This window comes from Lontra canadensis, unplaced genomic scaffold (assembly GCF_010015895.1).
Source record: "Lontra canadensis isolate GAN:19392208 unplaced genomic scaffold, GSC_riverotter_1.0 scaffold123, whole genome shotgun sequence".
Lineage (NCBI taxonomy): Eukaryota > Metazoa > Chordata > Mammalia > Carnivora > Mustelidae > Lontra > Lontra canadensis.
Genome location: NW_022631117.1, coordinates 4,776,794 through 4,847,124, shown reverse-complemented (window position 1 = coordinate 4,847,124; position 70,331 = coordinate 4,776,794). Strand labels below are relative to the sequence as shown.

Sequence of the window (70,331 nt, the reverse complement as noted above, 5' to 3'; positions counted from 1 at the left end):
TTTTCATCTGTCTCCCCCCCTCTAGATTGCAAGCTCCCAGGGCAGGGCGGATGATGCTTCGTATGACTCTGCGCTGTATCCCCAGCACCTGGCACTGGGCTTGGCATGTGGTGAGGGCGCAGTAAACCAAATGTCGAGTGAACGAGTAGCCACGTGCCGCTTAGCCATCAGTGCTTTTCTGCGTGTTGTAAAAAAGCCTTCTGGATGGATGGTGGCATTAGGCGTATGCATGGAGCTCCTTTCGCTCCCACCAGCTTGTTACTAAGCGGAAGGGTCGCCGGTGGATCCTCCCACAGCGTTCCTACCCACGGGGTTCCGCAGTCTGCAGCCGAAACGGGGCGCACCCTGGACCCCGACCGCTTTGCAGGGAGTGCGGAGGTTAGCGGAGGCCGCCGGTGAGGCCACCTTCGCTCGACTCTCTTTGTTGCTCCCACCTCCCCTGCCCTGGCCGCGGCTGCCTGCAGTGACTCGTGACTCCCCGCCGGCCTCGAGGGCTGCAGCGCGAGGGAGGAGGGGGGGCCCCCGAGCGCCCCCCGCCCGCCTGCCCTCCCCTCGGTCTCCAGACCAGAGACGCCCCTCGGCGGGGATGCGGGGGGAACGCTCGTCCCCGCCTTCCCGCAGCCTCCTTCCTCGCGCGTTCGCGCCGCGCCAGCAGCCCGGCCGCTCCCAAGGCGGGGGCACGTGCCCGCGCGGGGTGCGTGGCGCCCCCGCCCCCTGCCGGGCCGGCTCCCGCGCGCGACGCGCCCCGCAGCCCCGGCCGGCAGAGCCCTGGCAGGCGCGCGCCGCGCCCCGCCCCCCCCCCCCGCGCCCTACATCCAGCGCCCAGCCCAGGGGGCTCAGTCCGCAGCCGCCGCCGACGCCGCCGCCGCCGCTGCGCCTCGGCCTCGGTGCAGGCAGCGGCCGCCGCCGAGACAGCTGCGCGGGCGAGCATCGCCAGGCTTGTAAGCCCGCTTTCTCCCCGCGTGTGCGTGCGTGTGCGCCTCCCGCCCGCCGGCCCCGCGGCCCGGGGGAGCGGCCGCCCTCCTGCCCCGCCGCCGCCCGGGCCGCCCGGCCTGCCGCGGCGGGTACCTGCGGCCTGGGGCCTCGGCCGCCCGGCCGGGGTGGGGGCCGCGGGGTCCCTCGGGTGCGTGCCTCGGCCACCCCAGTGGCGGGCGTGGGGAAGGGGAGCGACTGGGGAGGGAGTGGCGTGGGGGCGGGGGAGCGGGCGTGCCGGGGGGGGGTCTCCCGGTGCTTTCTCGGCGGAATCGTGGGGAGTAGGGCGGGGGGAGGGGAAGGGGCCCCTGGTTTTCCTCTTGAGACTGGAGGGCGGTGGGGGCGGGGTGAGGTGGGGGCACCCATTGGTGTTCTCAGCCAGGATGGCTGGGGGGCGCGGGGCGAGGCGGGGGCCCCCCCTCCCCGGGCATGCACCTCCGGGGTGGCGGGGATGGGGCGGGAGCGAGGGGGGACCTGCCCGGCTTCGCACAACGAAGAGGACTGGGGTGGGGACGAGCGGGCGTGGAGGTGAGCGGGTTAGCCGGGGTTTTCTCGACGGGGATGCTGGGGGGGCGGTTGGAGGAGTTGGGGGTGGGGTGCAGAGAGAGTGAGGGGGGCGGGGAGGGTCCGCAGCGGTTCTTCTTACTGAGGGGATGGCGGGGGGTGGGCGAATGGGGGTGGGGAGAGTGGGAGATTTCAGCTCCAGCGTGGAACCTAGAGAAGCCAGAGGAACGTTCTGTCACGTGGGTTGAGCCTTAGAAGGTGGATTTTCAAAACTGCAGGGTGTGACCTTTCCGTTTCGAAAAGCGTGAAATCCCTACAAGGTGCTGTCTGTTCCAGGTTCTGGGAGAGAGGTTTGTGCTTTCGAAGTTTCTCGTTCTCTTCCATTCCTTCTCTCTCTCTTCCATTACTGGAGGCCTCTTCCCAGCCGTCCAGGACTAGGTAGAGGTTTGCAAATGAGCAAGGGAAGAATGTGTGTGGTTCGTGTTCAGTGCTATATTATTTTCTGCGCTGGGGACTGTGCGAGTTTCTCAGGTTTGTTTGGATTGCCCTTTACAATAAAAACCCTGTGCTAGGGAGACCCCTTGGGAAAAGAAAAGAGAACGAGGTTTATATAGGGGACTCCCGGTTTGGTTTTTTAATTTCCTGAAGGGCAAGAGATTCGTCGTGTTAGCATTTTGCTTGACATTTTTTTCTTTTTGGCTTGGCTTTTGGACGAAGTAGAAATAGAATAAATGTACGTGTTTGCTGAAAGTCCCCTATATTCGTTTAAATTATTCCACTGGGATTATCTGAGCCCCCCTTTGATTTAAATTTGGAATAGATCCAGTTTTCCTAATTGGAGCCATCATTTTGTAATTGCCTGTAATTCTTCCCTCGGTTATCAAATCTATGGCAAGCCTATAGAGCAGTAGGAATAATTTTTTTTCGTTATCTTGATTAAGACAGTTTTAATGTAAATTTGATGTTGTTCCTTGGAAATGTGAACCTTTACAAAATAGCATAAGTTTCAAGTACGAGTTCCCTTGGAATTTTGCAAAGCCTTTCCCTCCCCAACTCCTCTCCTCCGGGAACAGAACCCTCCCCATTCTTTACACTGAAGAAGCAAGGGCTTCTGGGATGGGAGCTTTGCCTTCCGAAACTCATGCTCATATTTGCTTAAGAAGGGTGCATACTAAAAAGGCATCCGCCTTTAATGTGGTGAGGCTATACGTGCCTTCCCATTTTGGTTACATAAGGTTCCAATCTAGTCTTTACCTTCAGTCTTTAAAAATGGTTATTTAACATTTTTAAGAGCAAGTATAATCTTTATGCAACAGGAAATTGGTCAGATAGGCCATGATTTGTGCATACCGCCTTGCAATAAGTTTGTATCAAAGACCACCATATAGGATCTGTAACCATATATGGTTTTTAGAATTCTATGTTTCCATGCCCATATTGAATTTTTGTGTTGTTTTTTTTTTCAACCAAGTCTAGATTTTTGAGTGAAATTTTCAAAAAAATTTGTGTAAGATTCCTCTGGTATGATACCAGTGTATTGGAGCTAATTTAGTATCTACCAAATGAATGGACCACTTAAGTAATTATTTTGTTTACTGGAAATGCGAAACTGAAAATGTTTTAAGTGGGAATAGAGATTGTCCTCTCAGAGACTGATGAAAATGCGTTTAAAAAAGCATTATTAAGTGCACCATTTCTTTCTTTTTTTTTTAAGTGCACCATTTCTAATGTTATTCTGATACATGTTCTGTATATAGGCAACAATCTAAAACTTGTGCATTTAAAAATACAATTTAAGTCTGATTGTTTTTTGTCTTAGGAATAGAATGCTGAGAATGGTAAAATCTTTTACAGAGGGAAGCGTTTTGATGGGTGGAGGGGGACTTACAGTTTCTCCAGACAAAAGGAATAAATGGATGTCTTTAGCCAGCTTTTTGAGAACCTGTTGTTTGCCCTGCAGGACTTGAGGAGGAAAAAAGATGAAGAAATTTCAGAAATTAATGAAAGAATGATCAAGAATCATTCTAAATAGTCTTGATGATTTTTGCATATAGCCATTTGAAGAATAATTGGCAAATCAAGTCTTTGCAGTAGAAATTTGACCCTCTGGGACACTTGGGTGGCTCAGTGGGTTAAGCCTCTGCCTTCGGCTCAGGTCACGATCTCAGGGTCCTGGGATGGAGTGCCACATCAGGCTCTCTGCTAGTCAGGGTGACTGCTTCCTCCTCTCTCTCTGCCTGTTTCTCTGCCTACTTGTGATCTCTCTCTCTCTCTGTAAAATAAATAAATAAAATCTTAAAAAAAAAAGAAATTTGACTCTCACCCCTAAAGTTTTGACAATAAAAAAAGAAAACAGTTTGTTGAAGGAATGGAAGCAACCATCAGAGGCTGATCCCTGTTTTCCTGCTCTCCACCTCCTGGTTCCCTTCTGCCCTACACCCCTCCCTTTTCCCCCCTCTGGTGCCAGCGACATTGGGAGCTGAACAAATGTTTGTGCTTGCTTGAACTTTAGGCCTTATCTCTTTGGCTGCTTTCCCCAACTTTTGCCTACAAAATTTTTTTGGTTAATTGAACTTTCCAGTTGTTTGGATTTGGGGTAAAAGGGAGTAGACTGTAATTATTTTCTCCTAAAAAGATCTTTTCTTTCAGCTCCTGTTGGATGAGAGCAAAGAAAGGTTCCTTTTTTTCTTTGTCAACAGAGTACTTAATTAAGCAGAATATATGACCATTTATTTATTCAACAAACATTTACTGAGTTGCCGCCTGGGTTGGAGGCTCTGCACGAGATCCAGGGATTCATGGTGGATAAGAAATGGTTCCCGCCTTCTGGGGGCAGTTATTAGAACGAAAAACAGACCATGAATTTGTTGTGAATAATCAAGGGGTGTGCAGGGTCTTTTGGGTATTAACATAGCACTTTATACACATTAAACATGCTTCTGCCATGCGCACAGTGGAGTTGTTTCTTGCCAGGGAGATATTCATTGTATAAATAGTACCACACCTTCCTGAGGAAGATGTACTTTTTCAATTTGGGTAATAATATGGTTTATAAGTCATCTTTCTAAAAAAGATTTTATTTTTTTATTTGAGAGAGAGAATGAGAGGGAGAAGCAGACCCCACTGAGCAGGGAACCAATGCAGGGCTGGATCCCAGGACCCCGAGATCATGACCTGAGCCAAAGGCAGATGCTTAACCCACTGAGCCACCCAGGCGCCTGGTTTATAAGTCATCTTAAGGGTCTTAAGGCCTATGGCCTTTAAAAAAAAAAAAAAAGATAAGTTTGACATGAAGTGCTTAGGACATAGGGGACTTCTGCTCTTTAAGGTCAACATTTTATGTCACTTCACGGAGCTGTGAGGAGACAGTGGCTAGGCCAGCATTCCTTCCTCTAACTTAAAGTCATCTTCAAAGAGCAAATGGGGCCATGCAGAATTATTGTTCTGTGGTCAACTTTGAGTTATGGATAATGGACGTTGGAACACAGAAGAGTGAACGATACTGAATAGTAGGTCGGGTAAACCTTCGCCCTCCTGCAGGGCTGCCTCCCAAGATCCTTGTGCATTGCCCTGTTTGTGGATAGTGTTAGACCAGTGGTTTTTAACTGGGGCAGTTTGGCCCCCTATGGGACACTGTACAATGTCTGGAGACATTTTTGGCTGTCATGAATTGGGATGCGGCACCTGCTGGTGTCTAGTGGGTAGAGGCCAAGGATTCGGCCTGGGCAGTCTGTGTCACCTGGGGCAACCCCACAACAAAGAATGACCTGGCCCAGAATGTCAGTCGTACGGAGGTTGGTGGAATTCCCTCTACAAGAGGCAGTAAAACGTAACTTCAGGCAGAGTAGAAAGCAGTAACAGTGTCTTGACATGACATTTCATGTTGGCTGAGCTCACCCTACTAGTCTTAAAGGTGACTAGTCCCAATACATCGACCTGAATAATTAAAAGACCAGCAAGAGCTACCATGTATGGCACTTGCGCTGTGCTGGACCTTTGTATACATTCTATATTCTTTTCATCTTATACATGAAGAACCGGGCTCAGAATGCAAAGGGACTTGCTTTAGGTTGTTCAGCTGGTCAGGGGTGGAAGCAGACATCAAGGTTAAGATCATCTTACTCTTCAGAAGTTCATGGTTTTTGAGCACAGCCTCATTGTACCACCTCCCTCGTGGCGTGCTCCATTCAAAATTTTACTTAACAAAATTAAAATTACTACATGCCCTGTATACCATTGAGCTTGCTTGAGAGTAATTAAAACCATGAACGTTAAATTTGATCATACTTGGAAGTAAGTGGCCAGGAGTAGGGGGAGAAAGGGAACTGACATTCCTTGAAAGCCTGCTATAGTTCTAGAAATTATGCTCCGCTGAATTTACACCCATTGTGTAATTTGATCCTCCCGGCAACTCTGCAAAGTAGCGATGTGCATTTCACAGATGAGGCTTGCAAAATAGCTTGTCTAAGATTGCGCAACCAAGTGGGAGAGTGGGGATTTAAAGGTAAGTCCCATGACTAAGCCCCCGTGCCTTGCTGCTTTCTAAATCTTGGGGTCAGTGAAGGGGGGTGAGCTGAGCATGCTGCACGAAGGTGAGTTACTGGTCCCGGATAAAAAGAGGCTTCAGAGGTAACGTGTCATAGATGATGGATTGTATTCAGGTAGAGAATGGGGAGCTGAATCACTGCACTTTCCTCCACTGATGAGAAATGAGTTCAGCAGCGAATTTGTTCTAGGGATCTACCCGAACTAAGCCTGTAATTGTCATTTTGGAGAACTTCATTTGCTGTCTGACTTGAATTTTTCGAACACTGTTTTGATGACCGTGACCCTGGAAGTTAGCTGGTGGTGTTCATATTCTTTCTGCGGTGCACCTGCTACCTTTCTTGGGACTGTCGTGTAGAACTTAGTAATGACATCATCTGGTTTTGTCATCTTTTTAAACAATTTAAACATTTGTTTTTGCTGTGGAAGTTGTTTTTATAATAAACGTCATCAAACTCATACTTGTGTTTTCCATATGGGGGGTGTGTTTTGTTTTGACAGCTAAATATTTATTTTAACTTTTGATGTGTTGTGTTTTCGAGCATAACAAGAGGGAAAAAAAAAACAGCCCAATAGCAATCATTTTGTCTGGCAAGCAGTTTTTGGGGTGTGTGTGTGTGTGTGTGTAGAAGGAGGACTTCATGTTTCATTTCATTTACTTTAAATTGGAAAGGAATTTTAACCATGATTCTCAAGGGCCAGGATGCTGTGGGGGGGGGGAAGAAATGTTATTTAGATAAAATGCATGTTTTGATTTCCACAGAGGTCTGAGAACCATAGATTCTGATTATAATAATAATGTCATGACTCGGGCTGCAGCAATCAGCCACTGAGCATGCGCACACATTGTGGTAGGGATTTTGTACCCCCCTTTCATGATTTTAGAGTAGACTTGGGAGATCTGATAAAACTTGCAAGAATGCACTGATCCCTTTCAAAAATCCAACTTTTAAATGACAGTACTGGTACTTTTTCATTGTAGGGAAGTTCAGCAAATACAGAAAAGCCTAAAGAAGAATAGAAAAATCGGTTATAACTCACTGCCCAGAAATTAGTGACAGCGTTTTGTATTGTTTTTTAAATGTAGTGGTTTTTTTAATGGTGCACTCGAGGGAGTCCAACTGCAAAGTCTCCAACTTACAAACGTAGCCTAAGCTATTTTTAAAAAAACTTTACTAAAAGATTTTGAGTTACTATTACATCTCTAGAAAGAAGTCATGGTCATAGGAGTGAGATGGGAGCAGTGCCGGGGAGTTAGAGAATGATCACGTAAGCTCCTTTAAATTTCTCCTCCTCCAACTTGAGTCATGGCATTCCCACGCTAGAAAGGGCTGTCAAGACCCACTCCCCCTCATTTTATGGATAAGTAAACTGAGGCTCAAAGAGGTGTGGAGCATCTGCTTCCAGATATAAAAATATAACGTGTTAATATTAGAGTTCTAGTTTGAAGTTTTGGGTCCTATGTACAGAGATAAGTTTTTATTTCCTAAATAAAAACTCTTTACAGTCACAAACTTTGTTGGCCTGTCCATCAAAAGAAGACTTTTATGGTGGAAGTATGTTAACTACACAAAAGGATACCAAAAAGGCCAAATATTTCCCAAATTCAGAAAATGATCAAAACAACTGGGAGTAGGGGCGCCTGGCTGACTCAGTCCGTAGAGCCTACCAAGCTTGATCTCAGGGTTGTGAGTTTGAGCCCCACACTAGGCATGGAGATGACTTTAAAAAAAACTCCTCACCAAAAAAAAAAAAAAAATCAGCTGGAAGCTTTATAGGAATTTGTCCTCTTGTTTGCTTTATTGAAATTGAGCATTAGTGGTGGGGAACCTCTTTCTTGCATCTAGCTCTCCGTTTAATTTCCCCTGGCCTATGGGACAAGTACCAAGTTCCAAGGCATGTCAAAGCTGCCTATAGTCGCAGAAGTGAAAACTGACTTTTTGAAAGTCTTTCTACGTGATAGTCTGGAAGACCATGGGGCTATTGTTGCACGAATGTATTCTTTTCCTTTGTAAAATGGGATGTCTGTTAAAAATGTGGGAAGGAAATTTTAAAGATTGCATTTGGGGCGCCTGGGTGGCTCAGTCATTAAGCATCTGCCTTCAGCTCAGGTCATGATCCCAGGGTCTTGGGATCGAGCCCCGCGTCGGGCTTCACTGCTTGGCACGAAACCTGCTTTTCCCTCTCCCACTCCTCCCTGCTTATGTTCTGTCTCTCTCTGTCAAATAAATCAAAATCTTTTTAAAAAATAAAGATGGCATCTGCTTTGACTTAGGTAGGAACTTAAAATCGTAACAGATGCTGGCCGTGTGGCATCATTAACACAGACCCACAGAGGAGTTGTAATGTGGTCCTATGAAAACCATCCACAAGCTTCCCTCCTTTTCCTCGCCTACCCTGCTTCCTTTCTTCCTGTAGCTCCCTCTCTCTGCATCTCCTTTGTCTGTGTGTCTTTCTCACTCTTGGGGTCACTCTCTTTTCAGCCCAGCAGACTCTCCCCACTTGCCTTTTTCTGGGCTCTGGGTGTAGCCACATCGTTCCGCTCGTCTGCTGCCGTGTCTTCCTCTGACCCCACTTGACAGTGTTAGGGTCCCCCCCAACCCGGGCTGGGCAGGGAAGCCGTTCTCTAGAGCAGGCGTGGGATAAAGAGAGCCCGTGTCACTTTGTAGAGAAACCTCCCCTGTGGATGAGCATTAAGCATACACTCTGCATAGAGATCACGCCGGCTGCGTAGACACGGAAACCTGCAAACATGACCTCCTCCCTTGTCTAAGGCCCGGCCCCCAGTGAAGCGGCAGCTCCGTGAGATAATGAATATGGATGAATATGGATCGGATACTCATTGCTAAGGGCTGACCATTTGAACAAATGAGAAAATTGTACCCTTGCCTAGGGGTGTGTTCTTCAGTAGGTTTTGCTCTTGCTCCTCGTTACCGCCTGCTAATGACTGTGCGCATTATTGGGGCGCAAACAGTGCTTCCTGGCGTCCTGGAGTACACCGGCTCTCTCTTCGGAAAATGGGTTTTCCTCTGTATTTAAACCAGCGAGATCTGCTAGGGCTTCATTTTTGAACAGCCATAGATATAAAATGCACAGAAGATACATGTGTAGTGGTTTTTAAATGCGGCAAAACCTAGAAAAAGAACAATCAAAATAAGTGTGCTGTCAGCACTTCAGTGCTTGTAGAATTCATATTTTCCTTTTTTTAAAGATTTTATTTATTTATTTGACAGAGAGAGATAGCAAGTAGGCAGAGGGGGGGCTGGGGGAAGCAGGCTCCCTGCTGAGCAGAGAGCCTGATGTGGGACTCGATCCCAGGACCCTGGGATCATGACCTGAGCCAAAAGCAGAGCCACCCAGGTGCCCGAATTCGTATTTTCTTCACCCACATAAACTCTCTGGGTCTTACATATATTCCAAGCCAGGAAACGTTCATCATACGCGCTGTAATCACAAGAATTTGTAATAGCCACAAGGGTTTACATTTACTTCTCAATACTAAGAAAATGCTAGCTGGGAGTACAGAGGTTTTATCGGCAAGGTGCTTTTGATGAGGCTGGGACAAAACTAAATTTCTATATTGGATTAAGACTTGTTACTCACTTTCGGTTTTAGGGTGTGGCTAAGACTGCTTGACTTGTGTCACGTTGGAGATGCTTGATTTATTAGGAAGACATCGAAGCTTGGTTTTGCATTCTTGTTTGCGAAGCTGATGGCTAGCATCTGCCCAGGCCTAATCCATCATGTGCACTATATGTGGCCAGGTGAAGGGAAGTAACAGGTGTTCCCCCCTTCCCACAGTTCTCTTAGAGACCACAAAGTATACAGAAGCACACACATAGGAGCCATAAAGTCCAAACATTTCTGCATCAGTAAGCCATGGTAGTAGATTTACAGATTTGAAATAACACAATTTTATGTTTTTCAGCAGCTTCTAAGAAACAGCCTATAAATAACTGTAGTCTCAAATTCCTAAAATGATCAGTTCCTCAGCCAGGTAGCTCCTGGAAGCTAAAGGGACACTAAGTTCCTTGTCAACGATTCTGCATCTCCAGATTCCAGGCGCTTCCCTTCTAGGCTACAAAAAAGCCCTGCATCTTTTAAGGAAGGACGTGGGAAGGAATTTTGCAATGTGGTAAGCACAGCGAACCGCGCGAAGGAAAGCAGCCAGGCAGCCGTGTATCTAATAGGAGGTGAATGTTTATACTTGCTTCTACAGCTAAAGCTGTCTGCCCTTGTTAGAGCCCCCCTTTTGTCAGCTAGAGCCCCCCTTTTTTAAAGATTTTATTTATCTATTTGACAGAGAGAGATCACAAGTAGGCAGAGAGGCAGGCTGAGAGAGAGGAGGAAGCAGGCTCCCTGCTGAGCAGAGAGCCCGATGCGGGACTCGATCCCAGGACCCTGAGATCATGACCTGAGCTGAAGGCAGAAGCTTAACCCACTGAGCCACCCAGGCGCCCCATCTTGCTTTTTTTTTTAAGATTTTATTTATTTATTTGACAGACAGAGATCACAAGTAGGCAGAGAGGCAGGCAGAGAGAGAGGAGGAAGCAGGTTCCCCGCCGAGCAAAGAGCCCGATGCGGGGTTCGATCCCAGGACCCTGAGACCATGACCTCAGCCAAAAGCAGAGGCTTTAACCCACTGAGCCACCCAGGCGCCCCTAGAGCCCCTTTTTTAATATCAAATATTTTCCCTACTTTATTAAGGAATAATCAAATTGCATAAGTTTAAAGGGTACCACATCATTATGTGGTGCTCATGTATGCTGTAGAATGATCAAGATGATTTAAAATCCGCTTCACTGCTTATCGTTTATGGACTATCAAGTGCATCCACTTAAGGCGTGCACTTTGTTGAGCTTGGGCAGACGTATGCGCCCGTGAAGCCAGTGCCACCAGCAGGAGGTAGGATATTTTTATCACTCCCCCCAAACTTTCCTTGTGCTCCTTCGGCCCTTACATTCTACCCTCTGCCCCCATCGCCAGGCAACCGCTGATGTGCTTTTGTGTGAGAGCCGCTTTGTAAGCTTAGATTCCAGCCCAGAGGGAAATGATGCTGAAAGAAACAGAAGAGTGGCCGTGTTCTTCTGAAGTAGTTACCGTGTGCTCTGTCACATCCCGCAAGAGCAGGACAGATGAAATAATTTGAATTTTGCTTTGCACTAGTAAATATTTTGCCTGTCTATACATTTATACCTCTAGCTAGTGTCTGTACATCATCGATAGGAATAAAGAAACCCTATCCCTTGAGCCTTCCAAAAGGCTTTGGAAGGCATTTTCCATGAGTGAAAGGAGTGCCATCTTTCCACACTCATGTGAAAAGCTTTTAGTATGTTAAACGTTGCCTTCCCATTGACAGATTGAGAAGGAAAAATAATTAGGCAGTTTCGGGGCCAGAGTACCGAGACACACTTTGTCCCTTCCTCCCTCACTCCTTGGAAAACCGTCCATGTAACCGTTGCGTGCGTCTAGCTGGCGGTGTGTTTCACTGCCATCACGCTGTCCGGCTAGTGTCCATCTGTCGCTCCTGCGTGCCACTGCGTCTGCCCCGCCCCGTCTTCCTCTCCCCGGTTTCTTCTTCCTCGGCTTTTCTATCTCCTGATGCCACTGCTCTTCCACTGCCCCGCTTTCTGCTAACAAAGCTGTTTTTGTAAACCTCTCCAGCCCGAGTTATCAACAGACTGACTAATTCCAACACGTCAGCTATCATTTCAGAGGCTGTTTTTCTTTTTGATCCGTGGTCCTGTCATTTCTCCAGACTCCTTTCAAGGTCGGGGCCACACTGGAGGTTTGAGAGTGGTGAACGGTTGGCTTCCAGATAATCAGAGTTGAATGTGTTTGTGGGCTATGGGGGGAGGGGACAGGCTTTGAAACCATGAATCCTTCAAAAGAAGCAAATGATTTACGTTATAATCCTAGGAAACTTCCTTTTACAATGCTAAAGCAATTACTGGCCTCTCGAGGTAAGGTAGGTGATTCATCACCCCTCAGCACGTACTGTAAAGGGGAGAGAACCTTCAACATTTGTCAAAATCCCTAGAACGCACAGCACCAATGTACATTATGGACTTTAAGGAATAATAACGTGTGACTACCGGCTCATCGGTTGTGACAGATGTGCTACGGGAATACAGGATATTAACCAAGGAAACCAGGAGGGAGGTATTGAGGTAAACGGGAACCGTACTTTCTGCTCAGTTTCTCTGCAAACCTAAAACTGCTCCCCAAATCTATTTAAAAACCCTTTAGGATTCAGAAATACCAAGACTATATCAGGCACTTTTTTCCTGTGAACTTGCAGATAGAAGGGCCGTGTGTGTGTTTCAACGCTAGTAACATAAGAGACTGCTTCTGGAGGGCTGTAACTGGTATCCTGGGCCCCCTCTCCCCGCCAAGTGGAAGGGGGAGCTTCCGAGGGAGCGGGCCAGTTCCAGCTGGCTGGTTGCACAGTAGTTTCTGGAGAGGTCTGTGGGAGCATTGGGTTGGGTCTTGCTTGCTTTGTCACCAGTGGGGGACATCATGCCATCTTTGTGGTGGAGTAGGGCCCTGGACTTAACAAATTCCCTGCCCTACAACTCCATGTGCCCTTTTTTGACCCTTGTATTTATGGTGTCACGAGCAGCAGGGATAGTTGGTGAGCTCACGCCGACTCAGCCAGTATCCAGGTCAGTCTGGCGGCTTTGGCCCAGAGGCTCTCGCATGGCGTGAGATAGGGTAGAGACTTAGCATCAGAACCTCCATGCCGTTACTCAGAGCAGCCAGCTGTCCAGGAAACCCCGGTAGGAAGATTGAGGTTTTTAAGGTCTTATTGTAATTGGTTTCTATATATTGGAACCCGGTGATTATTACGAGCCAGGAACGCTGGCAATGGGGCCCAACACTTTGTGTGTGAATAACTCCCACGCCCCCTGGAGACTCTGATGCTCACTAAACTTTCACAGCTACAGATTTGGTTACACATTAGATTCATCGGAGGGAATTTGGCTGGGGGGGGGGGGATACCCAGATGTCGCTAGTGGTTCTAGCTCTGCAGGGACAGCCAGAATTTGAGAATCTCTGGTTTAAGGGTAGGGGGGGCATGAGCCAAAGCACCTGCTCTTCTCCAGCAGTGACCAAACTTTTGGCTAGAAGTCAGCCAGAGGCAGAGTGGAGAATGGGGGAAGGTGAAATGGGTCTGATGGGAAGGCCTTGAATTTCATGCTGGAAATTTGGTCTTTAGATTACGATGGAGGAAGGCTGAGGGAAAAGGGAGGGATGCATTCCTGGTGGTACATTTGAAAAATTATTCTGGCAGCTCTATGAAGAAGGGGCGTGTCTGATGAAGTTGGTCTAGGTGTGAAGTGATGATGGGCCAAATTAGGGTCGTGGAATTGAGATTATAGGAAAGAGAAGGTCTGGAGGCTCTTTTGCAGATTGAGTAGACATGACTGGGTGATGGTTTGTGGGAGTGAGGGCAGTATTAGAATGTCTTTGCCCAGCACTTCCTCTCAAACTTCTGAAACAGCCGGTGCTCTCCAGATGCTTCTATCAGAATTGTCACAGTCTATGGATCTGTGTGCATCCTTTGTCCCTCATTGCTTTGATTTGAGGAGCTGGTATTCCCCAGTGAGTTATGTAAAAATACAGAACTGTAGTCCCCCAGAAAACTACCCACAGTTATCATGGCAGGGGAAACAATCCTATTTCTTAACGAAAGAATGCTTGGAGTTGTGGGAAAGTCACAAACTTGGCAACGAGTAATTCGAGCCTCTCAGTCAATTAAGTGAATTTTTATTTTATCATTTGTTTTATCTGGGAGCTGTTGTAATAGTCATTGAAGGGCCATCAATCTTCATATTTTTAAAACAAAACAAAAATACCATTGAACATTAGGGCAAAGGACAAGAATGTTAAGGTTTTACCTTTTGACTTTAGCAAATATTTGCCACTCCATTTTTCTTGCTGGATTTCGCCTTTTGATTTGTTTTGCTTTGGTGGTTTTGCATTATTCACATTTGTTCCCAATGCCTGATAATTTTAGTGTCCCCTCTTCTGTTATAGATGGCTTTTTTATTCTTAAGTATTCCCTTTTTTTTAAAAAAAGATTTTACTTACTTGAGGAGAGAGTGAGCACAAGCACGGGGAGCAACAGAGGGAGAGGGAGAAGCAGACTTCCTGTTGAGCAGGGGACCCGACGTGGGGCTCAGTCCCAGGACCCCAGGATCATGACCTGAGCTGATGGTAGATGCTTAACCTACTGAGCCATCCAGACGGCCCTATTCTTTATGTATTCTTGAAGTCTCATTACATTTTTTCATTTTCTACTTTATTCTCATCAAGCTCCTTTGCTGGCAATTGTGCAACGATCTATGCGGAAAAATGGCTCTTATCTTGGTTGTTTTATTTCTTAACCTTTCACCCATTTCTCCCACCCCCAACCCCCTGCTTCTGGCAACCACCTGTCTGTTCTCTATAAGCTTTTTTTTTTTTTAAAGATTCCACATATAATGTGGGAGATCATTTGGTATTTGTCTTTCTCTGACTTCCCTCTGCACAATGCCCTCGAGCTCCATTCCCTGTCATTGCAAGTGGCAGGATTCCATTCTTTTTAATGGTTGAGTAATATTCCACTATGCATCTTACCACATTTTCTTTATCCCATGTCTTGGTTGTCATAGATGATGCTGCAATGAATGTGGGGCTGCAGATACCTTTTCAAGTTTGTGTTTGCATTTTCTTTGGCTAAATACCCAGAAGTGGAATTGCCAGACGATAGTTCCTTTTTTATTTTTCTGAGGCATCTCCATAGTATTTTCCACAGCGGCCACATCAATTTCCATTCCCACCCACAGCACACAAGGGAGCCCCTTTCTCCACATCCCACCAATGCTTGTTGTTTCTTGTCTTCTTCCTAACAGCCGTTCTGCCATCCTGCCAGCTGTGAGGGGGAAGCTCACTGTGGTTTGGATTTGCATCTCCCTGATGCTGAATGGGGTTGAGCATCTTTTCATGTACCTGTTGGCCATCTGGATGTCTTCTTTGGGAAAATGTCTGTTGAGATCTTCTACCCATCTTTTAATTGGATTGTTTGGTTTGGGCCCTGAAGCTCTGGGAATGCTTTCTGTAATGGACATGCGCCTCCATCGGATATATGATTTGCACCTATCTTCTCCCATTCAGTAGGTTGCCTTTTTGTATTGTTGATGGTTTTCCTCTCCTGTGCTCAAGCATTTTAGTATGATGTAGTCCCACTTGTTTATTTTTTGTGTGTTGTTTTTAAGATTTTATTTATTTATTTATTTATTTGAGAGAGCGAGGGGGCACAAGCAGGGGGAGAGGCAGAAGCAGAGGGAGAAGCTCTACTCAGCAGGGAGCCTGATATGGGACTCGATCCCAGCACCCTGGGATCATGAACTGAGCACAGGCTTAACCCACTGAGCCACCCAGGTGTCCCTATTTTTTGTTTCTGTTGCAAAAGTATTCTTAATGTTTTTAGTACCCCAGTCAAAAAATAAACAAATATATTTGTATTTAATATCTCCTCCTTTATGACCAAAAAATTCTTTTAAATTTGCATCCAGAAATGGCCCATGGAAAGAGCTTCTTAGTGTCTATTCGGGTCATGGTGGGGGCACCACTCACCTTTCCCCCTTTTGTTAGTTTATAGGTCATGCTATATCTGGAAGGCAAGGCACCTTTTCTTACCTTGTTTGGCAACCTACAAAAGCAAATTCAATATTTTAGAAGTGTTACATGTCTTTCAGTGCAAGGTTTAAAAAATAGCTCATCACTCCCAACTTTGGTAAAGGTGTGTACTTTTTAGTTTTCCAAAGGCACTATAAAAATCTGGGGAAAAATCTAGAGTGATCGCAACTTTAAACATGTAGTATATCTAGTGGATATGTTTTAAAAATATAGCCTGTCTTTTCTGAAACTGAGTTAGGATCAAATCTTTCTCTTTCCAAATTGTGGAGAAAAATGGGAAGCCCATGTTACACACCTGAAACTAATGTAATATTGTGTGTCAACTAGACTCAAAAAATAAAAATAAATTAATAAAAATAAAGTGGTGGGTACCTGGGTGGCTCAGTGGGTTAAAGCCTCTGTGTTCGGCTCAAGTCATGATCCCAGGTTCTTGTGATTGATCCCGGGGTCTTGAGATCGAGACCCGCATCAGGCTGTCTGCTTAGCAGGGAGCCTGCTTCCCCCGTCCCTGCCTGCCTCTCTGCCCCTACTTGGGATCTCCATCTGTCAAATAAATAAGTAAAATCTTTTAAAAAAATAAAATAAAGTGGGATGCCTGGGTGTCTCAGTCCCATTAAGCATCTGACTCAATTTTGGCTCCTGTTGTGATTTCAGGGTCGTGAGATCGAGCCCTGAGGCATGGAGCCTGCTTAGGATTCTCTCTCTGTCTCCCTCTCCCTCTTCCCCCTACCACCATTTGCTCTCTGTCTCAAAAACCCAGCTAGGATAGTTAAAAAAATAAAAATAAATTTTAAAAAAGCTAAAATAGTACTTTCATACAATGGACTTAGCAGCCAGCCATTTGAAAATGAGGCCGCTCTGTATATAATAAGTAAAACAAAGAAAAAAATTGTGAAGAATATTATGATTCTGTTATATATAACGAGGATTAGAAACTTGTGTAGAATAAATGATCTTCCAGAGTATGTTTTGTGGTATACTCTATACTAAATTCTGATATAAAGACCCCAAATTAGATTTTACTGCGTTTCTGTAACGTAACATCCTTTCAGTTTTTGTTTATTAAGTTAATATATTGTTAGAGATTGGCTGATGTTCCAGATCTTGATTATGTTGAAATTACTGAAAACGAGGCATCTTTCTTCTGTGTTAATTTTTGCCAATAAATTATTTTGCTGAATGAGAGCCAGCTTATCAGTTCTGATAAACCAGCCCGTGGCCGACTTATTTGTATTTATTGCATTTATGAAGCTGCATTTAAAGTGTGTTCTGAACGGTACATAGGCCAGTGTCTCTGACCACCGTAGTGTGAGCACCCGGATAAAAGTAGGAAAAGTGGGGGCCCCTGGGTGGCTCAGCGGGTTAAGCCTCTGCCTTCGGCTCAGGTCATGATCTCAGGGTCCTGGGATCGAGCCCCGCATCGGGCTCTCTGCTCAGCGGGGAGCCTGCTTCCTCCTCTCTCTCTGCCTGCCTCTCTGCCTGCTTGTGATCTCTCTCTGTCAAATAAATAAAATCTTTAAAAAAAAAAAAAAAGGGTGGGAGAAGCGAGCCCTCTGAGCAGCCCATTGCTGGGCCGAGTGGACCTGATGAAGATGTTTGGGCTTCACCGGTCTTTTTCCGGTTTCAAGGTAAGAGAGAATAGTCTGAGGAGCGCGACTAAGGAGCGGTTACCATGACAACCACGTTTCAGAGAATTTAGAGGAGACAATGAATCTGTGGGGCTCATCCGCTGTGATTGATTCAGCTGGTCTTTTCGGTTCATTCCAACAGCTGCTGGCTCTGGATTTTATTTTTTCCACGTAATTCACCCAATCGATGGGTGCCTTGGGGACCGCTGAAGCTTGGCTGCCGGTAGTGACAGGGTCACCCCCGTCTATGACCTCGACAGACTGTTGTTAAACCCACAGGAGAACGGTTACGTATGTTAAATGTCACCCGAATAAACCTGCTGGCTCCTTCTGGAATCCTGTGAATGGTGAAATGAGCACTTATTAATGCTGTCAGGGTGGAATGAGACGAACGCGGTTTTTTTTTAAAGCGTGACTAACCCTAGATTGTTTGGGTTTGACTTCACTGTCATCAACGTTTTACCCAGCGTGTTTGGCTGCCATTGGGTTTCTATTCTTTGACTTGTGCGCAGTCGCCAGTACAGTCCGTGTCGTGTGTGTCCAGAGGCGCGGTTACACACGGCACATCGGGATGCGTACACGGCTCCCGCCTGCCGCGAGTGTCTCATCCTCCCCAGCGGGGCCACAGCAGCACAGACAGAGAAGGGAAGGGGAGACGCAGAGGCTGGTCGTTATCTCCCTGCATGTTGTTCCTGTCCTTGGTGGTCTAGCACTTGACGGGGAAAGCATGAGCTGTGACACGGCCGACTCGGGGGGATGCGGGGGGGCCCCCCAAGGTGGGCCCCAGTGTGAGAGCCCCGCCTGCCCAGCCTTTGGGCCTTTCTCTCTCCTGCCCTCTGGTGGGTGTGTGGGAACATGGCAGGCAAGGACTCCCTATGGGAAGGAGAACCCAGGTCGTGCTGTGGTTGCTAGTCAGTCTTTTGCTGCCCCCCCCACCCCACATCCAGCCTCTCCAAGCCTGAACTTGTAGAGATGGAGAGCAGACCGAGGAGGCAGGAAAGGTACTGGCAGGGTGGGCGCTGTAGGGAGGAAGCTCTTCCAGTTCTTTAAGCCCAGAACCCATTCCCTCAGGTGGAGCCCCGTGTGTACAGAATCCCAGTTCCAGGAGAAATCCATTCCACAAGGGGGAGTAAGATGAAAGAGGTCATTAACACTTGTGTGTGATGGGTTTGGGTTTGAAGTTTACGTTGGGTTGAATCTGAGCAGGGGCGTAGGTGGTGCCAAGTGCTTATGGCAGCGTAGGAAATCGTTATGAGTTTGATAACATTTTTACTGTGCACCTGCTATCCTGGGGGTGATCTGGGCCCCTCTCCTATTCGGTGAGGCACTGGCAGGGGCTCCCCATGTGCTGCCCTCCTGCCAGACAGCCACTCTGTGAGGTAGTTCCCCATTGTGAGGCTCAGAGAGGTTTATACAGCGGCTGTGAGGCCGGGCCGGTGTTTGGGCCCAGGCAGTCTGACTCCGGCACCCTCGTGTGAACAGCTGTGCCATGCTGCATTCGCACCCCAGTTGCTTGAAAGGGTGTGGCACCTTCTAGAATCCGTGAGTTCCATGTGAATGGGTTGTGGGTAGTGGGAAAGGAGACTGGCTGAAGCCTTTTTTTGTATATGTTTATGTGCCCTGCTGAGTACCGTCGGGAAAGAAAGGTGGGGTTTCCGGCCCTGCCTCCGAGACAGACCCTGCAGGTTCTGTAGTACCCAGGAGACACAACATGGAACAAGTAATGCGTATTCGTATGTAGCTCCAGGTAAACAGACGTGGGAAGAGGACTAGAAGGTATTTCTTTGAAGTCAGTCACTTTCAGACATTTGCTTTTGAAAGCTAGCGACTTGTCCTGGTCGCTGGTGCATATGGCCTTCCTCTGGGCTTTTGATCTGGCAGACAAGAACCTGTCCCTGTGGTCAGCATCCTTGTCCGTCTTGAGTTGGGAGTAGTTGTCTTCAGCACGACAGTTGTCTTTAAGATCTCTACACAGATGAACCTGTCGGCCTGTTGGACTAACTGGGCCAGCTACTTCTTTTCCAGTATGCAAACCCTTTTAAAACTCTCTAACCCCTGCTTGTTTGGTGAGCAGCCCAAGGAAACGTTGGTTGGGGGCGGGAGGTGGGTATTCACGAGCCTGGTTATAATCCACGGTCTGTGGTTGCCACTTTTTTTTAAAACGATTTTATTTATTTATTTGACAGAGAAAGACAGCAAGAGAGGGAACACAAGCAGGGGGAGTGGGAGAGGGAGAAGCAGGCTTCCCACTGAGCAGGGAGCCTGATGCAGGCCTTGATCCCAGGATCCTGGGATCATGACCTGAGCCGAAGGCAGATGCTTAAGGACTGAGCCACCCAGGCGCCCCTCCATAAATACTTCTTTAGGGGAAAAAAAAACTATTTATTTTAGAGAGGTAGGGCAGGGGGAGGAACAGAGGGGGAGAGAGTCCCCCGTGTCAGGCCCCCCTGATCTTGATCGCACTATCCAAGCGGAAACCAAGAGTCAGAGGCTTAGTGCACTGCACCACCGGACACGGCTCCATAGATCCCTTTTGAGAGTGTCCTGTGTGTCTGTCAGACACTGTTCGGGCATGGAGATGGAGCCGGGAACAGAACAGAGGGGCCCTCCTTTCAGGGAGCCATCTATTCCTCAGGTCTCATTTGCTCATGTCCCTTTCACAGTTGCTTTAAAGGTGCTCTTGGGCTGGGTTTCAGGATTTCGACGCACCTCTTTTCTCCTTAGCCCCAGCTGGCCCTTCTGAATTGGGGGGAGGGAGCATCGAGGTGCCTCTGGGGAGGCGTCAAGGGCTTGGGGGCAGCATGTCAGGGCACTGTCTTTGCTTGGATGACGGGAAGAGCACAGGGCACACCTGTTTGCTAGCGATGCGAGCCCTCCACCCTGGGCAGGGATGAGCCCCCTTGTCAGCCCGTATCCTAATACCGTTGTTGATTGGAGATAACTTACGTGGTCACGCGGCCCCTCGTCTCCATGGCAACACCTCTAAATATTCCTCTGGTGACTTGTGCTCTACATTCTGCCTGGATCGTAGCCCTCCTGTGGCAAAATATTCTAAAGATGTTAAGGGGGGGGTAAGGCTCAACTAATAAATCTATTCTAAACGACTGAGTCATTTGTTTTGATTACCCGGGTGATTGCCAAATGTTAATTTAAAACTGAAATAGGCCATGAGCTCACTGTGCTAACAATGCTGAGTGTTTGAGTTAATGCAGCCTGATAATGAGGGGGCCAGATCCGCCCGCTGGTGCGAATGTTATGCGATAAACAGACAGTGGGGAAATATGCGGAACATCTTGGCAGTTTAACTTTGAGGGTTGTAAATACGAAGTAGAAGGTGTTACTGTGAGCCATTTCAAAGGAAGTAGACTTTGGGCTATTTTGGGGTTTTTTTGTGGGTTTTTTTTTTTTCTTAGACTCTCTTAACTTTTCTGAAAAGGTAACTTCGCATCTTGCTTCGCATTTTTTTTCCTGACTCAGGCACATTGGAAGTTGTCATCCACTGTGTTCTGCCCTTGCTGACTACATCCCAGTCTCCTTGCGTCCAGTGTAAGGTAAGTTTTACCGATGGCCACAAATTCAAATACTGATTTTCAGTCTTCCAATAGGTGATGTTGGGTCAACACTGTTTAAAAAAAAAAAAAAAAAAGCTTTATTTGTATAGTAGATTGAAGAGGATTCATTTTAATTGATCCAACCAGTATCCCTACTTATCCTAAATATTAGCTCTCTGGGGAATGTCTTTTCGAGGGGGGAAAAAAATCTCATTTGCTTTTAATTTGGGGCCATGAAAAGTGATTGTGCCAGGCACAACGGAACTGTTAGAAGAGCTGCCTGAGAACCCCGAGGTGCTCATGTCCCAACGCGGACAGTAGGGAGCAGGAAAGCTCCGCAGAGCAGCGGCGGCATCGAGGGAGGGGCTTGATGCCCAGGCGACCTCATGGGAGGGTCGGGCTGACTCAGTCAGCCGTCCTGGGTGCAGGGAGCCAAGGTGTGCACTGCTGGCCTTGCAGGATCTGGGGTAGGAGCACCGGAGGGGGCTTCCAAGGGGTTACATCAGCGGGGGCCAGCGCGCTGTTTGCGGATGGGAACCGAAGTTCAGAGCACGGCTGCACGGGTGTCAAGGGCCAGATTGGGCAACCGTCTCATTAGCAGACATCCTTGGTCGGCTTCCTTTAGTCCTGTGGCCAAAACGTCCCAGTCCTCTGGGATGAATCGGTGGCTCAGGGCTCTCCCGGAAAGTCAGCATAGTCACCTTTGCACATCTCAGAGATGGCTCATCCCGGCCCAGTGTCAGGGGTCCCCGGCTTTGTGCTTTCCGGGCCCCAGCCTTCCCCCACCCGCATGTTTGTGGGAGAGGAGCTGACATGTGCCGGCCCCAGACTACTCAGGACTCTCACATGCAGTGTGGGCCGTTGATTTCAGCGAGGGTAGAGGCTTGCAAGCTGGCCCTCGCTGTTTCCCTGACACCCACTTGCTGGAGAATTCTTCACATGTTTTGAAATCTATATATTCACACCTTAAAGAATAAAAAAAAAAAAGGACAGATTTTTAGGACTGTTGAATGTGAGGTTTGTCAGTTTCCTCAATTACATGGAAGCTGGAACATCTTCCCGGGGCCCGGGGCTTCCAGCTGGCCACAGACCAAAGCATCTGCAGCTTCTTGGCCACCAGCGCTCGATTCTGCCCTCTGAGGGTCCCAACCCTGCCGTGGCTGCCATCTGTAGCCTTTACCTAGAAGGGTGGTTTTCAAACTTTGTTTTTTCTAATGATAGAAACCTGTCTTCAAATGAAATCTTAGGTACCCCCCCCGCCGCCCCGGAGAACACCAGAGCAGAACCATGACTCCCAGTGTCCTCTGAAGACCCTGAGGGCAGCTGGAAGCCCGGTGCCCTCAGTCTGAGGAGCAGAGGCAGCCGCCCTGGGGCCACTTCTGTGGAAAGTGTGTATTCTGGGAAGGAAAACATTTTCACTGGAGGCTTTTGAGTACATAATCAGAGTGGTCTTGTGATATTAAACCACCCCGGCGGCATCTTTAATTTCACCAAAACTCAGCATCCGTGGGTTTCCTTCTAGAGCAGCGAGTTTCGCAGGTGGCTTCATGGAGTCTGTTGGATGCAGTTTCCCCGAGGCGGGAATCTACAGGCTTGACGGGAAGCAGCAGCACGACGGCCCCCGCGCTGCTGTGTCTTGCCTCGTCCTGATGGACTCATTCCTTCAGCCCTACTGTGTACGAGGCCAGGCGTGTAGGCACGGGCCAAGGACAGTAGTACTACATTTTGGTCTGGTGCTCCACAAGTGTAGGCCATCCCTGGATGCTTTTTCTGTCTGCAGATGGGGAAGCTGACAGTTGGTTTTCCTTTTTAATTAAATTGCCCAGTATCGTGTAGGCCCGGGTGGGTTCAGGGGTGCAGTTCAACGTGCCTGTCGCCTGTGTGCTCTCTGGGCCTGTGATTTATGCCGCCTTGGGTGAGACAACGTGCAAATAATGAAGTATGTAAGCCTCATGCTGGGGGTGCAGCCCTGCCTGGAACCCACATGCCCTGAAATGGAAACAAATGTAAATCGTGTATTTCACACTCTGTTGTTTAAGGTTGCTCGAAACAATTGAACAGTTTAGGAAAATGGACTTTGCAGTTTTCATATGAGGATATTTTGGTTTTTAGATAATAATGAATCCCAACTTATGTTTAATACAGTATTTGTCATTTGGCCCCCTTTTAATTATGGAATTACTTGCAACAAAAACTCCAACCCAACATAACTCTTTTTTTCTTTCTTTTAAATTTTGTATTTATTTATTCATTTGTTTGTTCACCGATTCATTCATTCATTTGTTCATTGAAGTCCTTTCTACACCCAGCGTGGGGCTCGAACTCACAACCACAAAATCAGCAGTCTCATATTCCTCTGACTGAGCTGGCCAGGCACTCCGAACCCACCATAATTCTTTTTTTTTTTTAAGATTTTATTTATTTATTTGACAGACAGAGATCACAAGTAGGCAGGGAGGCAGGCCGAGAGAGGGGGAAGCAGGCTCCCCACTGAGCAGAGAGCCCGATGCAGGGCTCGATCCCAGGACCCTAGGATCATGACCTGAGCTGAAGGCAGAGGCTTTAACCCACTGAGTCCCCCAGGCGCCCCTCGAACCCACCATAATTCTTAACACAGCCATGAGCTGGGTATATTTTTTAAAGATTTTTTTTATTTATTTGACAGAGATAGACATCAAGAGAGGGAATACAGGCAGGGGGAGTGGGAGAGGGAGAAGCAGGCTCCCCGCCAAGAAGGGAGCCCAGTGCAGGGCTCGATCCCAGGACCCTAGGATCATGACTTGAGCCGAAGACAGACGCTTAACGATTGAGCCACCCAGGCACCCTTGAGCTGGGTGTTCTGTGTATTTGTTTCTGTAGTAGTGACAATGTTGTTAATGAATTAAACATGTATTTCACATCTAGGAAATATTTGTATCACTGACATATGGTCACTTTCATTATTGATTTATTTGGCAGTTAGTAATATTCACAAAACAAAAATTTAAAATATAGTAGTCATAGTGATTTGGTTTGTACCATTTATATTGATGTGACCTCTCTTCGTGGTGCCCTGGCAAGTAAGCATGAAAACCAGCACAGATGGGTTCACAAGCTTAAGGAATTTGGAAATCGTCAGTCTAGAGCCAAGGTCTCAAACTGGTGGGCTGAATCTGGCACACAGAGGTATTCTTTTTAAAATTTTAAGTGAATTGCCAGCATTTAAAAATTGAGAGATTGCACATGTTTTAAAGACCCAGACTTCCAGCTTCTTTTGAAATATCAGAAGATCTGGCCACATGGAGCCTGCATTCCTGTTGGGCAACAGCCGGCTGAGGAGCCGATTAGCTGCTGTGTCTTCAGGTGGAAGGTGGGCTCCGAAGTTTGCCAGAGCCTCTGCCACTCTCTCAACCTCCCCGACACCAGGGATAGGCATCGGTGGCTGTTAATCGGAGTGTTTTACTCATTTTGGCTCTTAGAGGCATGTGAGTTTTCAGCCTCCGGTTTAGATGAAGTTGAGGTTCCAGATGGAGAGCCATCCTTTCTCTCCAAGTATTAGCTTTTAATTTTCAGGTACATGGGGTTGGGTGGTACTCATTTTAACTTAAGAGCCTGCATTGAAGGGGTTGAGGGTCGGGCACCTGGCTGGTTCAGTCAGTAGAACGTGCCACTGTTATCCTGGGGTTGTGAGTCTGAGCCCCACGTTGGGTGTAGAGATTGGTTCCACCAAAAGGGTTGAGGGTAAACATTTGAGGAGAGAGCTACCTCTTCATGGTATCTGACTGAGCATCAACAGAGTTTGGGGGATTCCTGTGCTCTTTCCCCCAGCTTTTCTCAAACTTTCATACTTGGATTCTAACACAGGAAGTCTGGGAGAAGGGCCTGAGATTTCCCAGTTCCAGTAAACACTGGATTGTACCACTGGCTAGTCCGAGGACGCATGTCCCTTTGACCGGCAAGGGGACTCAACCTTAAAGAAATCCTAAGGAAAAGCTCATGCAGTGATGTTTCTTTTCTTTCTTTTTTTATTAAGATTTTATTTATTTGACAGAGAGAGAGAGAGAGTGAGCGAGCATGTGCACGGCAGGGGGAGCAGCAGACAGAGGGAGAGGGAGTAGCAGGTTCACTGAGCAGGGAGCCCGATGTGAGGCTCGATCCCAGGACCCCGGGATCATGACCTGAGCTGAAGGCAAATGCCCAACCAACTGAGCCACCCAGGCGCCCCTCATGTAGTGACGTTTCTACATATATTTTTCTTTGGCCCAAGAAAGAGGAGGAGATCTTGGACAGGCCTTTCGTGGTTGATTCTTCCTAGGTAAACCTGAGTTCACTTCTCGTTCTCTTCTAGTTTAGTCCACCAGTAGGGTAAGTTTAGAAAGTCAGCTATTTTTTTAAGATTTATTTATTTATTTATTTGAGGAGTGGGGAGAGAGGTGGGATGGGGCAGAAGGAGAGGGAGAGAGAGAATCCCAAGCAGACTCCCTGGTGAGTGTGGAGCCTGACCCGGGGCTCTGTCTCGCAACTCTGAGATCATGACCCGAGCTGAAATTAAGAGCTGTATACCCAACCGACTGAGCCAACCAGGCACCCCAGAAGTCAGTTTTTTAATATAACATAGCCATATAAAAGATAAATTTTTATTTTAAAACATGCTTTAAATTATCTACAGTAAAATAACTACACGTGTTAAAGCTCGAGAAAAGTGAAGTAGGAATTGGAACTGTGAATTTTGTAGTTGTAGGAGAATATATTTATGAGACACTTAGAAAACTTGTAAATAAGACCACAGAAAATAGGACAGTTATCGAGTCCCTGGATAAATGATAGCCTTGTGAGCTATATAGTGAGAGTGGTAGTCAGAAAGGAAGATCAACAGGCTCAAATACATAAAAATTTTCTGAGAGTAGATCTTCAGTGTTCTTAAGCACCCACACAAGAAACAGGAACTCTGGGGTGGCGGATATGTTAACTAACTCGGCAGTGGTAATCGGCTCGCAGCATAAGCCCATGTCAGGTTGTCATGTTCTCTATCTGCAGCGTGTGTATTTCTTGTTAATTAAACCTCAGGAAAGCTAGGAAAAACTCATGAAAGGAAAACACACCAGGAGAAGAGTGTGGTGCATTTGGTAAGATAGCTAATTTCCATATCACGCACAGAATGCGCTGAGATAGTGCAGCCTGATGGTAGGTGCTCCCTAACCGCCAGCTGAGTGAATTTTATGGCCAAGTACGATGGTAGGTGCTTTGTAACCGCCGGCTGAGTGGATTCTGTGGCTAAGTACAATGGTAGGTGCTCCCTAACCACTGGCTGAGTGAATTCTGCAGCTAGGTACGGTGGTAGGTGCTCCCGAACCACCAGCTGATTGAATTTTCCAGCTAGGTGGGATGGTAGGTGTTCTGTAACCGCCAGGTGAATGCATTCTGCAGCTAGGTACAGTGGTAGGTGCTCCCTAACTGCTGTTTGAGTGAATTCTGTAGCTAGGTAGAAGGGTGAGAGAGGCACCGTTATCTTGCAGGGCAAATAAATGCCTGCGGAAACATTCGGCCTCTTTGGTGTGCAAAGGTAAAGCATATTCAAACATCTCGAAGATATCTTTTTCACCTATTAAGTCAACAGAAACAAAAGGAAAACCTAGTGCTCATATAGTTGGTTGGCTCGAAACTGAGAAACACTTACTGCTGGTGGTGCTGGAAGCTGGTATTAAGCCTTCTGGAGCATGGTTTGGCAGTTTGTGGCCAAAGTCCCAAAATTTGATACCCTTGGTCCCATGATCCTATGCTGGGAAATGTGTTCTAAGAAACAAGTTGTTCTAAGAAGAGAATGAAGGTATTTATCACAGGTATTCTCATGGACAAAAAGAAAGGATTTACATGTCCAACATTAGAGAATTGGTTTAAGGACTCTAGAAGGAGTCTTGGTTAAGCCATTAGGATACATCTGTGCGGTGGAATTCCACGAATCGGCCTGAAATGATCATCTTGAGGCATGCAGAGCAGTATGGAAGGATTGTACAACACGGCCTTCCTAAAACGCGCCACGCACATCTGTCTGTGTGCTGTGATGACAGCCTGGTAAAGAGCCACGTGCATGTGGACAAGAGCGAGAGGGAACACGTCGTTTGAGGTTTTCTCCATATTACCGTCTGCGGTTTGTACATTGTACCGCAGGTCTAAGGCCTGGCTCGAGGTGGAGCTTCCCCAGCTTTCACCTCCTCCACTGGTGTCACAAGCTGTTGGTGTTGAGTAAATACCTATGAGACTACGAGACCTGGTGGGGACTCCTGCCTAGAGCCTAGGCCTGGGGTTCTGAGGATAGAGTTCCTACTTGCTGCTTTATTCCATCATCCTCCACTCTCGGTTTTCTTCCCTTTTCCTTCTCTTTCCCCATTTTTCTTCTGTTTTCTGTGGTTGGTAGAGAGGCATCTTGGTGACCCACATGGTTGAGTGTAAATTTTTGTCTCTGAGCTTTCCCTTCCTGGGTAGCAGTGCCAAGGCACAAATCTCGCTGTCTGAAGGCTCCGGGTGCCCATAAGTAGAGCGTCAGTGGGGCCACAATGCAAGGGCAATGCCCGGTTCCTCTTCTGGTGGCCTTGAGCTAAATGACAGAGTCCCCTCTGCTGTCCCGAGCCTCTGTACAGCGCCCCCCGCCCAGCTGGGTTCCCTGTGTCAGATCGACTTGTTTCCCTGCTGGAAGTGTACTCTTCTCCTTTAATTAGGTCAGTTACTTCATGTCTGTTTTTCTTTTCTGACATGGTTTCCTCTGGCTTGAGCACCGCATATTTTCCCCATATGTCATTGCCTCTAGAGCTTCATGTTGCAATCGTTGTTCAAGGGGAACAGAGAGCACATTACTGGTGGGGGGGGCGGGTAGCTCTTGACTCTTTGCCTGCCCTTTGCCTGCATGAGCGTTCCTATTGCTTTTGGGCCCAGTTCTGTTTGGTTTTATAGTCTTTCTTGTCCGTTATGTTTGGACTGAGAGATGCTTAAGTAAAAATAATGGTAAGTCAGAGATCTGTCTGGCAAAGGTGCAGCCCATTTGTTAAGGTTACTAGTTTATTTATCTCCCCTGTCTCTATGGTGACTAAGTCCAGTGCTGGGATTTAATGGACTTAATTTTGACCTCTTGTACACGGCCTAGCTTTCCCAGCCTCTGATGTAGAAGGAATTCATTTTCCCTGGGGGAGGGAAACTGCCTCACTTAGAGGAAGGGTCCTCACAGGTCTCTTGAAAAGTGGGATCTCCAGAGTCTTGGACTCTGGGCCGTCTTCAATCAGAGTTCGTGTAGCACTTGTAAAGAAACTGAGAAGTCTTCTACAGAAACGTGCACATGCACACAAAATTACTGATAGCCCCAAGAAATCATTTTCTTTTCAGTGAAATAAAGTATTATATAGATAATGTGAAGGAACGGTCCATAAGAACTTTCTATAAGAGAACCATTTGTAAGAAAAGTTAAGTCAACGGGAAGGAACATTGATTGGACGTTATGCATTTCTTTATTTTTAAAACATATCTTCTTTATCCATTACAGGATTATAAATCCACATGCGTGTACATGTTTAAACCACATTTCAGATTTTAAGCATATTGAACTGAGACATGGAAGTCCATAATAAAGGTTGGGTTGGACAAGGATTCCCATGGAAGAAGCTAGATTTGGACACTGCAATTTAAGTCTAGTGTATCCACTCGATGTGAAACAAAGGCCTGGGATGTCTGACCTCCAGGGTAGCTCGTGTCAAGCCATCTTGGACTAAAGTTGTTTCAGACTGTTAAAATTTTGCATCATCTCCCATACGATGCTTTGAGACTTCGAAGGATACTCCGGTTTTAGGAAGTTTAATGATTTATCCATAAAAACATCAGAGTGCTTTACTTTATATAAGGCTTGTATATACTGTGCTAGTCTTTTTGTGGAGAATTTACCTGTTTGCAGGTCCTTGTATCTTCTCTAGGAGCAAATTCATATATGCAAATTCTCTTTCAAACCATAGCAAAGGAGCCCATCCATGACTAACACGCATGGTGCGAAGGCCAAGGCGGGAGGTGACATAAGTGTGTTGCATCCTTATTCCACAGTGAAATATTAGGGATTAGATCTGTCATCAAATTTGGTCCAGTCGAGTAGGAACTTGTGAATATTTAATGTTTTTATTAAGACTTTTTAACATCGTAAAACTCCATGGATGGGGAAGTTGTTTTAAGACTTTTCTCCATCAACTCGTCTATTAATAGGACAAAGACTTGAGAAGCCAACAACAGATGCTCACCTGTAAAGAGATCCATACTTGGGAGATGAATGTTGGATAGTCACTTAAGTCCTAGGTTTGAAACTTCTCAGATTAAGGTCACAGCTAAATCATGTACATTTTATCCTGGTGAGTACAATAAGCCCAGCTGAGGTCAGAGCTTTCGCAGACCTCAAACCCTGAAGGCCAAAGCCCTCGACAGTGCTTTTGAGAAAGAGTAGCACTTTTTATCCTCCTTATTGTCATTGTCACCATCATGCTTATCCTGTCAGCCTTACGTGAAAGCCCGGCGTGGAGAACCGTGCTAATACTAGTCGTCATTTACTATTTCTGTAATTATATTTCCATTTTGTTTAAACAGCTCTAGGCATCAGATCAATTTAACTAAAAAGGATGAAATATTCAAAAATGTATGTAGAACAGACGCCTCCCTCTCTTGTGCTGTCTGCCAGATGAGCTCTGTCCTTCCCATCCCATGTCTTCCACAGGGGTAGCCGGATAGCAGGTGAACAGTCAGTTTCGTAACATTTCCTCGCCTAAGTTACCAAGCAGCAGTCCTAAGGGAGTTTAGTGAAAATCTGTGGTCTTCCTCTCCAACCATATCATGTGTGTATACGATAGGACCATTTTTATACATTCTTCAGGGCTACGAATTAGTCATTTACATAAGATATACCAAGTGTTTCTATTCCAGAGCCAGTGGCACTTTTTTTTTTTAAAATTTGACATTTGCTAGTGGTGCTTTTTCTGTGGATTCTATGATGGGTTTGTGTACATGGTTTTCAGTGTCCGTGTGGTAGGGGATTTGTAATCAATAGTGCCTTCTGCTCACGAAAGTGGCTCATATGCTCACGAATGGAGAAAGTGAGTTCCACTCTTGGCATTGGGCCCACGAGACAGGCTTGAACCCGGAGACAACCCAGTGTGTTCTGTTATTTTAGCCCTTCCTTCGTGTTCCCAGCTGTGTCCTCCATATCCTCAGTCCTTACGGATTTTACACAGGACCTTGCCCAGCTCCTTTGGTCCTCTCCTGGGTGTTCCCTTTTTGGCACTGGGACAATCGAAGGCCCAAAGGGAGTTAGGGATTTGCTTGGGGCTTCCATCTCTGAGCTACGTTCCACTTTCTGGGGTTTTTGTCACCTGCGGTCAGCCATGGCCTGGAAGCAGGTGATCCTCCTCCCGACGTGGTATCAGAATATCAGAAGTAGCCTGATGCCACATCAGGGTGCCTCCGTCCTTCCCCTCCCTTTGTCTCATCATGGAGGCATCTTCCTTCACATCAGCACCACACGGAGGAAGAGCGTGCCACGATAAGATACTGCGAGAGGGACCACGTTCGCGTAACTTTCACGACGGTATATCGTTCTCATCCGTCTATTTTATTATTCGTTTTTGTCATTCATCTCTTACTGTGCTTAATTTACAAATGAAACTTGACCATTGGTATGTATTCAGGAAAAAATAGTCCATGTCGGGACCAGTACTGTCCGTGGCTTCAGGCATCCATGGGGGGTCGTGGAACAGATCCTCTGCTGGTGAGTGGGTACTGCTCTCCTCCCCCCAGGAAACTGGAAATACTGTGTTTTCTCTGATACCCTCCATATCAGCTCTGACTCAGTGCTAAGGGCTTTGCAGGCAGTCACTAGAGAAACTGTTAATTGATGAAGGGCATTTTATGAATTAGAAACCCTACAGAGCATTACCATGTTATTACTCAGGACTGCCCCAGGATCGTTGTTTGACTCCCTGTTCCTCTAATACCGGCCATCACTGGAGCATGTTCTCGAATAGAAGAGTCCCTCCTACCTCACTGTGGCATGGCATCATTGGTTTCCAACCTTTTATCATGCAGTTTTTCAAATAGGCAGGAAAGTTGAAGCTAAATAGGAAATGTTCATATGCGCACTGCCCAGATTCTACAGTTAAGCATTTCACTGTGTTCGCTGTTTCACGTATCCATCCATGCGTTAGTCTGTCTTCGTTTTTGGAGGCATTTCAGCATAAACCGCCAGCACCCTTATACTCCACCCCCAAACACTTCAGCATGCATGTCGTTATGTGGTTTCAGCCTTGACCTTAAGCTGCTTTCAGATGTGTAAGGTCCTGGCACTTGTGGGGGCAGTGGCTAAGAAGAGATATTGAGTCGAATGTGAAATAAGCTCCCTTTTCAGACGTGGGGGTTTTTTGTTTGTTGTCTAAGTACAGCAAGCACACCAACCTGTACATGCCACGGGCCCCTCTCCCCGCACGCGGCATGGTCACATGATTTGTATTAATGAGACTTGGAATGCCAGCTGAGGATATAGAGTTGAGGGCCTCGTTTCTATGAGGAAAACTGGAGAATTAGGGTTGAGGCTAGTGGGGCAGAAGGTTTGAGCTAGGTCTGACAAGGGATGGGGAAGGAGGTTCAGAAGCAGGAAGTGAGCAGTGCACTACCTCTCACACAGTCTGGGGAAGGTTCAGTGGCCCTGGGTCTCGTAAATGCTAACAGTACGAGTATAGTGTCCTTCCGTTCTTTTTTTTTCCCCCAAGATTTTATTATTAAGTCATCTCCGTGCCTAATGTGGGGCTCAAACTCACAACCCGAGATCAAGAGTCAAGCACTCTAGCGATTGAGCCTGCCAGGTACCTCATGGGTCCCTCCATTCCGTTGGTTTTCCCATTATATTCCGTGGAACTCTAGAATTCATAGAAATGTGGCAGAGGTTTCACCAACATTGGAATTAGACTTTTTAAAGTATATTGAACTATTAAAAAAACTGACAGTGGATTCCTGGTGCCTCAGTGGGTTAAGCCTCTGCCTTCAGCTCAGGTCATGATCCCAGGATCCTGGAATAGAGCCCCGCATCGGGCTCTCTGCTCAGCAGGGAGCCCACTTTCCCCCCTCTCTCTGCTAGCCTCTCTGCCTACTTGTGATATCTCTCTCTCTCTCTCTCTCTCTCTGTCAAATAAGTAAATAAAATCTTTTTAAAAAAATTAAAAAATAAAAATAAAAAAACTGACAAAAAGCAGCAGACCTCTTCAGCGGTGTTTTATAGTAAATTTTAACATACTGGGGAACACTTACCAGTTGACTTGAAAATAAGTAAAGGTTATTCATGTCAACTTAAAATAAAATTTTGGTTAACACCTATCTGTCATCCATCAAAGCCAGGGTAATATTTCTGTTATGGGAATAAAGACAAAAGGTCTTCAGCAAGAGCATTGCACTAAAGCCATGGTGTTAAGGCCTTGGCCTAAGAAAGCTGAAGTTACAGTTTGGTTTCCAGTTACCATGAGCGCTTAGCCATCTGTTATATTTAGATTTTTTTTTCTAGTACCTTTAGGAATCTGGAAAGCGATAAGTATATACTTTCAGCTTGAAATGGCCATAAAAGGGGGAAAGGTAGTTAAGAAGCTGGAGGCTGGCTCCTGTCTCATCCCTCAGTTGGGGCCGAGTAAATGGATCAGAGAACCTTCTAAAAGGTCTCTCTCTTGGCCCATAGCTCAGACTGCTCAACCTAAGAACACAGTATTGCAGTTCCCGATAAGATTTTTCAGGGCTTCTTGGATTATGCCCGAAAAGCTTTCCGGTGGCTTTGGCAGGTTTCTTTGAGCTGGAGGCGGTGGTACTCACCGTCCCTTCATTCCGGACTGTACCACGTTCTGTGCTTGTCGTCTAAAATGCCTTTCCGAAGCCAGTACGTGCTTGTATGTGGCTGCAGTTGTGTTTTGAAATGTTTGCTTATGTAGACTTTATTCTCCCCTAACATTTTATGATGACTTTCAAAGCTGAAGTGACTTTGTGGTGCACACCTATATACCCATCATCTAGGTCCACCATTAACGTTTTACTCTCTTCCATCACCATTTCTACGCATTCCCACTGTCTATCCATAAATTCACGCTCTTTTTGGATGCATTTCAAAGTAAATGCAGTAGATTTCGCCAGTTAAGGAGTTTTACGTATTTTACACCATTCGAGTCTGGCTTTTTGAACATGTTTGTGTAACATGCATACGTTGGCGTAGAGGCCCATGAAAGACATAAAAGAAATGTTCGGTTTTACTGGGAAAAATCTTAGAAGCCTTGTTTTAAAAGTAACAGATTTTCTGGAATTCTGGCCTGGTGTTGGAAAAGAACACTGGCGTATTTTTAAATCTGAACTTTCTCGTGACTCGTACGTTACTGAACCCTAATAAAGAAGGGGGGTATCCTTGTAAATTTTGTTTTCATTGTTGAGACAGGAGCCGAATACCTCCCAGCTCTTACAGAGAGGCAGGATCATCTGTTATGAACGGCAAGTGTTGGTCACTCCAACAAAATCTATTTTGTTTAGAAAGCAGAGGGGAGCAGTTAACTGACGACTAAATTGGTCTTCACTGGACCCGATCCCAAATGCTGGTGTCAAGGTGTTAAGTGCAAATTATTATAAAACACTCCTGTTAGAATTGGAGCGGTGAGACCAGGATGGAGATGAGAGCTTTGAGTGTATGGCTTTTGCCCCTCTTTGTACGGAAAGCACTGTACATTCTTACAAAGCTGTGTTGTTGTTCCCTTTATTCTCAATCCCCAGAATCCTGTCCAAACGCTCTCCCTTGGCCCAGGGGGTTGGCTGGGTATACTTCCTTCTGGAAGTCTTCACTTGCACTCTTGAGTTAGCTGGCAGATCCCTTAAAAGCATTTCCAGGCAGCTTTTCCCACTCCCCATAGGGGCAATTCCTGTAGTTTCCACCCCAGTTCCAGCTGCTGTTGCTTGGGCAAAAGCAGGTCCCTGCTGTGTTCCCCATCTCTCTGACCTTCCAAGAAATGTTAGTGTAGATGAACAAAAAGATAGGAGAGGAGATCTTTGGGGGCGGGGAGTAGTTGGGGGATGTGGGTGGAGAACTGGGTGATGAGATACATTTTAAATGTGTCAGAAATTGACTAGGACCAAATTATGTATAGGGACTTGTACAGACTTTACCGAGCTCCGCAGATGGACACACCACCCTTTCCAGCTCATAAAAACTCCTTGGCACCATAGAACAATATGTACTTTGATCTCGGAGGAGACCGTTAGGAAGAGACCATTAGGTCGCAGAGGTTGTGATTCCTCTCTACCACTGACTTGCTCTTTGGTTGGTTGGTTTGTTTTTTAAGATTTTTATTTATTTGACAGAGAGAGAGAAAGAGACAGTATAAGCAGGGGAAGCAGGAAGCAGAGGGAGAGGGAGAAGCAGACTCCCTGCTGAGCAGGGAGCCTGACACGGGACTCAGTCCCGGGACTCTGGAATGATGACCTGAACTGAAGACAGACGCTTAACCCACTGAGCCACCCTGGAGTCCCTAATTGCTCTTCTGTTTGTTTGTTTTTCTTTCTAAGGATTTTATTCGTTTATTTATTTGTCTGAGTGGGGAGAGAGACGGGGGGAACGTTCACACAAGCAGGGGGAGAGGCAGGCTCCCCATCAAGCAAGGAGCCTGACGTGGGACTGGATCCCAGGACCCTGGGATCACAACCCAAGCCGAAGGCAGATGCCCAACCGACTGAGCCCCACAGGCACTCGACTTGGTCTTTGATCTCAGAATGTGACTGGCCTGTTTGGAGTCCATGGCATGAGCATGACAACGCAGCGGACGAGTTGTCTTCGCTATACTAGAGCAGGTTACAACTGCTTCTAGATTTTGTTACAGTTCAGGTGCTTGAATTATTTCATTAACGATCAGGTGCTATCATGAATCAGGTTTAATTTTTTTTAAAGGTTTATTTATTTATTTATTTGACAGAGATCACAAGTAGGCAGAGAGGCAGGCGGGGGGGCGGGGCGGTGGGAAGCAGGCTCCCTGCCAAGCAGAGAGCCCAATGTGGGGCTTGATCCCAGGACCCTGGATCACGACCTGAGCCGAAGGCAGAGGCTTTAACCTGCTGAGCCACCCAGGCGCCCTCAGGTTTAATTTTTGAAAAGGGTTGTTCTAGGTACGAATACTTTATGTTCTGTCGTCCCATGTACAGTACCACCTTCATTAAACATTTCCACAGATCCGTTCAGAAGATGTGTCTTTTCCCTGCAAAAACGTGTTTTTAAAACACATCGAAATTGATTAGACTGTGTACTTACTGCTAGCAGGAAGGTGGACAGTTGTCTAGATTTATGATTAGGACAGGTGACAAAACTTATGCTTCTATTCTTGGTTTGACCTCGCCCCCCTCACTTAAGGCAAGACACTTAATCTTTTTAATGACTCAGTTTATCCCTCTGTACCACCTGTAGCCTTCTTTCACAAAAACAGTACCTGGTTTATATAGCATTTGAGGATGTGATACAGAACGTGGCATGGAGGTTCAAATGACTGTGTAGAAATTATTTGTATGTCGAATGATGATCTTGACAAATTACTACTTACTACATTTAGAAAGTTACAGCTCTGAAGGGAATTGATATTTGATATTGTTGTCCTGTGTGTTCTAAGTTACCATCATAACAGTAGGAAAATAAACCCTGTCTTGGCCGTGTTACAAAGGGATTAACTCACTTCTTCAAGTTGTTACTAAATCTTCAGCCCTTTCCACAACAGAAATAAAAAGTGCTCCTTGTTTTCTTTGCTTTTTCCAGGATAAAAGTCTTCAGACTAACCTTGGGGTAATTTTTTCTGTTGTTGAGTGTTTTCCAAATTATTCTTTTTGTGGAGATGGAAGGGTAAACCATGTCAGAGACCCAAAGGAACTGAAATTGCCCCTCTCCAAGTGTGCAGAGGGGGAGGTATGCCTTTGATTAGTAGATCAAAGCTAAGAGCCAAGATTATGTGGAGCTTGCCTATTACACATTTGTTCCCAGGCCCTTGTGTCTTTGCAGAGAATGAAATCGTAACGAAATACAAGAGGATTAAAGAGCTAGACCCTAACTGAAAGTGAAATGCCCATATGACTCCTTTCTGAATTCTCTGTCTTGAGAGGTGTGGGCTCACAACACAGAGAATCCCTGTCATGGAGGTTGTTATTCTCTTCCCAGTGATCTGCTCCTAGATTTCATGGTGCATGATAAATAGGTGTATTTTTTTATGAGACTCATGGGGTGTGAATCATGTGAAAACTTAGATCCACTTGAAAAGCGAGGAGACACTACCTGCTCAGGTACAAAGCATGATAAATGTATGCATTTTTCTTTTCTTTGACACATCTGTCTTTTCAGTGTTCCTTTTCATTTCGGACAGTACCAGGGCACAGACGATTTAATTCGGTTCCTAAAACAATCGAATTGGTATTAACGTCCCCATCATATCAGTGGGGAAGGAAAATGAACCAACAATCTGAGAATTCTCTCTGGGATTTCTAATTCCACGTCTATTGCTCGTTCCTTGAGTTACAAAACAGTCAAGTCAACAAAACACTCCCAGGTCTTTTCATTAAATGAAAGCTTAAAGTTAATTTCACTTTTATACTCTTCTCTCTGTTTTCACAAAGTCCACTTGTAATTGGCTTTGCCGTGGCTAAGCTCCTGAATTAAGCTCTTCCCTGCCCACTTCCTGACCCAGTATGATCGCTTATATGGGCTTCAGCGTTAATTTGTGACGTTAAACAAATAGACAGTTTGAAGTGAATTAAAATTAATTTGGTTTCATGATTTTTATAATACATAATATAATATACATAATATATGTATTATATTACATAATATACGAATATATGAATATATATACGAATATACGAATACATAATATAATATATAATATATAATTTTTATAGTACTTTACAATACTCAGTTTGCCACACTGAATTGCTACAACCCTATGACTGAGGACCCCTGTTTTCACATCTAACTGAAATAGCTGGGAAGCATGCTTCTAGATTGGTTTGCATATATTAACGCTGATTCATAAACGTTTGCCCTTTTTCCTGATCTCCAAAGAGTTAACTTGTCCAGTGTCCGCTGGGAGATCAGAGTGCGGTGCTGGGGACATTTCTTTCTCTCGTTGGTGTCAGCTGGTAAGTCAGGGACGAAGAGAACCCGGGTCACCTGGCCCGGGATTAGTGATGTGACCTTGGAATGAGCGCCCATTTCAGGAAAGACGGACTTTTGAGGCCACAGACATCGAGCTGCTCTCTTGCTTTCAAGAAGGAACACTCAACGGGGTTCATTTAAAACCCTGCTGCAGATAGAGGCCAGAAAATCCCTATCCGGTTTCTGCGAGGAACGAGGCTGTGGTTCTCTTTTCCCAGCGTGTGGCCTGAAGGTCAGGCCTGTGAGTCAGAGCCAGGCACTGGGCTGGCGGTGCGCACCAGGGACATGGTCCCCGTCTAATCACCCGCCAGGCTTCGTGGCTGCCTCAGGTCGCTCCATTGTAACCCCCAGCCCAGCAGCAGCTGCCTTGCACTTTTTAAAAACAAAGAGAACACGAACATTTGAAAATCAGGTACCATATATACTTTATAGCTTCTCAGCCCAAAGAGCACAGTCGGTGTCGGGCTGGGAACCCCCCCGCCCCCCGGCCGGCAATGTGAGCGTGCGTGTGCGTTGTCCGGATAAGTATTTTACTCCCTTTCTTGTTTTGTAATTCACTGGCGAGGCACTGAGGTTTGGTACAAAGAGCACTAAACTTGGAATCAAAAGCCACTTCCTGTCTGGGTGGCTTATTAACTCAGGGTATCCTTAGCATAATTGGCATGGGACTTCCAGATGGCATCCTCTCCGCGAGGACAAAAATAATCTGCCATTTCAGTAAGCTTTGTGGGGGGGGGGTGCCACCCGATCCACTTGAGAGCCTTTCATCCTTTTCCTTTTTCTCTCTTGCTCCCTTGCATCCCTCGTAAATCGCAACTCTTCCGTGCATCCGACCCCTGCTGGGTGTGAGGGGAAGGCAATCCGATGAAATGAACTTACTACTTTTATGAGTTGGTTCCTTGTTTGTAATAACAGACTGAGAACAACTAAAGTGTCTTTCAGTAAGGGACCAATTAAGACAATTGCGGTGTGTCTGTCCAGCCGAATACTAGGTACCTTGTAAAAGTAGGAAGCTCTTTATGCTCTCACATGCAAAACTCTTGAAAAGGTATTAAGTCCAAAAGGCAAGGTGTAGAATAGAGTATGTGTAGTACATCACCGTTATGTTTTTAAAAAGGGAAAAAGACCAAATGTATACAGCTCCCTGTTTTCCTAAGCCCAGTATCTCTGGAACCCTAAGAAGACGCTGGTATCATTGGTGACTGATATAGAGAGACAAAGTGGGTGTCTGGGGACAGGCAGGACAGAAAGATTTTTCACTCTAGACACTCTTGTACCTTTTAAAAAAACATTTTGCTGTTTCAAAAATAAAGTAAATCCATACACAAAACAGAAGGTTTAGCAGCAGCATTCTTCATCACAGCCAGAAAGCCAAAACAGCTCCTGTCCGTCACCAGATGAGTAAATAAACGGTGTGGTGTAGCCACACAATGCCGTACCTGCTACAGCACGGATGAAACTTGGAAAGAGCAGGCTTCGTGAAAGGGAGGCAGTCACAGAATATCACATACATCGTATGATTGCATTGGTATGAAGTGTCCGGAATCGGCAGCTCCCTACACAGGAAGCAGATGAGTGGTTGCTGGGGGCCTGGAGGAAAGCGGAGGTTGGTGGGGGGGGGCTGGAGCGACTGCTGATGGCCACAGGGTATTTTTCTTGGTGTCGAAAATGTTCTGGAATCAGATGAGGGCGATGTTTGCACAACTTTACAAAGATGCTAAAAACCACTGAGGTGTGCACTTTATGACGGTGAATTTTATGGTGCGTAAATTGGACCTTAATACATAAACTGGATAGCAACTTGGTGGAGTCAGGAGCATGGAAACTTTAAGAATCACCGTGAACATATGAAGCCGTGAACAACTTCCTTCTGTTCCCACTTAAGAAATATTTCCATTGTAAAATATTTCACATAGTGTCACTGATGACACCAGGGGCCTTCTGTCCTTTAGCTGCTTTCCCTGACACTCGCCGGTGATCTCATTTCATTGGGGAATGTTGGTGACTCCGATGAAGGAAACCCTGCTCCATATTAAGGACTTGTGGTACATGGGCTCGAGGTGTTGCGGCCAGAGGCCTTCCCCGGTCCACGCCACTGGAACAGTAGGCCACGGCAGCTTGGAAAGGAGCCTCAGGGAACCGTTTAGACTACTCTGCCCTTTTTCTCCCAGTAATCTGGGATCTCAGAGGGGCCCCCGGCCCCGTCCTGCCTCCCTGTTCCCAGGAGCCACTCCCTTTCCCTTTCTTGTATTCTCCTAGGTTGAGCTGAGTCATAGGGTTTAAGGAGCCCTTTGTAAAAGGAGGAGAGACCGGTGGGCCTGACAGACATAACTCCTCCTCCCCCTAGTCGCTCGCCTTCACAGGTGCTGTGGCACTACGGACTGTCCCCCAGCAGGACAGTTCCCATCATGGCAGCTGGCCCGTCTGTGGGTTGGGCAGATAACAGTGTTGTGTCAGTGTTCCCAACTCTGGGAACTTAAACCTAAATTCTTCTTGGGGTGGGCATGGGAGGTTGACCACAATGTGTCTTTGGTCAGGAGCAAGAGAGATGATGTGTCTTTTGGTTCTAACACCCCCGAGACCTCAGGCCTTACTGTGCTCACTCAAGCCAAGTCTCTCTACACACCAGCTCACCTCAGGTCTGCTGCTGAGCCCTTCCTCTGCGTGGCCTAGTAAGATAATAAGATGGTGGTTTCTTTTTTCCTTTTTTTTTTTTTGAAGATTTTATTTATTTATTTTAGAGAGAACATGAGTGGAGAAAGGGGCAGAGGGAGAGGGAAAGGGAAGAGAAACCTAAGGGGACTCCCCGCTGAGTGTGGAGCCTGACGCGGGGCTTGATCCCACAACCTTAAGATCTGAGCCAAAACCAAGAGTCAAAACACTTAACTGACTGAGCCACCTGGATGCCCCTAAGACAGGTCTTTGAGACCCATGTCCTTGGCATTCGTTCAGAATTAATTTGAGTATTACATATAAAACTGACCTATGTTATGGCCAGAGCTACTGTTTCTGATGGTACAGGTAGCCTCTTCTCGTTGATCTGCATGGGCCAACTTAAGATCAGAGACGCGATCCACGGATGGCCTTCCTCATTAAGTAGTCCCATCAGAGCAAGCCTTCATTTGTTGTGTTGGGAAGTCTTATCATCCATTGGGCTCACTGGGCCTCATTGGTTGGAGGGATGTAGGGAAAAATCCCTCCCCACCCCTAGACATAAGGGGTCTTCTGTTTTCACTAGAGGATCAAGAGAGCAGTCTCATTCTCCCTAGGTGTCCACCATCTGCTCTTAGACCCTCTGTGCCCATGCCTGGGCTGTTGTGCTGCCAGAGGCTAATTGCCCTGAGTCCTTAGGACATTTAAAACTGTCCTCATGGAGACCTCTCACGCCATAACCCTTATAGGTGGGCTCTTACCTCTTTTCCACATGTCCTCTGTGAAGTGGTAAGCTCGGAAAGAAGTTTTTCTTTTGCAGGATTCTGCTGCTCAGGAATCCTCACTTGTAGAATATAATTGAATGAATAGCAGTATATCGTGCTTATAGCAACCCTATTGACATAGGTGCTCCTGTTATCCCCATTCTACAGAGCAGCAAACTGAGTCACAGAGACATTAAGTAGAATTTGCTGGCACACAACCAGTAAGTGGTGGAGACGGGATTCGATTCTAGGCCTTCTGTCTCCAAAGTCCATGCCCTTAGCCACTACCACTGTTCCCCTGAAACTTGAGAAAATAGATACAGCTGTGTTAAACTCAGGGCAAATCCCATGTTTGTCTTAGAACAACGTTAGTTCAGACAGTCTCGTATAAAAATTAAGGCTTGAATTTCTTTCATGGATGCCCTCAAAAATCATTACGGCCCGGTCTACACCATCTGATCTGCATTGTGTGGAATGCGGTGGCGTCCTCGCCCTGGGCCCTGGTTTCCTTCTCCATACCTGAGACCAGCTGGGCTCCTCTACACTTGGTCCATATTCAGGTATTTGTTCTTTGACTCTCACACGGCTTGAACACGAACAAGAAAGCTTGGGATTTGAGGTAAAGGAGGTAAATGTGAGGTCATCTTTCCAAGTGTGTGACCTTTGGTGGCTCCTGCCACTCTAGCTGCGGACTCCTTCTCGTGTTCTATTGCCGGACTTTGTGTTCCCGTCATTCTATTCACGTACCCGCGGCCTGGCATGGTGAGTGCATTGCTTGGCTTCAAGAGGTTTGGAACCACTCGCTCATGCTCCTTGTGTGTCAGCTGTTGTAGGTGGGCCCTTTGCTCCTCCATCAACCTGTACCTTCCCTGTCTTGGCTCCTTCCCGGTTGCCTCAGCTCGAGTGTCTGGTCTGACTGGGCTGTTGGAGTAGCAGGAGAGGACCTGCCGGGTGTTTCACCTGTGAATCGGACCGCCGTCCCTGAGCCTGGATGTCTGTGACCCAGACAGCTCGCCCCTGCCGATGACCCTCAGAAGTCAGGGGACCGTCAACTGCGTTCCCAAGTTTGACAGTGGCGTGACTGAGCAGCCTGATGGGTGGGGGACAGGGCGTCGGGGGTCCGGACGCTCAGGTTCCAGGTCTGGAGCTGCTGATAAGGCAGTGAAGCAGGTCATGTCCCATCTCTGGGCTTTAGTTTTCCTGCCTGTCAAGTGGGGTGGCTGGGCCTGGTCATTTCCAACTGTGTCGTTACGCCGTCTCTGTGACGGGGGGCATCGCGCACAGACCCCGCCCGCTAGATTCTGTCCTTACCATGTGGACTGACAGAGAAAACAAGCTACCCTTCGGGGCAGTGAGGTCATGGCAGGCCACCCATGAGATCACACCAGCCTTCACTCTGGTCTCACTGTGGCGTTTTCACGGTATAAGGCCCGTCCTTGCACACAGGGCAGCCCTTGTCCCAGAAAGCCGTTCACATTTGCTCCCTCAGACGTGAATCACGGGGGGCCACCACCCTCCCGGGTCTGCCTGTGAGTGTGGACTTCGAATCTGGGCTGCAGTACTGCTCAGGCAGCCAGATCATGGCCCTCGGGAGACCTGGCAGGTGGGGACCAAGCGAGGCTTTTACCTTGATGTCCTTCCGACCCTCCAGAAACCTGGATCATCCTCTCAGTCAGCGCTGTTGCCTGTGGACTTCTCGCGTGACCCCCAGATCCCTGCTTCATCTCCTTCCTCCTGTGCCTTCACTGCCACTCTGTGCCCCGTGACCGTACCCCACAGAGCCACTCACAAGGGTTTCTGACCTTTGCCCTGAATTCCAGGGCCACAGCGGTGCGTGATAGGGTAGCATGGTAGTTACAGTCTTTTGGTAGGTGAAGACAGGGTATGTGTTACTAGGTGAGCTCTCCCATCAGGAAGCAGGGCTCGTGCAGTGCAGTGAGGACACCTCTGGTCAAGGCAGTCAATCCCAGTTTAGCAGCATTAAGAATGAAGAGATGGGAGCTTATTCGAGGTCCTGTCCTTTCCTGTTGTGGGTATTAATCAGCCGGGCGAATTATAGACTAGGGTCACGGAATGTCTCGCCCTCGAGCGTCTATCCGAGGCTTGAAATGTCCCTAACAGGTGGGCTCGGTGAATGCCAGGACTTAGCATGATTGAAAGGGTGTTTTGAGTCATGGCACATGGCAACATGGAAATAAAACAGAAACATCACAAGTGGGTGGTAGAAATAGACTGGAAGAGAATTTTAACACCTAAAATATGACAAAGATTTATCCTGGCTAGCTTCTCAGTTTCATGAAACATTTATTTTCATCTGATCTGAGATTCTGCATTCACATTACGTATTTCCTTCTAAAACTCTTCCTGGTTTCTGTTTCTTTGCTTAAGTCATTTTCCTCTTTATTTTCTGTTTTAAGTGCCACTCCTTTTTTTTTTTTTAATCTGAAGTCATTATAGTGGCTTACTTTGAAAATCATTTGTTCAACATTGATTGTACCGATGGTGATTTCTGGTCAGAGTCCCATAAAAATATCTATAGGATGTGGTTGGGCTCATTCCTACGTGTCGGTGAGACTCTAGGGGTCAGACGCCAGGAGGAGGAGACATTTAAAACTTTTAGTAGGGGCGCCTGGGTGGCTCAGTCCTTACGCATCTGCCTTCGGCTCGGGTCATGATCCCAGGGTCCTGGGATCGAGCCCCACATCGGGCTCCCTGTTCAGCGGGAAGCCTGCTTTTCCCTCCGCCTCTCCCCCAGGTTGTGTACCCTCTCTTGCTGTCTATATCAAATAAATAAATAAAATCTTAAAAAATAAAAAAATAAAACTCTTCCTAATCCTAGAATCACATTTTCAAAAATCAAATAGTGCAGGCCATTGCTCGTGTTTCAATTCTCTCCAAGCGAGGATTACAAGGAAACCACGTGAGCCGTGGTGCAGTATGAGGTGGACAGGTCTTCTCTGGCATGATGAGCATTTTTGAGGTGCTTGGCTGTGTACAGGGTCTTCCACTGCCCATAGCTGACCTCGTTGGTGGCAGGCCTTTGCCTTTCGTGGGCCTTCCTTTTCCTTTGCCCTGCAATTCGGGGAGCCTTTGGGGTGGCACAGTTTTCTGGGGCTTTGCTTTCTTTTGGATCTTGCATGATGAAGTTGTCCCCTATGTGGTTCTTGGGGGGGAACTCCCTCCTTTTACACCTTGACATGTTTGCCCCGAATTATGATTATGACATTTAAGCACAGTGACTTTGCAAAATTTGACTTGTCAGTAGGAAAAAGTCTTCTTCCCACCCTACAGATTGACAGGAACATGAGATGGCTGAAGTTGTACTGGGCCTTTGCTGGCAAGAGCACACAGGACAGGAGATACTCCGGAGAGCCCGCCGTGGAATCCCATCATATCATAGTGCATGACTAGCTGCCCGAAGCTCGCGGTTAGAGAGCCACTCAGTAAAATTGTTGGCGGAGGGCCTAGTGGCCAGACAGAGTTCTGTGGAGGAGAAAAGCCCTGGTCCAGTGTTTTCATCAGTCATGGGCTTGGGCAGACGAGGGCAGGTGTGCGAATGGGCGAGGATGAGGCCCCTGGTGTGTGTACACGCTCCATCCCATGTGGTTGTTGGGCTCTGGCCTCTGGCCGTACTCATGGGAATACGTTTTCAACCCTTTTGGAAATTTCTTTGGTCAGAGGAGACTATAGGGGAGGGAGGAGGGCACCACCAGCCAGGCTGTGAGATGTGGAAGCTCCCGCGGTGTGGGCCACCCAGGTCACCGAATTGGCTGTGTTTGACTCGTAGGTCCCCGGGTTGTGGTGTCCCTGAGGTAGAGACTGCGGGTCGGGTTGCCCCGCAGGAAGGCCCACAAACGTGACTCCCCCGGCACCACACTGTCAGACCCCTGTCCCCTCTCTCTCTCTCTCAACGCAACAACTTGTATCTTCATCCCCAAGGGGCGAGCCATGGACCCCTCAGAAGAACCTCCTCACAAGGGCCCAGACACAGTGCCACTGTTCCTCCCGCTGGCTCTGTGTCCCAGGCTCCCCCCTGGGTTGCCCTGACCCCCACGACCCTGCGCCTCGGAGGGTCCCCCCCCCACCGGCCTCTGCTGGCGTCCCACATATCCTAGTGCTTCCCTGTCTTCCCGGACCCTTCGCCTCCTGCCTGCCATCCTCTCTGTGTCACCCCATCAGGCCCCAGTGGTACCCTTCCAGGCTATCTCCGTGCCTCTGGCCTCCCTCCCATCCTCCCTCCCCTACTTCTTGCAGCCCCCCCCCCCCCCCGGCCCCCCCCCCCCCCCCCCCCCCTTCCCCCCCCCCCCCCCCCGGGGCGCCCTGCTCACGCCATGCCTGTCCTCAGAGCGCCCCTCTGACCCGTCCTCCGGGGCCGGCTCCCAGGCCCTCAGGTCCTCCAAGCCCTACCTGAGCCCGCACGCAGAGCTCGGCCACTGCCGAGTCTCCGGGTCCCCTCCTGTGTACAGGGCGGCCACCGTGCCCTGCTTCCCCCTCACGGTGCCTCGTGCCCAGTGTCGATGCGCTTTGGAAGGAGGGACAGCCTCGTGCTCTTTGTGACCAGAAAAATGGCTCGTGCAGCACAGCGGGACATCCGAGCAGTGCAAAGTACACAAAGGCAGGGGTGGCGGCCCCTGCAGGCGGAGCCCAGGGTGGGCGGCGGCCAGGATGCAGAGCAGCTGGAAGGCCGAGAAGGACAGACAGACAGCCGCGGAACCGAGTGGTTCTCGGAGGATGGCACGCGAGAGGAAGCTCAGGGGTTCTGAGGCCTGACACTCCCTGGAAGATCGCCCGCCAGAGCGAGAGGGGAGAGAAGGCCGGAGCACGGCCCTCGGGCAGTGACGGGGTCCGTTCCTCAGACCGCGGCCGGCCCAGCAGCGGTCCGCGCGGGCGCCTTGTGAACACCACGGCGATCACGGAGATCATTAAACATCACACTGGCAACAAGTAATGAACTTGGCTTGGACGCTACCGAACGCAGCGACTATTCCGGTCCGTGACCCCCCGGCCCCAGGCAGGGCAGAGTCACCAGCCCTCTGCACGAGGAGCCCTTTGTCACCTCACCAAAGGCCTTTTCTGTCTGGGTTTTGTGAAAGTGTGGCTCTGACTTGGGGTCCCGAGCGAGGGGGACCCCGTCCGTGCTTCCTGAGGCTTGGGAAGGAACGAGGGTTGTTCGGCTGGCGGGGCGGGGTGCGGGGGGCCGCAGGGCCGGGCTCCCGCTCCAGCCGGCTTGTTCTCGGCCGCCAGCTAATAACGGGTCAGAAAGAGACTCTCTGGTTTATGTATTTTCTCTCATGTTTCGGACAAAATAGGTTTCTGGTGGTTTGCTAACTCGGTGAGGCCGTCCGTCTGTCCGTGGTCTGTTGGGACTTTTCAGAACGCTGACGAGCTCCCGCACTTATCCTGATGCGGGGCCTGAAGCCAGGACTGGCTTTCTGCGGGGAGGCTCGGCCTCGAACACTCCTCGCTCAAGTCTGGTTTCCGGTTCATAAAGGTCAATTATCTGCTACGACACACGTGGTTCCGCCAGGCGACCTTTATTTCAGGGACCTTTACTTCAGGGGTGCCACATGGTCCCAGCCGGCCAGTCTCCCTGTCGCGTTTCATCAGGCCGCTGAGAAAGGGGATGTGGTGGGTTGGGAGTCACCCCCCCTTCTCCCAGGCTGATTCCTGGACCAAACACATGATAAATTTGCCTGCGACCTCCCAGTTTTCGTTGTTCTGGCATTTTCTAGCTAACTAGGACTTACGGCTTCAGCTGTCTTTCAGAATAAACTTACTCAGGGCGCCTGGGTAGCACAGTCGGTTAACAGTCTGACTCTTGGTTTCAGCTCAGGTGTTGATCTCAGGGTTGGGAGATCAAGCCCCACCTCGGGCTCTGGGCTCAGCAGGGAGCCTGCTTGAAACTCTCTCCCTCTCCCTCTGTGCCTCCCCCTGCTCATGTGCATTCTTTTTTTTTTTAAGATTTATTTATTTGAGAGAACGAGCGTGAGCTAGGGGAGGGGCAGAGGGAGAGAGAGAGAGAGAGAGAGAGGCAGCAGACTCTGTACTGAGCACAGAGCCTACCATGGGGCTCGATCTCATGACCCTGAGATCCCGACCTGCGCCAAAACCAAGAGTTGGTTGCTTAACAGACTGCGACACCCAGGCGCCCCAAGAATAACTTTTTCATTAAATATTTGAAGAGCACAATCATCATAAAACTCATTCACGCACATATCCATGAAGCAGTTCTGGCTCAGCTGCTGCAGGCTGGGGAGCGGAGTCAAGACCGGCCCCCAGCCTGCTGGGGGTGGGTGGGGGCACAGAACTGGGCTGAAACCGGTGACATGCGCTAGACGAGGCAGTGTCTATATGGTACTGAGCCCAGGGCCTGCCCAGGAGTGAAGGTCGGAGGCCTTACTTGATGTTCAGCCACCGAAGACACTTTCTGGGTTCCGGGTGGGACTGTGTGTTAGTTGGATATGAGGCTTGATGAACACTTTCTGCTTCTCTTAATTCATTTCTCAGCAGACACTTATTGTGGGGAATACACTGGGGAAACGGATAGAGAGTGGGGGCGGGGAGCACGGTTGCAGTCTTAAATAGGTGGTGCGGTGAGATGTCCCTGAATGTGACTTGGAGCAAAGCCAGGAAGGAGGTAGAGGAGCACCCCGTGCTGGGGGAGCGCGTGTTGGGGTCCGAGGTGGGGCGTGTCTGGAGGGTGCAGAGGCCGGCCGGGAAGCTAGGGTGAGGCTCCAGTGACCTGTGCGGGCGGGTGTGGGGACGGGTGGGATAAGGGCAGAGAAGGAACGGGCACGGGGTCGTGGAGGGACTTAGAGGCCATCCTCCAGCTGTTACAACATGTTAGGTCACCCTCTTCATTTTCATCCTTTTTTCTATTTTTTTTTTAACTTTTGTTGTCCCTGACACTGAAAGCAGGAGATTTCATCTGTGGGACAAAGTATCCTCCTTGTGTACATGGCGACTATACAGGTGTCCGTCTGTCCTCTGACAGTGAGGAGATGTGTGGCTAGAGTGGCTCTTTCACTCTTCTGCTGGTGTCTGGTACATAGCAAGGAGGACGTGGAGAATGCCCCTGACCTCTGTATTCCTAGTGTCTAACACCTTTTAATTACACTGGTTAACATAAGTCTGTCCCTTATGGTTCTTTCTCTCGTTAACAGCACAAAAATGAGTTCTTCCTAGGGCCCAGCACAGGCTGTTTAGGCATATGAAGTGGATTCATAAGGGTGGCTCAGCGTTAAGCTATGCCAGAGCCGAGTCCAAATTTTATTCCGGTACAGGGATGACTTTCTATGTGGCCTCTCTGGCTCTGGAGCTAATTTGGATGCTGAGTAGCCCCACAGGTATTTATATGTAGTGTTTGGTATTTTTACTGGGTCCTATTCTTCTCCCTTGGATCACCTAAAATGGTTAAGAATTTTCTAGTGGGATTAAGGTTGTGATCTCTGGGGAGGGGTGGGCCATCTGCTCTCGGTTATTTTTGTGTTAGCCGCTTCCCCTTAAATGTATGTTCACAAATGAGCCACAGCCTTATCAGCTGGGGTCGAGGGAAGACGGGTCTAGGTGCTGCTCCTGAACTTGGTCTCTAAGCCATGGCTTCCCATAGGCACTCAGGTAAAGCTTCCTATTCTTTATCTTAATGTCGAGCGCGGTTTTCTTGCAGCAGTGAATCCATCACTCGACTTAAACATACTTTTTAATGAAATGATTTTAGGCTTGTCTAGAGGCTAAATAAGTCCTAGTTCATCTCTGTCCTGTCCTTGCTTTCTATTGTTGTTTCAGAGACAAAAGGCAGTGTGAGTAGCTTGTGTTGTTTTTCTTTTTTTAATCTAAACTTACGACTATACATTTTTCAGGACATCCTGTGAAATTGTAAGATATTGTGCGAGGAAAGATTTTGTGGTGGTGGGCGGTGGGGGGGAGCAATTCTTTGTTATTTGTAAGATAGGAATGTTCATCTTGACTGCTTTAAATTGAATTTAAGGTGTGTAGGGAAGGGCCGCAGAGTATGGGGCCGGAGAAAGTCCGTAAATGACTCACCACATCTTCTCCTTCCTGAGCGGTGGGCTTAGTCCTGCCACAGAGGAGCAGCTATGATCCTTTCAATGTAACAGGTTAGGAATTGTTCTTATCAGAAAAGGGGCAACATTTCAGAATCTCCAGAACATCATGACTGTGAGAGTCGTCTTCTTGTTTTGCAACCTGACATGAAGGAAACCCTTTGGCCGTGGACAGACACCCGTGGAACAGGGGCAAAAGGACTGAAGGACAGGTCTTCTTCCCCAGAAAGCTCGGCTCTCTGAAGTCACCCTGCTTGCCTGTCTTTCCTCCAAAGCCAGGCATGTCGCTGTGGCTCTTTTGCCCTCTCTGCCTAAGGAACGGTCCCCTCTCTTACAAACAGGCACTTCGTCTTCTCTCCTGGCTTTCAGATTATGGGACAAAGTAATTTTTGGTGGCAGTCTTTTGGAAAAGTGATTTTTGAAAACTTGTAATTGCCCACCAAAATGTATTTTATTTTTTTATTATTTATTTTATTATTTTATTATTTTTTATTATTTTATTTTTTTAAACATTTCATTTATTTACATGAGAGAGCGAGCACAGAGGGAAGAGGGAGAAGGAGGCTGTCCGCTGAGCAGAGAACCTGATGTGGGGACTTGATCCCAGGACCCCAGGATCCCAACCTGAGCCCAAGGCAGATACTGTACCACTTGTTCCAGTGCACTTTGAACACGTGCTAACTGGTAGAGTAACTCCCCATTTGTTTACTAATTCAGGGACGGATTAGGAGATACATTTGAAAATACATTTAAATACATTCAAAAGGTGACCTGTTTACAACATACCAACCTCTGGTTTTACTTTGCACCAAATGCAGACACGATTCTTGCTTTATATAAATCTGGAGACGATAAACGTGACTAAATTAGATTATTGACACCTTTTAGATGATTTTTAAAACCAGGAGCTGTCGTTTTGTATTGCATTAGGTTTATAGGTCCGTGAAGTAGACGAGAGAGAAGTCGTCACGTGAAGAAATTGCTCGTTGCCCTGAAGTGGGTTTTGTATGGACAAAGGAGAGGCTCAGATCATTGGTTCGGGATCTGTTTTTAGTGGTTGTCCCTATACTGAAAGGACATTTCAAGGGCAAGAATGTATACTTTTGTTATCGAATGCTTTCAGGCTGCAAGATTATATAGATTCAGTTCCTTTCCCCTTGGCCTTGCAAGTTGAGGGCCAGACTGGGGGTGAGGGGGAGGGAAGTAAGACCATTTGCCCTACTACATCGCCATTTGTTCCCTTTGCCAGCCACTGCCCAGTGGGTTACACACAGCCGGCAGTCCTTTTTGGGGGGCAGGGATAGAAAATGACATGGTGGGGTGAGCAAGTAATCACACTGGGTTGGGTTCTTAAAATAACTGGAAAATGGTAGTCAGAAGAGCTGGTCAAGGGTGAAACCTGAGTGATGTGTACTTCTAATGACCACGCAACGGCCGCCAGTGACTTTAGCACAACTAGAAAAACTAAGAACCCCTGTTCTCTTGCTGCCAGGGCGGAAAATCAAAGGAAGGTGCTCGCCTAATGTGCACAACCTTAAGAAAAGCTTCGTATCTCGACAAAGTAGGACTGGGATAGAGATTATGGGTTTTTCTCTAAATGCAGCATACAAGCGAACTTGCAAATAGCACTGAGTCATTTCTGTTTTTAAGGGAAAATAACCACTTTCTGATTTTCTATGAAATTTTGTGAGAGACCACTTTTGAGCCATGACTCATGACCTCGTCTCATCGCAGCAAGTTAGGTATTTATTCCCAAATGACTGACGACACCTCTCGGGAAAGCAATATACCCTTTCTTTGCAAGTCAGTATTTATACATGGGGTGACTAACGGACCGGTACGTTGGACTTAGCAATTAACAGACCAGAAATAACCCGAATTTTTTCCCCCTCTGGCTTGCAGTTCATCGTTTGTGCTGTTCGTTATGCCACTCAGGGGGAGCACGTCAAAGAATGCTCCTTTGCCCTCCTGGTCACGGTTTCCTTAAACCTTCCAATTTTGAGCCACTCAGGCATGAGGGGGAAGTGGACATTAGCAAGAAATACGTGAGAAAATCCATATAAAAACACAAGCGAGAGGTTATTGAATACAAATTGAGTCTTCTCTAATGAGACGTTTCTCTGATGTGTACGTGATGGCATCAGAGCCAAAACTTCTTACTGAGATACTGAGGCTTATGTAGGCACCTCTTAGCATGTTGGCTGTCGTTCAGGAATTTTCTGAAAGAGGAAGCTTACTTATTAAGTGAAGAATGATGTGTCCTTTGAAGCAGGCACGGCAAGAAAGTCAGTCTGCCATCCTGGGAGCAGTCTCTAAAATGCGATCAGCCGGTCACATTTCCAACCGCATTTGAACCTGCTACTTCTCTGAAGGCCTGAGGGTCAGACGTCAGCCCCTTAGGGTGGCAGGAGCTGTGCCTCTTTTTTTAAAAACAAATCTGTTATAAAATGCTTTGAATGAAAGAGGTTTTAGGAGCTTTGTGGAATGATCTAACCCCCCCCCCCAAATCTGTCCATCCACAGTCATAGCGTGTGACTTAGTGGACAAGAGGCAGGGCCCCCGGGAATTTGCAAACTTCTTCTGTGCTAGACAACCATCATTCCTGCCTACTGCTGTGGGGCACGCGTCGGCGCCTGAGACGAGTGCAAGAGCTGTGGGAGGGCAGACACAGCCACAGGGCTGGCGGGGACCAGCAGGAAGGGAAGTAACTTTGTACCCAGTGACTTGTGTGATGACTCTGTGATGACTGGTGAGGCGCCCTTTCCCAGGTAACAGCCGCAGGTCAGGGGAAGCAGATCTGGAAGTTTTGGAAGGTTAGAAGGCAACCTGGGTAGGGAGATAAGAAAAAAAAAGTACCCCCAAGAGATAAATGCTTTAAGTATATGTTAATTTAGTAAGATTAAAGGGAGCCTCCAAGACAGGTGAAATACTATCTTCATTTTTGTGCATTCTCTGATTTCTAACAAAGGGGAAACAGAGGGAGGCACAAACTGTTTGTCTCCTCGTGAAGTCAAAATTTCACTGTGGCTCGTTTTCGGGGAGCCCACACACCAGAGCGCTGGCTGTCTTTTGGAAACCTCTGTGTGTCCCAGCTCTGTTCTCCCCGAGTTATTAGTGGCTCCAAAGACAAGCAGTAACAGACTCTTCTGCCCTCGTACCCGTTCATGCTTCATGCACAGTTTTGACACGGGGACTATCTCATCAGCAGGAACGTACCCTCTGGCTTCCTCCTAAGCACGCTGCCGTGAAGGCTTGAAACAGTTTGGGACCTAATAATCCTGGTTTAGAAAAACACGGGGTAGGGGCGCCTGGGTGGCTCAGTGGGTTAAAGCCTCTGCCTTTGGCTCAGGTCATGATCCCAGGGTCCTGGGATCCAGCCCCACATCGGGCTCTCTGCTCAGCAAGGAGCCTGCTTCCCCCTCTTTCTCTGCCTACCTGTGATCTCTATCAGTCAAATTCTCCCTGCCTGCCTCTCTGCCTACTTATGATTTCTGTCTGTCAAATAAATAAATAAAATCTTCAAAAAAAAAAAAAGAAAAACACGAGGTAAACTAATTCAGGTTACCCAGAGTTCAACTTCATTGGAATCACTGCAAAAAAAGTACTAAAGTTCATGAATTTGACATCAGCATTGTTAACATGCCTCAAGTGTTTCCAGCCTGTTTACTTATTAGGCAATAAAAGCTAACGTTCCTAGACGTGCCTATTTTATCTTGACAAATAAGTGTTTCCACACACACACACAAAAAAGGCTTGAGTCCACTGTGGAAATGAGCCCTAAGAGGACATGCCCTTTGAAATCTGTCCCTCTGGGTGCAGGCTCGGGTTCAAGTGTGCAGTGTGGGGGAACAGAGGGTGACCCTGGGCTTTCATTCTGCAGAAAGAAAAACTAATAATGCCCAAAAGCCAGGACTCGAAACCTCAAAGAGGTGGGACTCTCCACAGCAGCACCCTTAACTCGGGGTGACTTCTTTAATTTCTCTTTCACCCACTTCGGGACCCTGTCCTGGTGCTTGCGTGTTCAGCTGGTGAGCCGTGGGGTTATTTCACCAGCTGGACATATAAAAACTCCAAGCAAGTCATGTTCTAGAACCATGAAAGTAACCAGTGAAGAACTTGGCATTGGCAAAGTGACTGGTTTTTTTTTTTTTAATTTATTTAACAGAGATCACAAGTAGGCAGAGAGGCAGGCAGGGGGTGGGGGAGAGAAGGCTTCCTGCTGAGCAATGAGCCCCATGTGGGGCTCGATCCCAGGACCCTGAGATCATGACCCGAGCCGAAGGCAGAGGCTTTAACCCACTGAGCCACCCAGGCGCCCCGTGACTGTTTGAAAGTAGGTAGTTTTCAAGTTAAGGAGGCTCGGCAGTAAGATCTCTCTTACTGTAGTGGTCTTCTTCTCCCCCAAGCTCCAAATACCTAAAGGGGCCTCCCTGTGCTTCCTGGCGGTGCTTTTCTGTGGGACACTGACCCCCAGTTTCTGCCATAAAGCACGAGACGGGACTCCGTCAGGCGGCGCTCGCCGCTGTGCTGTCACATATAGAAATATTTGGAGGCCGTTTCCTCTTCAGCAGACGTCAAAGGAATGTTAGGAAAAGGAGTGTGACTCCAAGTTCTATGCTAAATAGGGACTTTGGTGAGGGAGGAGGAGGGATGTCCCCATATGGTCCAGGAAGATAGTCTCCGAAGGGCTAAGGCAGCCACGATTCCTCGCCACGCAGGAAGCCGGTGCCGGCTAATCTTACAAGTTCTGATTTCCTGCCAAATGGTATTTCGGAGCCGCTGATAATTGAACTTCCTGGCATTTACTTGGTTTCTCTACTCGGCTCTTAACAAGAAAGTGCATCTTGGTTGAGAGTACAATTTCAATATGGAAAAGCTAGTGAGACGAGGATTTTGTGTGGCCTGTGAAAGACCGGCAGGGCCAAGAGGAGAAGAGTGATTGTCCGCGTGCTCTCACGGTGACAGGCACTTTTTTCTGTCTGCACAGGGGCTAATGGCACTTTTGAAGCTGCCTTGGGTAAACAGCGTGCTGCTCAAGGAGACCAGGCCTCGGTCCCCCTGCGTCTCTGCTTTTCCTCTCTAACCCGATTACGTAAGGGAACATCCGTCTGGCCTTTTGGGGGAGAAAGTGCCGCTAAGGACCATTCTCTGGTCTCGATGAACCTCTGAGCTCTGGCACAACTGTCTCAGGCAACTGTCTTTGCCCGAGAATGGCACCCACTCGCTTTCCGTCATTCGCTCCCTGGAGATGAGGGGGTCTTTGCAGGGGCCAGCCTGAGCAGGGGCTGCAGCTGGCCCAGAACATTCTACCCATCCGTGGTGCGATCTGCTTTGTCTGGAGGCCAGCTTCTGAAATGTGCCCAGCTCCGAGGGAGAGTTCACCAGCCTTGGCCGAGGCGGGCTCGGAGACGCAGGGTGTGGTTTCCTTAGCTCACTCTTTGCTATTTGGTTGCCTGTGGCAACGGGATCCAAACAACTTGGACATGTGTGTGTATAAAAAAACTGGGAATGGGACCCAGAGTGGGAGTCCAGGGCCATTCAGCTGGTGGAAGAGCCACGGTGAGTACCGGGCAGCTGCTCGTTCGTCTCGCCTCGTTCCCTCGCTAGATTCCGCGGGGGTATTTGCTAGCGCAAGAACCGTGTTGGTGGGTAATTGGAGAAAATTCTCTCCATTCTCATGTTTCCTGCGCAAATTAAATAATTGCTATCTACTTACCCACGTACAGTTCTTTTCAGGAGGAGCGGGGAAAATTAGCATATGTTTCAAGAAATTGGGAGCTCATAGATCTGGCAGCTTTCCGGTGGCGGAGGAACGGAGTGCCTTAGCTCACGGCGATTACAGACGTGCAGTCTGGGGTCTGGAGGGGGTGGTGGGGGCTTGGGGACAAGGGGAGTTGTTCCATATGAAGGCAGTGGAAGGGGTTCTTGGAATGATCAGCTTAACACGTTTTAAAAGCCTTTCTCTCCTGCCCCCCCCGCAATCATACTTTCACGTCACAATTTTTATTTATTTTTATTTTTTTTAAAGATTTTATTTACTTGACAGAGATCACAAGTAGGCAGAGAAGGAGGAAGGGAGGAAGCAGGCTCCCCGCTGAGCAGAGAGCCCGTTGTGGGGCTCGATCCCAGGACCCTGGGATCATGACCTGAGCTGAAGGCAGAGGCTTTAACCCACTGAGCCACCAGGTGCCCCTCTCGTCGCAATTTTTAAAACCGCAAATGCTTCGTTGACTCTCGAGCCTCACTTGCTCAAACAAAGGGGGGCCTGGATTTTGGCGTGTCACAGAACGGCACTTTGCCATGACAAGTGCTCACGGTGGCGGACCTTGCCAGTACAGATGGAGAATGCTGTTGTGAGAAGTCCTCTCCGGGGTCATGGCTCAGGCCTCGGGGGTCCGTGAACTCTATTGGATGGAGCTCTTTAGGGTCCATTTGGGATTTCAAAGTGCTCTGCCGGATTTGAAGGATCAGATGGTTCATTTTGAACCAATCCATAAGGGTTGTTCACGGGGCCAGCGTCCTCTCCTCTCTGGGCAGTGAGCCCCAGTCTGTCTGTCTGGCGTGCTGACTCCTGCAGATGGGAGCGCGGTCTGGGAGGAAGAGCCCGAGGCTGGCGGTGGGGGGAGCAGAGCAGCGGCTCCTCCTCCTCGGGCTGCCGAGCAGCTTGCCTCCCGGAGCGGCTGCTGGCGCGTGTCCCAAGCTGTGTGTCCACGGCTCGAAGGCACCACACCTTTCTAGAAGCCCTGTCTGGCCAACACAAGTCCTGACCCCCTTGTCTTCTCCTCCAGCAGAACTTTCTTTCATGTTCCCGGGGACCCACCGGCCGTGGACTCTGATCCCCGGCCAGTGGGGGGGCTGTTTCTTCCCAGAGTCCCTGTGAAGGATGTCCGGTCCTGGCGCCGGTCACCAGCCAGGCTCGGCAGCAGCGGGGACCTGACCTCCAGGCCCTGGTGGCACCGTGCCACTGTCCCCCTCCTCCGTGGGCTCATTTCCTCTGCCTCCTTGCCCCCGCAGGTCCATCCAGCTACAAGGTGGGCACCATGACTGAGAAGTTTGACTGCCACTACTGCAGGGACAACCTGCAGGGCAAGAAATACGTACAGAAGGATGGCCACCACTGTTGCCTGAAGTGCTTCGACAAGTTCTGCGCCAACACCTGTGCGGAGTGCCGGAAGCCCATCGGCGCTGACTCCAAGGTGACCGGGCTGGCCTGGCGTGTGGGGCGGGGGACACCTGTACAGGGCAGGGCCGGCAGGGATGTGGTGATGAGGGAGTGGAGGCTCCGGCTTCCATCGCGAGTCCTCAGCTCCCCCCACCGCCCCGGCCCCGGTCTGGGGGTCCCCAGGAGCTCTTCCTCACCTCGGTGTTCTCATGTGACTCACAAGAACACCTCAGGGACTCCAGGTGTAAGGGACTGTGTCGGCACAGTAGTCTGCCCCACAGATGTTGGGCTTGATGGGAGGGCCCCTGCCCCGCCCCAAGCATCTCTCACAGCAGCTCGTCTCCTTCTGCTTGGTTTCCAGGAGGTTCACTATAAGAACCGCTACTGGCATGACACCTGCTTCCGCTGTGCCAAGTGCCTTCACCCCTTGGCCAACGAGACCTTTGTGGCCAAGGACAACAAGATCTTTTGCAACAAGTGCACCACGCGGGAGGATGCCCCCAAGTGCAAGGGGTGCTTCAAGCCGATCGTGGCAGGTAGTGTCCCCTCTCCCCACCGGGGCAGCCAGGGAGCAGGCCCGCAGGGCCGAGCTGATGCCGGGGCTCGTGGTGGTGGGGTGATGCTGCTGTGAGCCGCGCTTAGGTCTTAGCGTATATATGCACGCATATACGTACACGTATATCTGCGTACACATATATGCTCGCACACACGCACACACTCGGCAACTAAAGAACACTGGAGAGAGCGGTCTGTGGCAAGAGAAAGAAGTGAAAAGTATGTAGCGCTTTCTCATTTGGGTAGAGTGAGTGAGCAAAGCATGCGACCTCCTCAGGGTGGAATTCTGAGCCAGGTCAGGTCCGCCGAGGCCGGGGCGCGGGGCGGGGCTTCAGGCATCGACTCCTCCCCTGATAGAAGCTGGGTCCGCACCACCCTGGTACGTAGACCGGTGGAGAGAGAGTGCCCCACGGGGAGGGTCTTTGGAAGCACAAGGCCGAGACCTGCGGGGTCTACATTCCCTCCCCTCTGGAGGGCCCAGGGCGGTGGGGGGCATGGATTACAGCCCCTTGCAGGGCACCGACAGGGGGGCTCTCGCTGGCTTCCCTCCCACCGCAGGAGATCAGAACGTGGAGTACAAGAAGACCGTCTGGCACAAAGACTGCTTCACCTGCAGCAACTGCAAGCAAGTCATCGGGACTGGAAGCTTCTTCCCTAAAGGGGAGGACTTCTACTGCGTGACTTGCCATGAGACCAAATTTGCCAAGCATTGCGTCAAGTGCAACAAGGTACGTTGTCAAGGGACTGTTGTTCCTAGAAGCGTTGGACAGTTTGCAGAGCACTTGCACACACACTATCCCATTCCATCCTCACGACAGCCCTGCGACGTGGGAATTATTATTCTCGGTTTGCAGATGAGGAGACTGTGGCAGGAGAAAGTGGCGCCCGGGCCCTGGCCCGCTGTCCGGGGACACACTCACTGTGGAGGCCCCTGGCGGCCCCAGCTCTAGAGGCCTGCCTCTGCCACCTGGTTGGCTGTGCGTGACCTCACGCAGGGGCTCGCCCTCTCTGAGCCTCGGTGTCTTCATCTGGAACCCGGGGGTAATAATGGCACCTGCCTCCCATGGCTGTTGTGGCGATTAAATGAGATATTGTATACCAAAGCGCCCAGCACAGTGCCTGGCACATAGTAGGCATTCAACAAAATGGTTGTTGAATCTGAATCCGGTGCTACACTCCCTGGTCTAGGCCATCACATCTGGAGGAATCACTTACCAGGATCAGCCCTGGCATGCCGAGTGCTTTGTGTGTGTTACCTGCTCTAAGAAGCTGGCTGGGCAGCGTTTCACCGCTGTGGAGGACCAGTATTACTGCGTGGATTGCTACAAGAACTTTGTGGCCAAGAAGTGTGCTGGATGCAAGAACCCCATCACTGGTAGGCTAAAGAGTCCTTGCTAAGTCTGCCAGGCTAGGTCTTGCGCATGGTAACCATCTCTCATTTTCCTCCGTCGTCGGTTTCATCCACAAAGGCCCCAGAGAATGTCCTCTCCCCCCGCCATTGTGATCCTGAAGGCCCCCCCCAATAGTTTGGATTCTCCCTCAGGCCAGCTTAGCCTTTGCCATACAGAACACCTCCTGACTACTGCTGACTAACGACGCTGCCGGAGTTCACGAGCCTGAGACCCACGGCCACGGCCACGGGCAGGCAGGCACCGTGCGCACTCACGCGCAGGGAGGGGAGCGGTGAGGTGGGGGGGGGTCCGGCGGGGTAGGGAGAGGCCGGGGGTGGGTGGTGGCAAGGTTGGGGGGAGGTGGGGTGGGGGGGGAGGGGAAGCTGGCGAGTGGCAAGCTGGGTTTAGAGCGCCCCTAGCGGCAGGCTAGTTGAGGGGTCGCTGCGGGCAGCTTCTTTGCGATCAGAGCAGAGCTAATCACTTCATTCCTCATCTCGCGGCCGCGGTCCATGTGCCCTGGGCCCTTTCCCCGCCTCCAATTTTCCCATCTCCCCGGGGAGCCTTGAAATGTACATTTGAGAAGACTTTTGCCATCCTCAGGGAAAAGGACTGTGTCAAGAGTGAGCCACCCAGTCTCTAAAGCTAGGAAGCCCCCAGTGTGCCACGGGAAACGCTTGCCTCTCACCCTGTTTCCCAGCGCCAACCTCCGGGGCAGGCATCCGGGTGGAGAGAGGACTTGTCCCTCGTGGGTGGTGGTTCTTTATAGAAAAAATCGAAGCTTAGCAGCTCCTCGAGGCCCGGTAAGTGCACACCCCACGAACAGCCCAAGTTTGCCTCCTGGTGGCCACTTTGATGCCATGGCCCTGACCTAAATCAAAGAAACTGGTTATGCTGGGAGGTCGGTGCGCGTCACAGGGGCAATAGTGGTGGCAGGGGAGTGTGGGCTCGTGGCCGAGCTCTGGCATCTTCTCAGGTCCTGGAGAGCCGGAGCAGGGTGGCGGCGGCGCACTGAGGGGAGGAGGGGCAGTGCGCAGCGGGGGGGCGGCGGCCGGGGCCGGGGGGCGGGCCGGAGCGATGCGGCCCCCGCGTGCTTGTCGGCTCTGTGAACGTGAACGGGCCAAGCGGCGGCCTGCCTCTCGCCCGCACTCAGCTAGCTCCCCTGTTTGCTTTGTTGTCTCCCCAGGGTTTGGTAAAGGCTCCAGTGTGGTGGCCTATGAAGGACAATCCTGGCACGACTACTGCTTCCACTGCAAAAAGTGCTCCGTGAACCTGGCCAACAAGCGCTTTGTTTTCCACGAGGAGCAAGTGTATTGCCCCGACTGTGCCAAAAAGCTGTAAAGTGACAGGGGCTCCTGTCCTGTAAAATGGAATCGAGTCTTGTTCTCTGTGTCCTCACCCTCTGGCCAGCGCCACCCCCCGGGCCAGAGTGGCCTCTCGCCTCTGAAGTCCTCCTCCTGCCTTTGCCCCCGTTCTACGCTGTCACTCCCACCAGGGCGCACAGTGCTCGCGCTAGGATGTAGTGGCCAAGTACACATCTCCGTAGCTGCCATGAGAACACACACACTTAGGTAGACCAACTCTTCTGCATGTTTATCCTAGAGCAGAAAAGTGCTGACCGTGTAGCTGCTTAGTGACGCAAGCAAGCGGCGTACCCCGCGAAGCCCCTGCCGAGCTGCGTCTCGCGGCTCAGCCAGGACCCGTCGTGTCCCCGTGTCCCCGGGCCACGTGAGAGCTGCAGCGGCTGCTGCAACTCGGCTGCTCACGACTTTGGTGAGCAGAAAGCAAACTTAGCGAAATGCATGGTTGAACTTGCTCATCAGAGTCTCTTCTGTTCTTTTGTGCTTTTGAACGACTGATACGAATTTCCAGAAAGTTAACATTTGAACTTAGCTGTTAAGTAACTCTAAACTGACCACCCCCCATACTAACTTCCCATTTCCCCGTGTGGCGTGTTTTCTGGACGTTCCTACTTTCAAGCGTGGAACGTGCAGGTGATTTGCAAAGTGTAGGCAGACCCGAGAGAACGAGCCTGTTGCTCAGGAACATCGTCACCACGAATGCTTCTGGAGGCTTAACAGAACTAACCCAGCTGCCCTTTCTCTTTTATTTTTTTAATATTTTTGTTTTAATATGAATAGTAACATAGCTTATGGGTTTGGAGACTTGCATGTCAGTATTTTTGCCCCCCTCCAGCGTTCCTGCAGTTTTGAAATCCATCCTACAGAAGTAACCCTAACACCTGAGAGGGGTAGCAGAGCAGGCACCGGGACGGTCACTGACCCGACAGGATGTCTCCGAACAGTGATGTAATGTAGTAGTTGTCTGCTCTTGGTCCCCGTGGTGAAGAGCCCGGTTCAGTCCCTCTTATGACTCTTAAAGGACTGCCCCTCAGCTTAGCGGGATCTCTGGGGGCGTGGCAGCCACCCTCCCGGGCCAGCCGGACGCCCATGTAGTGCTCACCTCACCACACTCTCATCGACATTGTTCTAGGACGTAGTATAACGAGACAGTGCCACAAGTGAACACGTAATGCCAGTGCATACGAACATTCTCGTAGGAGTGGTTAGCGAAGCCGACGCCTCATTTCTGCATTTTGTCATTAGCTATTATCCTCTAACGTTTCAGTGTATCCTTACAGAAATAAAGCAGCATATAAATAACTGGCCTGGTCTTTTCATTTTGCCGCTGGGGTTGCTGTAAGGGGACACGACTGGGGATCCCAGAACCCCAATGACTGTTTTCCTTCCTTCAAGTGCAGACTCCATTCAGTGCAGCGTGGAATAGGAATTCCAAGCAAGATAAAACCTGTAAGAGCCCTCGGATCCGGTTAAAAACAACAAAACCCCACTCTGATCCCAAAGAAGCATTTCACAGATGCTCCCATCCCTGAAAGGAACAGGAGGGGCCTGGGCGGGGGGAGGCGAGGAGTAGAAGGGGAATGGCAGCTGCCCTTTCCCTGTGCCTCGCGGAGCGCCGCTGTCAAGGGCTCCCTCCACTCTCGGGCGGCGGGAGAAACTCGCTCCCCCTTGTGGCCGGCCCGGGGATGGGGCGACGGTCTGATGAGCATCGGGGCCGTAGTCGTGAAAGCCAAGGGCGGGACCGCTCTCGTGCTAACGTGGACCTGACCGTGTTAGCAGGGAATCAACCTGCCAGCAAGAGACCGCGGGCGTTTCTATGAACAGGTGACAGCCCCTTGTGTCTGTCTCCCTAGAGAAATGAGCAGTTAAAACCACAGAAGTGCTGAGTCATCTGGAGCCCCAAGGGAGCAGGGTGGGGTGGGGAATTGGGGTGATCCGCCCACCCGCCCCCCCCCCCCGCCTCCCAAGGGAGCTGGCCGGGTTATGGAGACCGAGATAAGGGGTAGATCCCAGAGGAGACAAGCCCGGCGTGGAGTGGGGACTTCCTTCAGGGACCCAGTGGAGGCGGGGGGGTGGGGTCCTTATTCTCACCGAGCTGGTGCTTGGCCCCCCAGTCCACTGACTGCTCCCAGCCCCTTCCCTTCCTGACTTCTCTCATCTGCCCCAGATTCTACGCTCATCTTCCATCCTGTGTCACCCTTTGGCCTTCCTATCCCCCTTGGCCCGCAAAACTCCAGCCTACACCAGGGCCAGGGTCCGCTGCGAAAATGCACCACGACCGCAGCCTTCGGCGCTGCCCAAGCCAGGCCGGCCTGGCCAGCTAGGCCTTGCCTTCCCCGGACCAGCAGGTTGCTTCCTCCCCGTTCCTCACCCGCGAACAGGTCTGGCTTGACAGCTAACCCTCACAGCCCCCACTGATGGCACTATGGCCCCATTTTCCAGGTGAGAAGGCGGAAGGTCAGAGAGGTCTGCCGGAGGTCATTGTGAGCAGGCATTGCCACCGAAATGGTGAGCCCCCCGCGGTGGGGGCTGTGTCTGCCGCACCACACTGAGAAAACCATCCGGTCTGCTCAGTACTCCATTTGCAGACGGATGCTCTAAAGACACGGGGAGGGGAGATGTCCGCTTCTTACCAGAGAACCCTCTTCTCCCTGGTAATTACAGGGATCGGAATATCAAGAACATACTGTGTGTTCACAGGGTGTGTTCTGGAGCGGGTGGCCTGGGTTCAACTCCCAGCTGCTCTGCCACTCACTATGCCCCTGAGACCTGACCTCTCTGGGCTTTCCTCGCCTGTAAAATGTGACAGAATTCCTACCTCCCGGAATCACGTGCAGATGACATCATAAGCACTTAGCAGGACGACTGACATCCAGTAAAAGCACTAGATAAATGTTAGCAATTTGCTCATACCTCCAGCATCAAAGGCAGTCTGTTACCCACCATGCAAGCCACAGGACACTTCCCACTCGCAAAGCAAGACGGGGTTGCTGGGCTTTACGATCATACTTGAATTTGAGCATCAGCTCTGCCTCTTCCTGGTTGTACGATGTTGAACAAGTGCCAATCTCCACCAATCTGTGTCGTCCTAGGTAAAAATGAATACCCAGCCTCACAGGGTTTAAAGATGCCTCATAATAGAGTCCCTGGCATATGGCACGTGTAGATGTAACTATAGTTATTACCAGACTTGGGGAACCCCCTGGATGCACCCATCCAGAACACTGCGGCTGGATTGGTGGGAAGGGAGAGCAACAGCGAGGCGGCCTCTCCAGGCCTCCATGGCCCTGGGGTGGCAGGTCAGGGGGGTGGGGGGAGGGCACCACCAGGCCACCAGGAATGGACCCCTGATGGAATTGTGGGGTCCAGCCTGCCTCCAGGTTTTTGCTTCTTGGCACTAGCTCCTGCTGCTCTTTCCTCTCTCACCACGAGGGACTCCGAGACCATAGCAGGGCCACGTGAAAACACAAGCCAAGTCCCAGAGTAAGCGCACGGGCACCTCAGCTAAGACGTGGGACTTTAGTACTTTCAGTCCCTGCCCAGCACTCTTTCCAGCAGTCCCTACCTCACCGCTGCGGCGGCCTGGGAACAGAGCTGTCCCAAGGTACCATACCTGAGCGAGAGGACACAGGTACAGGAAACGGGCTCACAGGCAGAACCCGCTGGCAGAAGTTAGCGACCCGTCCCTCAGGGACAGGGACGCTAAGAGACTACCTAGAGAGGAAGGAACACGAGAGGTAGCCAAGGTGTCCTATACCCCCACTGAGTTCAAGGGGCTCAGCCAGTGTCCGCCACCTGGGAGCTGGGAGCGGCTGCAGGTGGCGTGCGCCCGGGGCATCGGGGCCGGCGGCTGCAGCCGGACCAGCACCGTGCAAGGCCGAGCGGGGCTGGCTGCCGCTGTTCTCGGCACCAGACCCCGAGACGGGATAAACAGGGGCCTCGTCTGTCGCAAACAAAACCTAGCAGAACAGAATGTGTCTCCGGGGAGGAAACCAGACACCTACGGGCAGGTCTGAACGAGGGGTTTAGCCACGCACAGGACCGGGGAGGGGTCGGGAAGTCAGGACGACATGCGCCCAGCCACTGCCCGCGCGTGCACACCCGCAGGATGGAGGAGGCAGACAGAGCACTGTCCCCTGTGGCAGGCACAAGTGAGGCCCCTAAAGGGGCTGCAGAGGGGGGTGAGGAGTGATTGCTTAAAGGGGACAGGTGTTTTGAGGGTGATGAAAATGTTCTGGAACCACACAGTTGCCCAACATAAATGTGAATTTTACCACAGTAAATATAAAGATAGTTAGGAATTTTTTTTTCAAGATTTTATTTAATTGAGAGAGCAAGCACCTGAGCGAGGTGGGGGGAGGGAAGGACAGAGGGAGAGGCAGACTCCCCGATGAGCAGGGAGCCCGGGATCATGACCTGAGCCCAAAGCAGCCACTTCACTGAACACCCCAAGTGCCCCGGAGAAAAATACTTGATGACCACTGGCCTCCGGGAGAAGCCAAGAGCCACCGCTGGAAAGAGTAACAAGCATTGAAACAGGCACAGAATTTGAAGATACGCACCTCCGTGCCCCACGGGTGACTGAGGGGGGACAGCAGAGGGTCTGCTCACCTTTTACTGAACCCACCACTTGCCTCCATTCACAGCCTGGTTAACAATTAGGGCCACCTTCACGCCACCGACAGTAAGGGTTTTATGATTAGAATGAAAAAGAAGGGGCGCCTGGGTGGCTCAGTGGGTCAAAGCCTTTGCCTTCAGCTCAGGTCATGGTCCCAGGGTCCTGGGATCGAGCCCCGCTTGGGGCTCTCTGCTCAGTGGGGAGCCTGCTTCCTCCTCTCTCTGCCTGCCTGTGTGATCTCTCTCTGATAAATAAAATCTTTTAAAAAAAGAATGATAAAGAAAACTTGCTTTATCTGCAAAGTTTATTTCACAGAGCACACATACAAATATGGGTATAACAGTGTTTCAACATGTGACATTTGTGCAGAAAAATACCAGAAACTCTTTGTCGGGATGATTGTCTCTGCCTTCTATACAAAAGAGCTAGTGTATAAAAAGTTTTCAAATCTAAGCCACCAAGTTCTAACCCATAACAATGGTACAGTACTCTGAATGCCCAAGAATTAAAGAATCAGAAAGAATTCCTTCCTTTTACAAATCCAAGGCTGGTGGCTAGAAAGGAACCCAGGCTTGCTTGAAACTCCTTGTGATTCGCCAGCAAACTCATTAGCAGTAGGACTATCCTGCATTCAAGTTTTAACTGATGGTGTGTGTAAGCAGAATTTGACAGATTTCAGGAAACCTATTCTGCGTGCGTGCGGGATGTGTGTGCTCAAGTGTGGATGCACGTGCGTACATGCGTATGCGTGTGTGTGTGCACGCCTATCGCGGAGACCAAAGAATGGCACCGCTCCTGTTCTCACTTGCAGCCAGTGGCTAGGGCAAGGCAAGCAGCTCTGGTCCCTACATCCCAAGGCTGAGTGTGTAAACGAAGTGCAGGCCTGGCAGGCACAAGGACCAAAAGAAGACATGTTGCAAACAACTAGGAGCATGACACGTGCCCTGCCAGACAGCAGCCACATACTGTCTTAGGTACGATAAAAACACTGCACGTTTTTGGAAATAAATCCCCAAGGTGCACTTCAAAAAAGGTAACACCGATAAGAACGGAAGGTGCTAACACCGTCCTGAGAGCACTTTCTAGGACCCAGAGCATTTGGGGGGTGCCAGGGCCTGTGCACTCAGGTGATGGCAGAGTTAAGAACATACATACGTAATGGTAACATGTGACCTACTATATTTTGCAACCTCCTGCTTATTTATTAGAAACAACCCAACAAAGCTCTTATGAGCAATCTTGAGCCCCTCGCCCACCCCATACGGTCTCTACGAGTCGAACATCTGCTCTGAATTTCTAAAGTAACGTAACTATTAAACAGAATAAGCAGTATTTTAAGAGAGAAAATTCCTCCTCAGTTTAGAAACTTAAAGAGTGACCACTTCCGAAAGGCACTCCTGCTGTGCACTCACACACCCCGGCTGGAAAACAAAAACGAGACAGCAGAGGTTTTTACAGGGAAACGAAAATGACTCTTTACTCAGAACCCCTGATGTTGTTAAGAGTCAAGATGATATCATGCATCTTCTGAGATGATACACATTAAGGCGTCTGTCTGTTGTGTTCCCTGTTTCTGATGGTCATTTTAATGGCGAGGTTCAAGTCAGAGGCTGAAAGATTAGGGGGTCTGGAAGATGAGATCCAGAGTGGAGGGTGAATTCTCTTCTGGGCTGCGCGAAGTTTACATATCTGACCGGAGGGAAAAAGAAAAAAAAAAAAAAAACAGTAGAGCAGATGCCGGTCACACTGCTGCTGGGCCCCAGCCTCTCTTCGTGGTGGGTCCAGGACCTTTGGCAACCCCCTCCCCGAACCATCGTTCCTGACACACAGTGCCCCCAGAATCCCAACCCCCAAACAGGCCCAAGCTGCCTCTCAATTTCAAAAAAAAAGCTTCTTAAAGGAAAGAAAAGCAAAGGCCTTTTCTTGAGAGATTGAGAGACTAAGTCCAAAGGGCTGACAAACCTTGTGCCCTACGTGATTATTTATCTGCACACTGTAACGCAGCTGGTGTACCAGGGGCGCTGACGAGAACCTACTTTGTGTATGTGGTAGGAAACGGCAGGGCATCAGAGCTAGAATCAAGCCCTTTATGCTCTCAATGCCAACTCAGTAGAAGACCCTTTGATATCCACCTTAGCCTTCAGACCCACCGCCGTCTCCCTACTTGCCTCAAAGTTACAGGGTACCAAGAAGGCCTGGGAAGAGCCAGAAGCAGGAGAGTTCATGGCCAACTGCCTTTCAAGCAAGGTAAAGACAGGAGGAGGCCTTACCCGATGGAGCAGGAACAGAACTGATTTTCTTGTCGTCTAAAGGCAACGGGGGACTCTGGTGGAATGTCATGGAACCTTTCAGATGGTATTTTCGGCTATCAGGAGGGGTACTGGACATAAGGGACTCTGCCTCATTTCTGATGTCAGTAATTTTGTCACAGATCCACTCCTGTGCCTCTGGGTCTAAACTCTTGGAAGGTCCCACGGTGTTACAGGTTTCACTTGCCTTTCTGGTATTGGCTGCATGGCTAGTCATTCTTTTGGTGGACGATCTGTAAAGAGATGCTTAGGTTAGAACCCTGACTATCCCAAAGCCAAGGTTTTGTCCTGAAAGAAGCTTTATCCTTAAATGAAGGATAAAAAACTTAGGATAAGTAACTTTTCCTTCAGAATCCTAGCATGGGAAAGCAGGAAGAGATCCTGGAAATCACAGAACACACTGGTTTCCAAATTGTGTCCTGCCAAGTCCCAGGGCTCAGCAAACACTAAGCAAGGCCAAGAGCAGCTGAGCACGCAGGCCTCCAGAAGCCCCATCCCCCACTTCACATGGATCCAGGACGTGGCCAGAACCATGGAGTGAGGACGGACTGGCTCTCCCAGCTCCAGGGCTCAGTCCAGCCCGTCACTGAGCCTCTTGGCCCCTTGTGTTCACGTGGGCCTTGGAGGCTCATGTCTTTTTTTAAGATTTGACACAGAAACAGAGCGAGTGAGGGAACACAAGCAGTGGGGAGTGGGAAAGGGAGAAACAGACTTCCCGCTGAGCAGGACCCTGGGATCATGAGCTGTGCCAGAAGGCAGATGCTCAACGACTGAGCCACCCAGGCACCCCAGGCTCACCTCGTCTTAGGCAATCCCCAGGGAACCTTCCTGAGAATCTACTGCCACTCTCCCAACCTAACTCCTGCCCTCAGTTTCCCCATATGTAAAACGACATCCACACCAAAGTCAGAGTTGCAACAAGCATCGGAACAGGCAACATCAAACACCTGGTATGCGCCAGTCACTCAGTGCCCCCTCCCAGATTTTATGAGCAACACCAGTGTGCACAAAAGCACAGCTTAGGGCCGGATGTATCTGGTTTGAACGTGGGCTCTGCCTTATCACAATGGGATGTTGGGCAAATAAGGCCCGTCGTCTCTCCGTGCCTCAGTTTCCTCGTCTGTAAAAGTGAAGATGTTAGTCCTTACCTAGCAAGGCTGCTGTGGGGATCAATTTACTTCTGGAAGTACTTGACACAGTGCTTGGTAAAAACTAAGAGCTCAGTCAGTAATTTTGCGTATGACTCCCACCAAATTTATTCTGATAAGCTTGCTGAGTGACTCACCTGGTACCCTTTGCCTGAGCCAAAGGGTCTTTCGCACTTTTTGGTCTGAAGTTTTTCATGTCGCCATTAAAAAATGTTTTTGTCTCTCTACGGACTTGGCCAGAAGTGGCGTCTAAAAACACCAGCTTGGGAGTGTTCTTCTTCATGTTTTTAAAATGTGTTTTGAGTTTTGTGGATGAATCCATGCCATTTATAAAGGCTTGGAAAACAAAAGGAAGAAGATTAAAACTGGAGTTTAAAACAACGAAGGCAACAGAAGGTGAAGGCTGTGATGGTGGCGCGTCGGGGCACAGCGGCCGCCTGCAGGCAAGGGGGGCCATGCAGCAGGATGCTGGGGTGCAGGGTGCCGCCCGGTGCACAGGCCTGGTCGGGCCTCAAAGCACAAAGGAGCCACCTCTGAGGAACCTGCCTGCCTCCTTCCTCGGCCAGACAAGAGTGGGAAGCCGGAGGGTAGCGGGCAGCAGGCTTCTTACCCCTCCTCCTGCCCAGCCACCTGGCCAATCCCACCTCTTCTTTCGGCCTCGATTCCAGTGCTGCCTCCTCTGTGCCCCTGGCCCTGCTCTGACTGCTCTATTCTCACCATGTTCGGGCCAACCCGCCGGTGGCAGTATCACCGTGTGCCTCTGTTTTGCCACGGGCTGCCCTGAGGCTAGGTCTCCTCCTCTCTGCATCCCAGCTAGCCCAGGAGAGAGAAATGCATGTTCATTTCCATCTGTGGGATTGCAGAGTGCCTAGTTCTGCTGCCATGAAGTGGTGCCTCCCCATGAGGGACTCGGCTATACATCTCAGAGGGTTCTCAGGTCATGACAGGCGTGACATTTCTCTCCCGGAGGTGCAAAGTGGCATTCCTCCTGCGGTTAATCATGGATGCCATCCAAGGCTGGGAGCCAGGAAATGCTCGTTAAGCCTCACGTTCAGGTACGAGCTACTACCTGCAGCCTAAAGGCACAAGCTGCACCTAACGGATGCCACCGCGGCAGGCTTTCCGGAGTTGTCTATGCGCCAGGTACTATTCTCAGCACATGGATCAGCCTATCCCAATGGGCTACCTCCTGCTACCCTAGGAGGACCACATTTGCTTCCCCTTTTCCAGGTAGGAAAACTGAGTACAGAGAGGTTCGGTAAGTTGCCCAAAGCCACACAGCTCAGAAGCAGAGGAGCCCCTAGATGAACCCAGACAGTCCAAATCATACACAGTGACTAACAAAACTCAAAAGGCAAGCAAACCTGATGGACGCAGGTCATCAAACGAATTGTCATCACTTTCTGACTCCTCCTCATCGTCCGCCTCGTCCTCCTCGTATGTGTTATCAACAAATGGTTCTGCAACCTAGGATGAGAAAAGAAGTCAGCCTGACTTGGCTATTTCAGAGAGAAGAGGTTTCATGCTGGACTGATTGATGGCTATTTTTCATCATTTCAGTTAAAAAGTTAAAAAAAAAAATCCAATGTCTTGGGCCCAAAGACGACAGGGGACAGAAGAGCTGGCCCTGGCTGTGTCTTTCTGTTAGGGAAAGACACTCAGGAATGAAAGACTTCCCCGAGTGGGAGCCAAGGGGGCCATGGCTCTGGGTTGGGATATAGGGTCCGGACTAAGCTAAGGTAGGGCCAACTGATGGAACAGCTAAAAAAAATTCTTGGCTGTCTCTTGAGAGGAAACTTCCCAGGCCAGCAGGCTAAGTGATCTTTCAGATGGTGACTCGCTGCACTTTCCAGAAATGACATTTGCATTCTACATTGCCACGATATGAATGACCACACTGGGGAACTGGAAAGAGCTAAAATACCAGTGTGGTAGCACAAAGAGTAAAGGGCATAGAATTTGGAGGGAAAAGGCCTGAGAGGCATCTGATGCCTCAAAAGACAGGATGCTGGGGTAAGCAAATACTTGTGAGAGCAACCCCAAAATGTACTTACCATAAAGGAAAAAAATGAATTTGAATTCATGAAAATGAACGTCTGTTCATCAAAAAGCATTATGAGAGTATGAGGCAAATTAGGGCAATGCCTACACATGCACAGAAGCAGAGGAGGGAAAAACTACGCAACAGTAAGAAGCCGCTGAATGGAAACATGGACGAAGGACTTTACAAGGCGCTTCACCAAAGCTTATCTCCAAATGGCCAAAAAGCAGATGAAAAGGCACTCGAGTTCATTAATCATCAAAAACTACCGATCAGCTCGGCAGTGTACAAATTAAGAACGTCTGTGCAGCTGGGGGCCACGCGTTAAGACGGGCCACAAACTGGCAAGAGGACAGACACATGCAGCACAAACGAGCAGGAAAGTAGGAGCTTCCAGAACGGGGGGAACCCCAAGTCAGTGAGAGAAAGACAGTATCAGCCCAGAGGCTCTGGGCACGGACCCCAACAAGCATCTTGCGCAAGGAAAAGCAGGACAGCTCATTAAGGCCAGAACGTGCTCCACCTCCCGCAATGAGGGACGCGCGCGGGATGCTCGCGCTACCGCCAGACGGGCCGAAAGGCGGCAAGCAGCTGAAGCAGCAGGACGCCCTACGCACTGCTGCTGGGGACACACAGACTACCTTTGCGGTATTCGAATCTGTCTTTCTTGTCCGCTTCATAATCTCCTCAATTCTCTATTTAAAGGAAAATAAAAATGCAAATGTGAAAACAGATTAAAAACAAACCAACAGTCCCGAGGAAGTTGATTACCTCCATTTTCCACAAGCAGACGCACCAGAACTGGTCCCAAGCCACAGCTTTCACCACTTTGAGAGCTCGGGGTGGCCGCCAGGGGCCCTCCCAGTCCCAATGTCAGTCATCCTAAAAGCATCTGGAGGGGTAGCAGCCGAACTAGCCATCTTAACCCAGAAATCCAATTACCTTTCACTCCTCATTTTGTAGACTCAGAAATTCATGACTTAAAAGCACATACTGCGAGCCAGTTAGGACTTTTTAATGTTTTAGTCTGAACAGATCACGACTGAAGCGGATAATAACAAAAAGAACGCACCCCAATGATGTAACATTGTCAGAAGGCTGAGGCTGCAAAGAGCACACACACAGGAGGGAAAGAATTCTCTCCTTGGTGCACACCTGGCCTCCTCAGGGTGACCCACTCCCAACAGAGAGGCCTTG

The 70,331-nt window shown here is 49.1% G+C and overlaps 2 protein-coding genes across 6 annotated transcripts in view; one reads left to right on the top strand and one right to left on the bottom strand.

Moving 5' to 3' along the window:
• Positions 1–20,804: 20,804 nt before the first annotated feature.
• Positions 20,805–60,320, top strand: FHL1 (four and a half LIM domains 1). 5 transcript variants are annotated; one of them, XM_032841395.1, is made up of 7 exons: positions 20,805–20,884; positions 55,567–55,748; positions 56,076–56,250; positions 56,828–56,997; positions 57,458–57,644; positions 58,261–58,460; positions 58,844–60,320. In XM_032841395.1, exons 2-7 carry the CDS (start codon positions 55,593–55,595, stop codon positions 58,925–58,927), a joined length of 972 nt encoding a protein of 323 aa, XP_032697286.1. In that variant the 5' UTR covers positions 20,805–20,884; positions 55,567–55,592; the 3' UTR covers positions 58,928–60,320. The 5 variants fall into 5 exon arrangements, with proteins under 5 accessions (XP_032697286.1, XP_032697285.1, XP_032697287.1 ...); XM_032841394.1 differs by lacking the exon at positions 20,805–20,884 and adding an exon at positions 47,942–48,106; XM_032841392.1 differs by lacking the exon at positions 20,805–20,884 and adding an exon at positions 53,965–54,111.
• Positions 60,321–65,207: 4,887 nt separating this feature from the next.
• The window catches only part of MAP7D3 (MAP7 domain containing 3), a 28,728-nt gene continuing 23,604 nt past the window's right edge, over positions 65,208–70,331 (bottom strand). Inside the window, exons 17-21 of the mRNA XM_032841397.1 lie at positions 69,776–69,829; positions 68,458–68,560; positions 67,231–67,429; positions 65,907–66,178; positions 65,208–65,325 (exon numbers count right to left, since the gene is read on the bottom strand). Coding sequence (XP_032697288.1) covers positions 65,318–65,325; positions 65,907–66,178; positions 67,231–67,429; positions 68,458–68,560; positions 69,776–69,829 — 636 coding nt within the window. The 3' untranslated portion in view covers positions 65,208–65,317. The remainder of the gene's footprint in view (positions 65,326–65,906; positions 66,179–67,230; positions 67,430–68,457; positions 68,561–69,775; positions 69,830–70,331) is intronic.

Coding starts and splice junctions, on each gene's coding strand:
- FHL1 (XM_032841392.1), top strand. CDS start 54,036: ATGTGTGTGTATAAAAAAACTGGGAATGGGACCCAGAGTGGGAGTCCA. Junction 55,749..56,075: donor CCATCGGCGCTGACTCCAAG/GTGACCGGGCTG, acceptor CTTGGTTTCCAG/GAGGTTCACTATAAGAACCG. Junction 56,251..56,827: donor CTTCAAGCCGATCGTGGCAG/GTAGTGTCCCCT, acceptor CTCCCACCGCAG/GAGATCAGAACGTGGAGTAC.